This window comes from Musa acuminata, chromosome BXJ3-6 (assembly GCF_036884655.1).
Source record: "Musa acuminata AAA Group cultivar baxijiao chromosome BXJ3-6, Cavendish_Baxijiao_AAA, whole genome shotgun sequence".
NCBI lineage: Eukaryota > Viridiplantae > Streptophyta > Magnoliopsida > Zingiberales > Musaceae > Musa > Musa acuminata.
The window spans coordinates 29723029-29790000 of record NC_088354.1 but is presented as its reverse complement, the minus strand read 5'-3'; the positions used below and the strand labels follow the sequence as shown (position 1 = coordinate 29790000).

Genomic DNA, 66972 nt, shown 5'->3' with positions numbered 1-66972 from the left:
TTATATCTTAACACTACTTCGATCTAGACAATTATTAAAAAGCGTTAATCAAATATTTTCCGGCATGTCATTGGTTCATCGGCGCTTCGTCCAATCCTTCGGCGCATCATCCTCTTTTGCGGCCTTTTATCCAATCGACATGTTGACCTCCACAATTCCAATCTCCTTAGTGCAATGTCTACTCTTTTAGACTTGATGCCTGAACTCATGGCATGAAGCATTCTACTGATACGTCGACTGATCATCCAACTCGATGTCCAATTTTCTAACATGTTTCACTGCAGTCCAATATTGATTCTTCCTGCTTTAACTATCTCTTCATGATCGAAGCTAGTCCTACATTACTCAAAAACACAGATTAGATAATAAATTCTATCAGTTGGTTTCATCATCAAAATTTGAGATTTAACAATCTCCCCCTTTTTGATGATGACAACCAGATGACGAAGTTTAAACTAAACTCCTCCTATCAATATTCTATCTTGATAGAACCTTTAAATTTAGAGAAATTAAGTATTTATTCATTGCATGCATCATGAATATTGAAATAACTAATTAATCATATCATTGCATGCAACATAAAATCATGCATAATCAAAATATCTAAGTACATCATCTCATATATAATTATTATCATTATCATATCTTCTCATCATGATTCAATTCATCGTCATATCTTCTCCCCCTTTGTCATTAACAAAAAGGAGAAGTGCAACTAGCAATTTTTTAATTTTGTAAGCTAGTGAGTTCTTTCTTCTCTTTTGAGAAGTGCAAGCTAGCAATTTTTGCTTCCTTTGTAATATTCAAGCTAACAATTTTTCAAAATATTAAGTTTAGCGAAGGTTTTTTTGAGAATGTGAAGTTTAGCAAAGTTTTTTCTTCTCTTGAAATAGCAACTTTTTGCTTCTCTTTAGATTACAAGCTAGTAATTCTAGCAAGTTTTACATCAAGCAAGCTAGCAAATTTTAAGATATACAAGTTTAGCAATTCTTTCTCCCCCTTTGTTATTATCAAAAAGAAGAAAATGCTACAATAGTGCAAAACTTTTTTCCTTTACATCATTTTTCAAATTATCACATGAAATATATCAAGAAAAATTAACTTGATGATGAGATATACAATTCATGAATATCAAGAGAAAAATTATGATTTTTTTGGATAAATCAAATTGTGAAAAGATGAATCATAGTAAATGATCTTGATTAAAAAATATCTCAAGTTAAAATTTCTAGAAATCAAAATCATGATTTGGACTAACAACTAATTCAAATTCAAATTTGTCAAATCATCAAAGTGAAGAGATTCAAAGTGACATAATTAGATTCATTAATCCCTTATTGAAAAACTCGATAAGATTTTAAGGATAGAGACATTTTCAATAATAATATATTCCCTTTTTTTGAGTTTGTGATTTATTTCATATCTTTGTCTTTTATGTCAAATAAAAACATACATCATTATTTAAAACTAAAAAATAAGAGTTATCAAGATCAAATGTGTAACATTTAATTCTAAAACATAAGATTTCAAATAATCATTGCATCATTAAATCATCGAGCATGGTTTCATTGAATATCATTTTGTTACCGATAGTTTTAATTCTAATGATCTTTCCTTTATTGTTTTAGCTAGGGAGCTTTATGAAGTATTTTGAATCTCCGATCATAAGTCTTCAACATCCACTATCAAAATATCATTTTTGCTCCTAGCTTATGATCGTAAATATATCTACAAGAAATGATATTTTATTTTAGGTACACATTTTACCTTGGGTTCCTCATAATAGATCTACCTAACTTATCATTTTGTATTGAGTTATTTAAGATTCTTTTAGGGATCCAAATTAACTTACGTAGACTATACCTCTTAAATGGATATTTATGAATATAATGTCCAAATTTATAATAAAAATTATATTTGTTTCGGGATGAAACATGCAAAGTTGGGCCTTTAACAAAGATGGTTAGCTTTTGGGGAGTGTTACTCACAAAGCCGATTCCATCTCTTCTACGAACATGATCCCTTTTTGCAAGGATTATGTTTAAGGGTTTGTTTCCTATTTCAAATTTGTCTAAGGTTTCATATAGTAGCAAATTCTCTTTTTTAAGGATCTCTAATTCTTCACATTTTGTACAAAGAGACAATATTACATTATCATGCTCAATGTTTAATCTATTTAATTCACTAACAAGAGAAACATGCTTATTTTTAAATAATTTATATTTTTTACTAACTAATTTATATTCATCAAACAAATCATTTAAAGCATTAAGTAATTTATCATAAGATAAATGAGATTCGTTTAGGTCACTTACCTTATCATTGAGCACCATTAGAGCATAATTCGCAACTTCTTTGTTGGTTGATTCCTCGTCTTCAAATGCACTCGAATCGTCCCAAGTAGCTTTTAGCGCTTTCTTCTTCGGTTGCTTCTTCCTTACTTAGGGACATTCACTTTTGAAGTACCCCGACTTCTTGCATTTGTAACAAATTATTTGGTCCTTTTTTAATTTATTTTTATTTTTAATATTATGTTTAGTTTTGTTCCTTTTTATGAATTTTTTAAATTTTCTTGTTAGAAGTGTCAAGTCATCATCATCATCATCATTACTTGAGTTTTCTCTTAAGTGATTTTCTTGAGTTCTAAGTGTCAAATCCTTCCTGTCCTTTGGAAGGTTGTTTTCAGGTTCTTCATGTGCATTGCATGTCATTTTGTAGGTCATCAAAGACCTAATAAGTTCTTCAATTGAAAAATGATTCAAGTCCTTTGATTCTTGAATTACAGTTACTTTAGGATCCCAACTCCTTAGAAGAGATCTTAATATCTTGTTAACAACTTTAAAATTAGGAAAACTTTTACCAAGTGCTTTTAGACCATTGACATCTGTAAACCGGGTGTACATATCTCCAATGGTCTCGCTTGATTTCATGTGAAATAATTCATAACTATAAACCAAAAAATTGATTTTTGACTCCTTATCCCTACTTGTGTCTTCGTGTGTGATTTCAAGTATATGTCAAATGTCAAAAGTCATTTCACAAATAAAAACTCGATTGAATTCAATTTTATCCAAAGCACAAAATAAAGCATTCATAGCTTTAGCGTTCAAAGAAAAAATTTTCTTCTCTAAATCATTCCAATTGTTTATTGGAAGAGAAAACTTTTGAAATATGTTTTCAAAGATATTTCATAAATTAAAATCTAAAAAATGTATAAAAATTCTCATTCGAGTTTTCCAATATGTGTAGTCTATTCCACTGAACATGGGAGGACGTGTGATAGAATAACTCTCATAATTACTAGTAAAAGTCATCTCTCTTGGGTTTTAAACCAAATCGAGAGTAACTTTGCTCCGATACCAACTGTTAGGATCGAGTCGCCACTAGGGGGGGGGGGGTGAATTAGTGTGTACGTAAAATTATGCCGGTTCGAAAATCTTTCATTTGATGAAAACTGATATAAAAAGTGTTTAACTTTGAAAATGTTCATAAGAGTATACAGCTAAAGTAATGAGCAAGTAAAGCAGTTTACAATAAAGAAATGAAAAACAAAACAGAAATGCAAACCGAGTTTTATTGTGATTCGATCATTGTGACCTACATCCACTCCTGATTCCTCTTCACTCAAAGCCACCGGCTTCCATTACCGATCTTCTTTTAATGAGTGAAGATCAACTACTCATACAACTCGATTTTTCTTTTGACATGCTCAGGAGAGAACCTTTACACCCTTACTCACTCCTCTCTTAAACTTCACCCAACACTTAGAGCTTGAGAGGAGTTCTCACAAGATTATAACAGAGCTTTCCTTCCTTTTCGCTCTCAGTTCTTATGTTTGCTGAGCAGGGATGAATGGGGCTTTTATAGGCTCTAAATGAATTCAAACTTGGAGCCTAAAAACATCTCATCCTTAATTTTCAGGGTACTAGCGTTACCACCACTGGTATTGGGTGGTACTACCGCTTGACACTCTAACACTAGATAATACTATTGCCTAGTTTGGCGGTACCATCACTTGATAGAGCCTCGGAGACTAGGCTCTAGCGGTACCATTGCTTAACAGCCTTTATGGTCGACGATACCATCGCCTAGACCTCCTTGGAGGTTGAGCCTCAAGCGGTTCCACCATGCACTATAGGCGATGCCATCGCTTGACATGGTTCCAAGTGGCCGAGTGGACCTTCCATTTGGCCCAACTCAGCCCTTACTTAGGCCCAATGGCCCCCCTAATTGAGTTGGCCTGATTTCAACCCAATTATATCTTAACACTACTTCGATCTAGATAATTATTACAAAGCGTTAATCAAATGTTTCCTGGCATGTCATTGGTTCATTGGCGCTTCGTCTAATCCTTCGGCTTATCATCCTCTTTTACGGCTTTTTGCTCAATCGGCATATTGACCTACGTAACTCTGATCTCCTTGGTATAATATCCGCTCTTCTAGGCCCGATGCCCAAACTCATGGCAAGAGACCTTTTGCCAATACGTTGATCGATCCTCTGGCTCGACGTCTAATCTTCTAACATATTTCACTCCAGCCCAACATTGATTCTTCCTACTTTAACTATCTCTTCATGTTCGAAGCTAGTCCTGTGTTACTCAAAAACACAGATTAGATCATAAACTCTATCAATTGGTTTCATCTTCAAAATATGAAATTCAACAATTTTGAGTTGTAAAAGTGCTAAGTGCCCTCCTCCTTCTTTCACTTTGTGATCATTCTAAAAGAGGTGTGAGGTTTACAAATATTATCTCCTAAACTTGTGTAAAAGAGAAAGACTTGCAAGAGGATAATTGAAGGAAGACCATTAGTATATGCTTGCGGCCACGATGGAAAAGGAATCAGGAGTGGACGTAGGTCACGATGACTGAACCACAATAAATTTGGTGTGTACTCTCTTTCTGCTCTTCATTATTATTGTTCTTTGTTTTAATTGCTTATTACATTTATACTTTCAATATCATTTTCGATACGGGTTTCATCGAATCAAGCTTTTTCCAAATCATTGAAGTTTTTCAAATCGATATGATTTTTAGTGTAAGCACTAATTCAACCCCCTCTTAGTATTGATTTCGGTCCTAACACCAATAAGCACCTGAATTATTAGATCTCATTGATGAGATTCAATAAGAGCTAATAAGAGATTATTGGGTAGAGATCCACTAATTTAAGAGGCTTGAGTAATTGAATGGAGATCCAATACCCAATAGGGTAGAATCCATTAGGGTTAAGTTAATTAAGGGCCTCTATAAATAGATAGGAACCAAATGGCCATAGGCTAGAGGTTTCCTAGTTCCTACCTCCTATTCACCTCAGATAACAAGTGTGGAGATTTGGGCAATGATTGGAGGAGCGTTGTCGTAGCCCTGTTGTATGGATCATCGATAGAGAGGAAGATACTTGAACTCCTTCATCCAATCCCACAGATCTATAAGAATTTAGGGATATATGATCTCTCTAGGTAAAAATAATATCTCACACATGGATTTAAGTTTTACGAGTTTTTGCGCACCAATATTTAAACAGCGATGAACACCTTTTTAAAAAATTTGAGGTTTTTGTTTTCTATTATTTTATTACATGTCACTCCTAGATTTTCCTACAATATTAGCTTGAAATGCTGAGATTTTCAAACGCTGATTCTACAAATTATCTTGATAGTAGAAAGTTTATTTTACCATGCAAATTATATTATCAAAAAATAAAAGTTAATTTTATGACATGTTTTGAGGCCACTAATCAAGTTTTATAACTATGAAATTTTATTTCGGGACTTGATGTGGTTAGACTCAATTACTAAATCGTTAAAGATACTTTGTAACATGTCATAGTAATATTTTTTTTTAGAATAACAAGTATACCGGTGATTCTATGTATCATGGTATAAAATACTTAAAAGTTAAAAAAAAGTTAAAAAATAATTAATATGAACTTAAGTTTCATTATATTGATTGTTGATCAATTTACTAAGGCTTTACATATTATTGTGATTAGACTGGTGAGCAATCCATAAAATATAAGGTGATACATGTTTAAGTAAATATTATCATTACTATTTTTATTTATATAATTAAACTTATTTGTTTCTACTATCCTATTCACATTTATGTATATATATATTATGATTAGATGTAATAATAGAATTATCTTGATAGGACAAATTATAAGGGTTACTATGAATTATATTAGGAAAGACTAACAATGTTATGATATATTGAAGATATTATAATATTAATGACATATAATAATTATAACTCATATTGACAATCTAACTTAATATAGTATTATTATATTTATTATATTTATTAGTCTATTTTAAAATTCATAGCCATGTGTAAAATAATTTTAAATTTTTTTAGAATTTAATTATGCAAAAAGTTCTATATCTTACAAATTAATGGAAGATGTGGAAGAATGTTATATTATATTATTCTATTTAATTGAGTAAGATATAATGTAATTAGATTTTGATTATGATTATTATCCAATAGAAATGAAGTTTAATTATGATATTATTTTTTATGAGATGATTTTAATACGAGGGACTTTCATAATTATTTCTCCTATATCATTTGCTCGTGACATAACCTATATGGATGAAAAATTTATAGTTCTCATCATTGTTATTTTTATTGTTTTTTTAAATCAAACAATGATATGTTTGCATATAGTATTATGAATAGTATTCGTTGTTTTCTTAGAATAGTATGTGTGCATATAGTATTATGAATAGTATCAAAAACAATGATACGTTTGCATATAGTATTATGAATAGTATAAAAAACAATGATATGTTTGCATATAGTATTATGAATAGTATCAAAAGATACGCATGTTAGATTTGATATATCATTATATGATTTTAAATTTTAATAATTAAAATTTATCATATAAAAAAATATGATTTTAGTTTTTATGCTTACACATCAAATCAATCTTTAACTTTTTGGGATAAAAAAATTGATTAACTTTAAATTAGCATATAACCAAAAATTGATTTAATAATAATAATAATAATAAAATTTCATGCAGGTGTGATCGAAACTAAAGTCCCCATATTTTGATTAGATTATTTTTAAACAATGTTATACTATTTCTATTTGATTATTTAAAATAGTGTAAGCATGTATGGCTTACCTTATGTGGATTTATAGCTAGTTTTTTACATATATTTTAAAATAAAAAAATGAGACGATAGTGGTGATCGACAGGGGAGAAGAATTAGAAAAATATATAAATAAATTATATAAAACGAGTTGATAGATACGTGGGTTTGTTTGGCAATCACATTGCAGATATAAAACATAACTATAAATTAATTTAAGTTCCATAGCCGTTAAGTTAGCTAAATATATAAAATACTATTGTTGGAATTCAAATTTCCCATATTAATTTGCCCCTTCCCTTTAGTTAATTTATTTCTTAATACAATAGAGGGAACCAATAACAACGATATCAAATTTTTAATTGGGTAAATGCATAAAAGTTGTTGATTACAGATGTTTAACTTATAATATGGTAATATATTTTTTAATATTTAAGTTATACATCAACAGATGAATGAAAACCTTAATATTTAAAATTTTACAATAAATTATCTCATATTGAGTTGAGACTATATTTACTCAAACAATGAAAATCTAATCATTCCTCAGCATATTTATTTTAGATGTCGAGAGATGAAGAGATTTAATAAGTTAGATAGTAAAAACTTTGACTATGGATAGTAAAATAGGAAGATCGAATTATATTTTTATCATATATTTTTTTTAAAATAAAAAATATTATGTATAAATATTATGTATTCATACTATCGAATCAAAATTTTTATAAATATTATATTTTTGTTCAAAATTATAGTTTGTTTATTTTAATTATTTTAAATATATTAAATTATGTATCAGACGTTTAAAACATGAAACCTATTAATAACGAGCAGTTCTAATAATACTGTACAAAATAAACTACAAAAGATAGAATTCCGAGAATGACCTTTTATCTTTCCCGCCAAAAAGATCTCAGATCTATCGTGGGTTTTCGTCTATGACTCTTTGCCACTTTCTTGGTTTAGGGTTTGTCGATGGGGATGGAATTGGAGATGGAGATGGAGATGGAGATGGACATCCCAGCACCCGAAGAACTCGAGTGGCTCGAGTCCATCGCTCTCCTCCCCGATGAAGGCGAAGAGGAAGAGGAGTTTTCCATGGAACACGATGGAGATGCCGCCGCCATCGCTTTCGACGACCATGAAGCCGACGGGGATGAACAGAATCGCCTACAAAGTGAAGTAACAGGCATCGCTCACGCATTCATCTCACTCGATGAGATCCCGACGCGCTGTACCTTATCCCTTTATCAATGGACAAGTCTTTCTTCTTAATGTTGTTGCTTAATCCGATATGCAGAGCGATCGGCAGCCGAGGCCATTCAGCATCAGACCACCAAGAAGCGGCTCTGGTCCGCGGAGAACGAAGACTCCTTGGGAGGCAGTCAAAAGCATATTCTTGATGAGGGGAGAGGGGCGAAGAGGTTCGCCTTGCAAGACGAGGCTGACGAGGATTGGCTCCGCTGTTCCCCCCAAAAGGACTCTGACACTGTTGGAGTCACATCAGTTCCGGATGTTTCGCTGCCTGATGTTGTTGCCGAGGAAACGATCCTGTCCCGATTCGCCACAGACATTGATGGGGAGTGCATGCCAGTGACCTCGCCCTCTGGAGTCAGGGTTTACGCTAAAATGAGCATTGCTGAGATTGGTGGAGGCCGTGGGAAGGTGTTGGCTTCGAGGCCAGAAAGAGGTCCGTGTAAAAGCATTCAAAAATTCTTTATCAGCCCTTGATACATTGGTCATTTTACTGCTATATGCATCTGCCATGACATAATTGATCTTGGTATGTATTATGTGCAAGTGGGAACCAAGGCTGGATCATCTATTTGTTACCAATTTAAACTAAAGCAGACTCGCAAAATTGCTGATATTCCAAATGAAACTCCACATGGTTAAGTCTCAGTAGTATCATGGCGAAACTTAGCAACTAGTCATTATTTCCTTTTCCACCGTACCACTTACAATATGCTTCTTGGATTGGTGGCAAATCTTCTTAAAATTTAGTTAGTATTGCATCATGCTATTTTGGTCTTCTATATGCTTGCTTGCTAGGCTCATTATCTTATGTTTATATAGACTTTAACTAGACTGATAACATTGCTTGAACTCTAACAATATCAGTGACTCCTTTAAATTAATCTTTTTGCAGGCCTTCTTTTGGAACCTATAAGTATATTAAGCAAAAAGGCAGAGGAAGAGGCTTTAGCAAAGGTATAGATGTTTTGACAATCCTACTGTTGATAATAAATCTATGAATTTGTTACCGTTATTCTTTTTCACAAGAGTAACATAGTAGATATATGGTTTATGGTAGATATAGTCAGTGCTAAGTTTGTTAAGTTCTTACAAGAAACTTGACAACTGCTACTTTATCAACAAAATATAAATGAATTACTATAATTATAACAGGATTTTTTTTCTGGCCACTATTAATGCTAAAGTAGGCAGATAACAAATAAAAAATTGAAACACACTGATAAATAATTATGATATCTCTTGAGTGTAAACGGATAAGCAATTTATATTCTTTTGAGTGAGACATCAAATTGTTCTCTAGAGTGCTACCTTAAGGAATATCTTTTTACAAAGAAAAATGCTGTTTTAAAGTCTCACTCTCCTCTCTATCTCTCTCTCTCTCTCTCTCTCTCTCTCTCTGTCTCTCTCTCTCATCCAACTTATGTGCATATTATCTCACTTGAACAACCTTTAAATCCTACCTTTATTATTTATAGTCGAAAACTTTTGTTCATTTTCATGATCTTCACTTCACAGAAATCATGCTTGATGCCTAATGCCCTTCTGGAATCCCTGACTTGCTGTCATAAAGAATAATGGTCCTGTATCATAAACAAAGATGGATTATGTTAGTGCTAAGCAGGAATTGATTGCATGTTGATGCTAAAATCTATTTTAATGTTCCTCTATGTACCTTTTATTATACACTTCTCTATTAAGATTTGACTACATCTGTTTTCAAATTTTTTATAATCATCATGAAGGCTTTGCAAGACAGTCTTGGATCACGAGATCAGCCAACTCATGCAATACCTCACATGGTTGATGAGCAACTTTGGGTAGAGAAATATGCACCTAGTTCCTTTAAGGAGCTTCTAAGTGATGAACGGACAAATCGTGAGGTAAAACATAAATAGATTAGTGAAGTTCAGTTACCTTGTTTTGAACAAACCAGAGTTTTTTTGCTTCATATTGAGCTTAGTTGGGACTTATTTTGGACTGTTCCTACTTTTAACAGGTACTTCTATGGTTGAAGCAATGGGATTCCTCTGTATTTGGATCTCAGATTAGGGCTACTGAGGATGAAGTTTTATCTGCCTTAAGGCTTCATTCTTCAGTTGTTCAACATCGGAGGTTCATTGGCCATAGAAGTTTCTCTCACAAAAATAAGGGTCCTCCTTTGAGCAATCAATACCTTAAGACTTCAAATTTCTTAGATGGAGAAGGCATGCTTGAATCATGGAGCAGAAAGTCCATATTCAATCACCCACCAGAACAGAAGGTTGGTCAAAGTTTTTTATCTAGATGATTAAAATAATATATTTAATTTCTTTTGGCCTTAGGATCATGTTCAAACATTTACATTCTTGTAACAGCAGATTTACATTATTGTATCATATACCAAGCCATTCTTCACAACACTCTGATGGGAGATATGTTAGAAATCTAGAAGAATTGAATTGGATTCAAGATAACAAAATCCGAGAATGTCTCCTATATAGGATTAATGTGATATTGTTATCCTAGATCTGAGGTGGCAAGCATAAGATTTTCTTACTTGGTGTGTTACTTTTCCATCTAAAATCAGTTTGCATCATGGATTTGCTAGAAGAATCATACTACAGTCAGAAGATCAATTTGTTAATAATGATTTTTTACATGCATAGACCAATCATAGCACTAACCAAACATTTTGGTCATTGTATCTTTGTTAATTATCAGAGAATTTAAAAATATTTCGGAATTCTTGCCTCTTTGACACACAAGATTTGTTATATAAGATCAATGATTTAAAAAGGCGCTTGGGCGCTCGCCTATGTGCTTGGGCGAGGCGAGGCCCAAGCGCCTCGTTTAAGGGCTAGGCAGCACGCTTCAATGAGGCATTGCTTGGGCGCTCGCCCGAGCCCAAGCACCGGACGCTTTGGGTGAGCACTCGATTGATATAAGGTGACCGAATCACTTAAATTTACGTTAGTTGGTTTGATTGAATCAACTAATGCATGCAGTTATATTAGCATGTGACCCTGACTCCCAACCCTACGCATGCTTCTCTCTCTGTTTTTGTCGTTGACGAATTCTTCCCCTGTGTTCACCGCTGACGATTTCTCCCTTTGCCTCTGCCGCCTACGGTTTCTCCTGTTGACTCCTTTGTCGCCGATTGAGTCTCCTTAGCTTTCGTTGCTATTTGTTGTCTGTCGTTGTTGTCCATGACATGACTTTGCTGTCACTGTTGTTGTTCGCTGCCTCATGTTGTTCGCGATTCCGCAGCTTCTGCTGTTATCTGTTGCCTACCTGCGACTCAGCTTCTCATCGCGACTTCTCACTGCGATTTCTTCGATCTCTACTCTTCCCCATTGCTGTTAACAATAAATATACTATTAATAGTAGATTATTAATTACTATTCAAAATAATCTTTATTTATTAGATTAATAATATACTATTTAGATTTTAACATTGCTAATCTTTGTTTTTAATTTAATATCATATTTTTATTTAAATAATTATATTTATTAATTATATTATATATATTTTTATATTTAATATTTTAGAGCGCCTCGCTTCGCTCGGGCGAGCGTCTAGTGCCTCGAGCGTTTTGGGACCTTGTCACATTTTGACTCATAGCGCTTTTTAAATCACTGTATAAAATCCAACAAAGTTTCAGCATTTGGCTACAGATTGATTAAGAAGAATAAAGTGTTAAGACCTTTTTATCTTCTCTAATATGAAACTTGGATGCACTTTTGTCTTTTGTAGAAGCTTATTTATTAATATTCTTCTTAGATAATACAATTTATTTTCTCCAAAATGAATATTCTAAACATTTATTGGTGACTCCTAATTTCTAATTGATTGAGGTTTCATCTTCATAGATTACCATGCTGAGCAACATCACTTATGTGGGCCTAGTGTGCCTTTGAAGCACTGACACGTGCTTTTGGTGGACGTATCCGTGTCCGACATGATACATTATTGACACGGCAGGAAACGTGTCCATGTCTGTGTCCGACACCTGCTCGTGTCTGACACATGTCCGTATCGTGTCCATGTTCGTGTCGTGTTGTGGCTGAACACGTCTATGTCCTGTGTCCCTCTCTATGCTTCTTAGGTGTCATCATTTAAATATCCACGATTTGATGACAAAATGTCACAATTCAACTTAAATTTTTGTCTCTTTCCTTAAACCTCTTTTTATTGTCTTTTCTACTTTCAATAGTGCCTTAGTCTTCTATGTGAAAAGTACCAAATATATTAGCCAACAAGTAGCCTAGGGCCTGCTATAGCATTTAAAAAACTGCTTATCAGAAATATTAATATGAAGTTTGAATACCTTATCAAAATGTGGAGGTTCAGTAGAATTAAAGTGGTTTCAATAATCATTTCAATAGCCAACAGGCTTAAGTGTATCTGTAAAACTTGTAGTGATGCATCGAGAAATATACATTACTAAATCAAAGGCTGCTAAAAAATACTGTCGAACAGTTTCTGATGAATTGTGATAAATTTCACCTGCTGAAAATATATATCTGATATTCATATTGATTGAAATGTATTGAAACATTTAAGAAAATTTTTCATTTTTCAAGATGTTTGTCTGCAACTAAGAACAAGATAACCAAACCTGAAACATGAAATGCATTGTTCTGCAAATAATTTCTTTATGCTTGTACTTTGCTGATTACTGTTTTAAAAATCCTTTTGTTCTTCACACACTGAGTACTGCATGAAGACTATGTGCTACATTAAACACCTTTATAGGTTTTCAATGCTCATTTGGTTTCTGACATCATTGTGGATGATCATGTTTGAACATTAGGTGCTTCTGCTATGTGGTCCACCAGGACTTGGGAAGACTACACTTGCACATATAGCTGCTAAGCATTGTGGATATCATGTTCTTGAGGTATGGGCTCTTATCCATTTCAGGTATGTAGATCTTCTTGCCAACAAGCACCAATTTTAGGCTGTATATTTCTCAACAAAGATATTGAGAAATTCGCCAGTTAAATTGGATTTGTCATTTGGTACCATAAGTTATTTCATTTTGTGACAAACTGAGCCGTCTAGACTTCAAGATATACAATTTTGTTTCACATATAAGAATGAACAGGTAGCCCATTGCTTGAGACCATGGCAGGGTATATAGGCTGTTCAGTTGCATTCAGTATTACCTTTGTGTGAAGAGTGACTGCAACAATTATGTAGGCCATGATGCTTTAGTTGTAATGAAGTTACCTTGCTGCTGAACAAATTCTGCCTTTTTTTTTTCAGAGATCACATTTTTAGACTTCGGTTAGCAGCAAGGTTAGTAATTTTGTCTACCAATGCTGTTCTGGTCAGGGCTTGGACCAATAATCTACCGGTGTACTGACACTCAGTACACCTGTAAATACAGAGTTTTGAAAAAAACTTGAAAAAGATTGAAAAAAACCAAAATGAAGAAACTGCCTGGGGCAAAGCTTATACCACGATGCACCAGACAAGTGGGTTACCAACCGGTTTATCTTTTGGTCCATGTACCGGTAACTTGTCGGATCGGTAAATATTGCTTGTACGGAATGTACCAGGTGGTATTGCAAACCTTCCTTAGCAGTCAAATTAATATTGTGGATGGTTGATCAAAACAGTCAAATCAGTAATGTGGATGGTTGATCTCATGAACCTTTCTCTAGAGTCCTAATAGCTTAATGTTGGTGGTGTAATTACCATCTGAAGAACCAATCTGTTTGTAGTTTCTGCCTGTGGACTTATTGACTAGAATTAAGTTATGTGACTTCTCTGTTCATAGGTTAAGGTTTGTATATTGACCTTAGAACCCACATTGGTGAAAGTCTTATGCACTGAGCCATCTCTTTTTTACTTGTGGACTGGGTGATGAATATTTCTTCTTTGGCTTGGTGATCTCTCATCGACAGGGATGGTCCAAGAGAACTAATCATACTTTGTTTGGTCAAGATGTACTGGACGAACCCAGCCTGAAATGCTAGCAGGCGATTAAGCCTCAATCATTCCTGATTTGCAATTTAAACATGTTGGGTTGACCAAAAAGGTTTGTGCGAGGATTGATAGGTCATCACATGTAAACTTCGAAGTGGATGTTGGTCTAGAAAAGACAATTAAATTCATCTCTTTATTAACTATAATGCATACTATTTTTAGGAATTATGATAAATTATTGTCAGGCTCATTTGTATTTTTAAATCTTTTTCACCACTATTTCCAAGTCCAGAAGGGGAGGTGCTTGCATTGGACAACTGATAATCAGCGTAAAACTTTGTTAGATCTTACGAACATGAATCTAAACATGGATAGTTTTTTTATTAGGCTTCTTGCAAAGAAGCACAAGTAGAACAAGTAGTGTTTTGCAGATTATGATGACCATTTTGCTTCTTCTTGCAAGATGCAAGGCACTAGTAAAGTTAATAAATACTGCTTTGCAGATTAATGCTAGTGATGATCGTTCTGCTTCCATGATCGAGTCAAAAGTTCTTGATGTAGTACAGATGAATTCTGTCATGCCTCACTCAAAGCCTAAGTGTTTGGTAAGTTTAACCTTACCTTGTCATAAACTGCTTCTTCCAAGGTAATTTTTGTTGTTTATTTGCAGATCATTGACGAAATTGATGGGGCACTAGGTGAAGGAAAAGGTGCAGTTGATGTCATTCTGAAAATGGTATGTATTTTCTTGGTATTAAATCTTTGCTTCTAAATTCTTATATATTATCAATACTGAAGTATGGAGTAGCAATGATGTGCCGTGACCAACTTTATGAGATAGTACTAGGTTATAAAGAGGAAGAAGACCCATAAATGAATTGAGAACCACAAGGTAGACAATAAGCAGAACACTGAGGAGAATGGAAGAACATAGGTAAATCAGGAATTAGTCATACAGCAATCAAACTTAAATTAATTGAAGCCCTGTATCAGATATGAATTTTCATGTACAATTCTTGCATATTACAGTTCATTCAGGATTCTAAGAACTTTCTGTTGCAGATTCCTGTGTTTCATACCTATCTGAAAGAGTAATTCTTTCTTATTCTTATAGATATCTGCTGAAAAGAAATCCATTGTTGATAAGGAAAATGCTGCTAACGAAGCTACACCAGGAAAGAATTCGTCAAGAAAAGGACACAAGACAACCATGCTGTGTAGACCTGTGAGATTAGGATTTTGACTTGATGCTTTCATTTTCATTTGGTTCTTCATGATTTAATATCGGATACCTCATTAGGTAATTTGCATATGCAATGATGTTTATGCACCAGCGTTGAGAGCACTACGTCAAGTGGCCAAGTGAGTCTGTCTTTGTATCAGCATGGATGCTATTCTTTAACATGGAACAGTAATATTTGTATTTATCTGCTATTGAGACAAAAGATGTTGCCGTATTTTGACAAGGAACATATTTTTTTTTGCTTTACAGGGTGCACATGTTCGTGCAACCAACGGTTAGCCGTGTTGTGAATAGGTTGGTGAACTTGGAAGAATTCTTGAATGATGTTAGCACTCTGTTTTGTCTTTAATATAATTTACATGCCATTAATTCTTAAGTATTTCTTTTTTTTTTATCCTTTGACAAACAAACTGCATGTCTAAGAGTTTACTCATGATAGGCTTAAATTTATATGTGAAAGAGAAGGATTAAGGACAAATAGAAGTGCCCTTTCTGCACTTGCTGAATATACAGGTAAGCTTTCTTGCTTTTTCTTTTTGGTTTACGGAAGCTTGTGTTTATTTGTATTCATCATCAACTTTTTGCTTGGTAGCAATACTTGTGAGTTGTCTTCTATGTAAATGTAAATAAATTGATAATGACAACCAATTTTACAAATGAGGAGGATTTTGCTTTTGAAGATAGCCCATCCACACTACACGTTGACTGAGGTTCCCTATGGAAGCCAGACAAAGTCGAGAATATATGATTTGTCATGATTATATGCCTCTGTGGTTGTTTCGTTTTTGCTGATTTGCTAGTTGATTAATCATTTATTTAGTTTTTTTGTCAAATTTTTCCTGGTAACCATCATTTTCTCAGACATGCTATTTAGATCATCATTCTAAGTTCTCACTTTGTTTGCAAGCATCTTTGCAGATAATGCCATAGATTCCTGTCTGTTGTATAATTCAGAAACTACAGTATTCAATCACAGAATGCCATCATGTTATTTCATGTTTGTTTTCATGTATGAAAAATGTCATTTATCAAGGAATGCTTAATGCTTTTCTATGTCATATTGTTCTGACCTGACTACAAAGCAGTTTTTTAATGAGCTTGCAAGATCTCCTAGTTTCTTACATGGGTACTTGTTCTGCACTGACCACAACACAGAAAAGAACATACATCATCATAGTTTTTCAATTGATGATGAGGATATGGTATTTTACAATTTAAAAATTTTGACCCAGAAAGGTAAACTGGGAACTTTCTACTAATTATAACTTTTGACTCCCCTAATACTTAATTCTTTAAATATTCTCTCTTTACTCTCTTGCAAGTTTAGGATTTCTTCAGGGTACTTTCAGTGAGTTCCTAATTCAACTGTTGTTAAAAGATGCAATGTATAAACATCAGCCAAAGTCATCTAATTGTCCATTTAACCAGTACAATAGATTGGGTGTGGTAACTGCACATGTATCAAATCTTATGAACAAACAATCAAGGAGATGGATAAAAACCAGTATGGTGTCAGAATATTTGTCTGCTCCTGAGTTGCCATTCAATCCAAAGCTTTGCTCATTTGACGTGGAAATGGAACTTCGGATAGAACACTTGTTTATTTGTATGTTTTTGTCTGCAGATTGTGATATAAGATCTTGCTTAAACACACTTCAATTTCTGAACAAGAAGAAAGAGGCGCTCAACATTGTAAGTCAAAATGTTCTTTTTTGTCTGGAACAAACTTTCTTGGTGGTAAATAGTTCATATCACTGAAGTATTGTTTTAGCCAGTTGGAGCTTGGTTCCCAAGTTGTTGGCCGGAAGGACATGACAAGAAGTGTTACTGATGTATGGAAAGAGGTAAATTGTCTCTTATTTTCACTGTAATTGTTGACATGTTTATATTATTCATGGGCTTTTTCTTTTGAGCTGTTGCTGATGAGTTTCTTTTAAATGTAGGTTTTTCAGAAGAGAAAATCGAAGGGTGAAACAAAACTCATCAATGGCTGCAGTGAACATGGTGCTTTTGATTTTACATACTCCCTGATTTCTAACCGGTAAAATAATGGGTCCTTAAATTTATTTTGGCAGTTTTGTATATTTTATTTTAAGATCTAACAATGATAACTTCACTAGTGGTGAATATGAACTGACTATGGATGGTATCCATGAAAATTTTCTGCGGCTCTCTTACCATGACCCAATGATGAGAAAAACTGTGAGTTCATCTCAGCTGTCATTTTCAGTAGGATTTTTGACATCTATGTACCTGGTTTCTTGTATACTTGAACTACAGAACTTACTCTTACTTTGACAATATGAAGGTCAAATGTCTTAACCTACTTGGTGTTTCTGATTCGGTGCTTCGTTATGTTTTGAGAACTCAACAAATGTCTCTCTATGGTCAGATTGCTCTTGAACTTTAAGTTAGCTTTGACAATTTTGTAACTGAATTGATGGGTTGTGTTATTCTGTCACAGCTTACCAACCTCCCATTGCCATAGCCATGGGCCACCTGATAGCACAAGTCGAGAAGCCAAACATTGAATGGCCAAGGACTTACCATAGGTGCTTCCTCTAAACGCAGCTGTTTCTTCACATTGCAGTTTATAGTTATTGAATAATTTCAAACATTCCAGATTTCGAGCACTGCTTGCGGAGAAAAAAGAATCACTGAAGACATGGATAAGCAAGATATCACCATTGATTTCTAGGCATCTATTGACTAAGTCTTTTGTGGAAGATGTTGTTTCTCCACTGTTACATATTCTATCACCACCAACTCTGAGACCGGTAAGTTCCCTATTTTCTTTTTTTACTGTACCCAACCTATGGTTGCAGCTTTTGCCAAAAAAAGATGGAGACCAAGAAAAAGGCATACTAAAAATAAAAATTTACCCAGTAGTTTTCATAATCCGACGTCAATTTATTTGCTTGGATTAGTGTATTACTTTGGATTACTGGTAGAAGTCAATAGATTATGGAAGTAATACAAGCATATGTCTTTTTTTTATTATCATCTACAATAATTTGTCATCTTTTCAATACCTTAGCAGATGGAAGAAAGCTTTTAGGATGGCTGATGAATCTGAATGTATCTCAGGCAAATGCGTCTACAGAATATTACTAATGGAGTTTTTTAAACTATGAAGATATTAAATTTAAAATATTCCATATATGCAATCTAAAAATATTCAGTCACCAGATTACCTTTTGTTTCTTTCAAAGATTGAACCATGATTCGATTTAATATATAATCTGAAAACCGAAATGACCATTGACCTAACAAATTCTCATGTCACTGAGTCATTGGTGAAATAACATGCCATGGACCAAACCATGGTTTAGAATGTCTAGATCAGCCAAATAGGTTAAAAGTATCATTTCTCTAAATTGACCAGGATCAGGTGACATTCTATCAGAATCAGTTGAATCAACTGGTATTAGGATGGTTATTGGTCCTGGTTAATGCTATCAGCTTGAGTAAACCTGATCAGCTTCTAATTGGTAGGACTTCTATTAATGACTAGAGGCTCAACTGCAATGGGATAGACCAACATGCTTAAGATAGCCCAACATGTTGCTGGTTCTGGCCGAGCTTAGGCCATGTGATGCAGACCTCTATCTCGGAACAGGCATGGGCCAAGCTTTGGTTCAGTCCATGGTGTGTTCCTATAACATGTCAGCCATGCTGGCCTTCTGTGGCCCATGGTCAGGTGAGCAGTTTGAGCAGTTTAGAGCCCATGCAAAAGTGTGTGCTCATGTTCAGTTCACTGAATGTGTGTGCTTGTGCTTCAAAAAACAAGAAGAATTTCCAAACTTGCAGCTAGAGGTATTATAGCAGCTTTTATACTGGCATGCATTTTGCATTAAGATCTGGAAACTATTGCTAGTATAGTTTACTTTGGACTCAGCAACATAACACTATCAGGATCTTTCACTGCACATGTCTTTTATCAATTAGATTGGAGTAGTTTCATCCTTTTTCATGTTTTTCATAATTTTTTCAAACTTTTACCAGGTGGCATTGCATCTATTGTCAGAAAGAGAAAAAGATGATCTATGCCAACTTGTGGATACGATGGTTTGTTTCTCCATAACATATAGAAATTCAAAACCTGAGCTTCCAGAAAAGACTCAAAGATATGGAGCAACTACTAATGCTGTACCCTTATCTCTTGACCCCCCACTTCATGATTATGTGAACTTTAAGGTTTGTTTTGATTCTCTTGTAGTTTATGCATTATGATTAGAAGTTAGCTCCCCATATTTAATGTCTGAGTGATAATAACAGGAATACCAGTCTCAGCATTTTGGACTATCTGGAGCTATGAAGCAGATTTTGGTGCATGAGGTGGGTCTCAATAACATCAGTATGAGATTAATCATCCTATTGAGTGTTCATATTTCCAAAATTGCTGGCAAATAGTGGAACTAGTATATCCAATTCTTGAAGCTTTGTGGAAATGGATTTTATCATGTTAGATTATGTTTGCAAAAATGGGAAAGTAACCTGGATGTTTTATTCAAAGACTTTTCCATAACCTGATCTTTGTCATGTCAGATAGATCATGTTTTCATTAATCTGGATATTCATAGATTTCTCATAACCTGATTTTCTTTTTTCCTTATACCTGCTTAATTTTTCACTTGGTGTTCTTGAATAATAGAAGCAAATGTGTCAGTGGAATCTCTCCTGTGGATTTCTATTAGTGCTGATACATGACATTACAGGCTGATAAACATCGAATTCTACGAGAAAGCACTGCCAAAAACATCAATCTATATGATCAACGCAACAATGGCAACCTGGCCCTTGCCAATGTAAGTGCGGAAGCTACACCTGTTATGAATGCTACTTCAGTTACATCTAATAGGGGGGACCACAAATCAAAAGTGCTTTTAGGTCAGAGGCAAAATGTAGCCATCTGTAGCTCAGTTTCAGTTCCAGAAGGCAAGAAATTTCTTTCTCGTGGCTTGAATTTAAAAGCTCCGGGAGCTTCAAAGAAGTCTTCAAAGGATTCATATAGTTTCTTTGATAGGTAATTTTCTAGTTTACTTGTATACATATGGGAAATATATTCTATGCAAAGAGGTTAGTTTTCTTATGTAAGAATGGGTATGCTGTTCATTTCAGAGTTTGATGGACTAAACTAATCAGGAAACAGTACACACATATTAAGTTAAAACTAAGTAGATTACTATGGAATGATAAAATTGCCTCCTTGTACTAATTTATGTATTACAACTGCAGGTTTAGAAAAGGAAGCAACACAAACTCCAATGTTCCTGGAGAGGCTTTACAAGAGGTAGCAACTATTGAAAGAGATTCACGTCCATTAATCTTCAAATACAATGAGGTATACACAGTGATTCTTATATCTCATTTAATATGGAACTTTGTTCTGATATGTTTTTCAGTGTAAATGATGAAGTAAATAACTCCTTTGGTGAACTTAGATTCTCTAGTCTTCTGCATCTTCAGATATCAATCCATATCTAGAAGTGAATAGCATTAGAAATCTATCCTTGTTGAGCAATCTTTGGTTCCACACTCACCTAAGAATCTATTTCCAAACCTTCATATGTTCAAGTTATCCTGCAAAGCGTTTATTCCTATTCCAATAATTTACTAGTCAATACAGTTTGTTGTGGCTGTTCTCTGATTTTTGCAGAGAACAGTTTAAATGACAGTTGATCCTCAGGGTTGAATGGTCCAATGGGTTAAATTTGTAAAGTGGGGAACAATGGCTTGCACAACATGTCATAGTCTTAAAGGTCGAATAGGACGAATGTCAGGTTAATATTTTTTGGAGATGTGGAAAGAATCAGGAAATGGAAATGCATAGAATGATATTGAGTCTGGATAAGGCTAATGGCAATCTACACTGTGAAATAGGGGACACTGAAAATTTATGTATTTCTTAGGTGCATTATCAAACATGTTCTTGCTATGGCCCAGTTGGATATGTTGCTAAAGACTTGACATGTTATTGCTTTATCTGTCATGTAAATCTTTTGCTTTGGACTGTGAAATGCCATGGGGGAAGTCTTTATTCACAAACATTCTTGAGGGGCTTCATTTTATTTTCTTACATTATTGTTACTATGAAATACCCAGAACCATGGGGAACTCTCTTCCTTTCGTTTCCTTACATTAGACCACTTAAAAAAGCATGGCAGCACTCACCTTATTTAGTCTACATGCAACTTGAAAGAAAATCTGATCTTTTGATTTGTTTGTGAATCCTTTCAATGTGATTATTGCAGGGTTTCACAAACGCAGTCAAAAGACCTGTCAGGATACGCGATCTGCTGTTATGACAAGGTTTGCAATTTTTAACATTCTATGACCCATTCTGTATCGGTAGAATATGGTTTTTTGGCAAATATTTCTATCTAGATCATAATACATTTTCTTTTTTCTTTTTTTCAGATTCCGAACGCATGTACTTGTTTACTAGAGATGTAACTATTATTTTTGGCTTTGTTATTTCAAGATTTGAACACACCCGACATGCTGCCTACTGATGTTATAACTTGTTACCGACTGTGGTAAGAAGGGATGGCCAGATGCGTCAGCTGTATGTCATGCCATTGTTGTTTAAGAGAGTTGGCATGTGACAACTTGTTACCTGCTCTTCCTCTCGAAGAACAGCTACTAATTAAGGAATTATGCTCTTCTTCCCAGTCCCAAGAGATTTCCTTTTACTCGTTTCTTTGACCGTTATCTTTTCCTCCCAGTCCCAAGTATGAAGGAATTCGTATTTCCTGTCGTGTATGCATTGGGTTCGACACCGACGAGATTCGGCTCGTCGCGATGGATCCAATCTAACCCAGTAAATACATTGGGTTCGATACCGACACGGGTTGGAAAGGAGTACGATATCGGACGCTGGTCTGATATTATCGGATCGCTTTGTTATCAACTTGCCAGCCGGATATTCGAGTCGGATTTGCTGGATCCGAAATGATACATTCCCGACCCAAACCAAGTAGCGTCTAACGGCCCAAAAAATCTTTTTCCCTCCCCCCGTCGTCCCCTCCGAATAGGATAAGATTCCTTCTCTCCGTCTCTTCTCTCTCTCGCTTCCGTGTACGGTGTACTCACTCCTTGTCTCCGTCTTCTTCCTTCCGGCGATCTCGCAAGTTCTGCTACCTTCAAGGACAGGCTGCGGTTGCCATCTGTCGTCTCGCTCGATATGAGCTGCGCGGTGGATCTTTTCCGCGGCTCGCAATGCTTCCATTGCTGCTCACTCCGCGCCGGGCCTTACCTCTGCACACCTGTGTTTGCATCGAGGAGTGTGTTCTTCTGGAGGAGCTCCCCCTCGACCTCGAGACCTCCATGCCTTCTCGGGTCTGCTATCCTGCCAATTTCATTCTTTTACTTCTCTTTTTCTCTTCCCCAGTCAATTAATTTCTCTTCCTTTGGGTTCAGTTTAAAGTTGAGGAGGCATCAGATTGTGTGCCAGGCCATGACGGAAACAGAGCCGGACAGCAACGACGAAAAGGTGCGCCTTATGTGGTAGTCTCCCTTTTGCTTGTCTACTGCCTCTCCTATCTTGCGGTGGGGTAATGTCGTTAGCTTTTATCGGCTGCTAATCTACTTCAGTCCTCAATCTTGTCTCCACAAACTGCCTAAAAGGAAGAAAAAAACTGAAAGAGCCACCTCTGGTGGCGTTCAATATGGAATGACTAGATCCCATCTCTTGCTGTTTCTTTCCAGTTTTCTAGTTGTGCTCCGTAGTTTGGCCATTTTACCTTCGGTCCAACAGGTCTTAACCTGGTCAAGAAACAAATTCACCATCCATCTAAGATTTTATATGTTATACTTTCAATTATTTATTGGCTTGATACTGGTACTGGCATGGGATTCTCTTGAGACAAGCTTCAGCAAATTGTGAAACCTTTTTTGATTTGGATCAAGTCATGTGGTGATTTCATCTTTCAATACCAAGTGCATTTCTGCAGAAGGTGGCACCTGTGGAACATACTTCCACACCATCAACTGCCGATCTGATCCAAAATAATGGCCATGCGGATTCCATCATTGACCAGGTAACCATGGACCTTTATCTCAGAAGCTTATAGTAAAGTTAAAACTTATATATTTTGCAGTGTCTGTTACATCGTCATTTGTCATAGTATTCAGTTTTATTGACAATTGATAGTTGAATTTTCATGTTCATGTTATTTGATAATATGCAGAAATAATCTTTCTGCTTGAATAGATAAGACTGTCTACATTGACTTTTGCCATCCCCACATTGGCAAGAGCTTGTGCACTGGACCATCTTTTTTATGTTATTTGCCTGTATTGTCTATTCATAGTCTTAGCCTCTTAGGTTTCATTTTTTTCAGAATGTTTGTCCAAAATGTACAAGAAGTAATTATTGTTACATTACAAGGGAACAACAAAGGTCCTGTGCGATGCACTAGGAGAACAAGTTAAATAAGTTTTGGATCAAGAAAGAAAAAAAATGATAAAATATCTTAATCCAAGTTTTCAATAAAAATAATTGAATATAAATTACTAGCAAAAAATAACAACTAACTTTTTAAATTCATTAGTGATGTACTTTTCTGAATTCAAATAATTAATTCAGCTTTGACCAGTTCATAACATTTTCTTGAGATCAACATATATTCAGATTTGCAAAATCTTAGGATAACCCTTTTATATGCTATATAGTTTACTAAATATTAATTAGTACTCTAAAGTTAACAAAAATATAATTATTAAAGGTGTAGAAGGATCCATAAGAAATGCTTTAAAGTTAAATTTGTATGTATATGATCGATTTGTATCCTTCATGCGAAAAAGGTTTCATGGCTGTTATATATTTCACCAGGATAAAGATGAGCCTTGTGACGACGAACTGTTGAATCAGGATATTACATTACAGAAGAACGAGGATGATCTTGTGGCTAACAATAATAACCAGGTACTTAGAGTGTAGTCTGCATGACTTTGTAGATATTGCAAGTTTGGAACTATGATTATGTACTTAGTTTGTGTCTGAATTGAATGCCTGTTGTAGGAGAAGGATGATAATTTGGAGGTTGCAAGTGGGTCTCCTTTACCAGGAATGAAGGTTAAATTTTCATAGCATGTATGCCATTCTGATTACTCCTTTTATTAAGCATATATCTTCAATGCTTTTATGTACAGCAACAACTCGATGAAACAGTGAAGATCCCTAAGGCAACTATTGACATTCTTAAAGATCAAGTTTTTGGTTTCGACACTTTTTTTGTCACCAGCCAGGAACCTTATGAGGTGACATGCTTTCTTGTAATTTTGAGGGCTTGACTTTAAGTAAATTACAGTTTACCAACATGTGGTTTATTCTGATTTCGCTTTGTCAACTTCTTCAAAAAGCATCCCTTATTCTACTTAGATTTGGCTCCGTGATCCAAAATAGGCTTGTGTTACCTCAATTGGAAAACTATGTTGTGATTTTAATGTCATCAACATTTGCATCTTTTGTTACATTAGGAGAGGGGTGATATAAGCATTTATTGATATTATTGAATGTCCTACCCATGTGAATATATGATTTGAATCCATTGACGTGTTTTTGCTCCTGTATAACACTAATGGAGTGCTGAGATGGAATATAGAATGGCTGAATTCTGGTGCACATGGGCCTCTCACATTGTCAAAACAAATGCCACATTGATGCTATGTCCATGCTAGGCTAAAATGGACTACCACATAGTCATGCATCTGGTGCTATGTGTTGTTGGCACAAAATAGTTATGGCTCTTGTGAACCACATAAATTCCAGCAAGTAGCACATGAATGCAATGCCATCATGATGTGAGCACCATAGTTGTGGGATCAAGCTCACAATTTGTAAAATGAAACGTGTAATGAGACTGCATTTGGAGTGAAGGGAAACTGAGGTTGTTAACTACGAATTCTCCCAATCATACTTGACAAAGCTTGGTGTGATAATAGGTGGGCAAAATGTGGATGTGTGTGTGTGTGTGTGTTTTTTTTTTTTTTGCCATAGATGATCCTATTTGATAATGTTTGTACATCCTCAGATAATTTTGTTCAATATTTATGAGCCAAATGAGGTTATAAGTTAGTTTTCTTTAGCATAAACCACATGATCATGCTGACAAGAACACCTGTTTAAGGTGCGAAAGCTACACAGCTCTTATGGTTGTCACATTTATGATTTGCTTTCTCCAGTACAACTGGGTAATGTCATTTAACTTGTTTTAGTATAGGAACATCAAAATCTACATGATCTTGTTGATGAAGCAACTTTTTTAACATGCCAAAGCTATTCAGTCTTGCATTGTCTGATTTGCTGTCTTTCAGCAAAACTGCTCAATGGCTGATGTGCAGTCTCTGATTTTTGCAGACCCTAACAGAAGTGCTTTCCATATTTTTCAATCTACTGCAAAGTTTTCTTGTTGGGCTATTCCAACATAACTGCTATAATGTATCTGGAGAAATCATCTTTATTAACTCTAATTCTATAATTAAGGCTGGTAATATTGTACATGAGAAGTAAAAATAGGTTCCATTCAACTCATATGCTACCATTGCATTCCCGATAGGGTGGGGTGTTATTTAAGGGTAACCTTCGAGGAAAGCCAGCTAAAAGTTATGAGAAGATTACAAATCGGATGCAAGTGAGTTGTTCTTTTGTTCTTCCATTTAATTGTCAATGCAATCTACTAACTTTCCAGCACATATGGTTCACAGGGTAAGTTTGGTGATCAATATAAGCTTTTCCTTCTTATCAATCCAGAGGATGATAAACCAGTTGCTGTAGTGGTGCCTAAACGAACCTTGCAGCCAGAAACCACCGGTAATAAGAGTTTTCTTCTTGCTTTCCCCTAAAGAGCCTTTAAGTTGGAATTCAATGAAATCTTCTCTTTGTATGAAACTTCACTCCATCATTGTTATTGCTGATGTAACTTTATCTGCTCAGACTAGGCATGTCAGAGCAAGCTACCATGTGTGAGAGGTTGTATACTTCTGATATTGACGTGCTTCGGATGTATTCTGATTTGCAGCTGTTCCAGAATGGTTTGCTGCTGGTGCATTTGGCTTGGTTACGATCTTCACGTTGCTTCTTCGGAATGTACCTGCTCTGCAGTCCAACTTGCTGTATGAGGTTTCCTGCACATGCTTACTATTTATTTATTACTTACCGTCCTCATCTTTGTTTTTTTTTTATTTTGTTTGTTCAAGATGTTGCAAATGGTGTGCAGAAAATCCTTATAAACTTTATTTAAAAGATTTATCATCTTGTACCCTCTTTTCAAAATGTAGTTTAGTAATGTGGATTTATTTTGAGTTTCGTGCTGTACTTCAAGATATCAGTTACTTATGTTAGAAAATATGTTCTTTCAGATCAACATTTGATAATCTTGCACTGCTGAATGACGGTCTTCCAGGAGCCATTGTAACTGCTCTAATTGTAGGGTTCCATGAAATAGGTCACATTTTAGTTGCCAGAGATGCCGGAATCAAGTTGGGAGTGCCATATTTTGTCCCTAGTTGGCAGGTAGGTGCTGTTCTCTAGTTTTGATCTTTCAGTCATGTCTTGCATGATAGTCACATTAAGTTTCGTGAATAATAAAAGGATTTATATTGATTCACATTTCATTGATGGACTTCTTATAATAAAGGTGCAGGATGTGTGTTTCAATATTTTCTTTTTTTGCTAATTTTGATATGTATTTAATCTATTTGAAAGGAACTATCTGAAAAACATGGAAAATATTTTGTAGTTAATTGGACATGATTTCATGTTATGTATTTGTAAGTAAAGAAAATTTCTTGCAGTTTAGACATGCCAATTTGGCAAGAAAGTTTTTCTGCTTGCTCTGTGCTTTTTTCTACTTTGCTATCTGAAGGTATTTATAGATTATAGAGCACTATGAACTGAAGGAATGCAGTGTAAGAGTCAAATTTCTATCATCTTATATTGGATGTTGATGCATGAATTAATTTTTATACAGATAGGATCTTTTGGTGCTATTACAAGGATCTTAAGTATTGTAGCCAACCGTGAGGATCTTCTCAAACTATCAGCTGCTGGGCCTTTAGCTGGATTTACAATGGGACTCATTCTTTTGCTATTAGGGTTTGTCTTACCTCCCGTTGATGGCACCGGTATTGTGATTGATCCGGCAGTCTTTCATGAGTCATTTCTTGCTGGTGGTATTGGTGAGTTCTTTGTCCTACATCATTAATGGATTTATCTCATATGTTCAGCAACGATGGGGATGTTGTCCATGTGTGAGAATGTTCTTGTTTGTGCTAGTGCATGTAAGGGTACATGATTTCCATGCACCTCTGCGCACAGGCTTGCATAATTTGTATGCTTGTGTTGATTCCCCTACTTCAGTGTGTCTCAAAGAGACGATACGACCATGCCATTTTAAGCTGCATGTTGTCCACGTCCAATTTCTTTTTCCCATTTCTTTTTGGAGTAAGATATTGTCGCCTGATGAATATGCTTTGTTACCTCTTATGAAGTCATCAAAACATAGCCAAGAATATACTACAAATTAGGACCTTGCATTTTTATCATCACACAGGAAGGGTCAAATGTTCTCAAGTATGCACAACATTACAATGACAAAAGGCACATGTACTGTCTTATTCCAGCAAAATTGCAATTGATCTTAATCGGCTGAAGCATTCATATGCATATTTTTATTCATGTTCTATCTGATTTTAGTTGTCCCCATTTTGTACTTGGTATATATTTTATTCCAATACCAAGGCAATGAGTTATAACAGATGCATTGTGTCCCAAACTTGGACTCACTAACTGGATAATTTTCCATTCACTATCTTGCATGTCCTGCAGCAAAACTTTTCCTTGGTAATGCTCTGAAAGAAGGCGCTCCACTATCTATCAATCCACTTGTCTTATGGGCTTGGAGTGGGCTTCTTGTTAATGCTCTCAACAGTATACCTGCAGGAGAGCTTGATGGCGGTCGTATATCATTTGCCATTTGGGGAAGAAAGGTAAACTTTTATTTTTTATAAATCCATCCTTGTTTGCTCATGCATGCTATCGAGCACTGAAACGAGACTTTACTAGTGAGTTTATTTTATGGCAATCTATTTACCAACTATATGCAATAGTGGACTTTTGAGAACTTATTATGATGCATAAAAGATAGCTTATTATGATGCATAAAAGCAAGTGCATGTACGTGAAGAAATCTTTGTCCTAAATCATGTTTGCTTCTAATTTTCTTAATGTTCATGTCAATAATTTTTCTGCGTTCCTTGACTTAAATTCTTATCTTCAAACCTTTGAGCCAGAAGACTTGAATAGTCAGATATTTTGCAACCTGTTCCATCAGTTTCATAACTTCCAGTGGTGAAATTTTTCTTGATTATACAACAGGCATCTACTCGATTGAGTGGCATCGCCCTTGCCCTACTTGGAATATCATCGCTCTTCAATGACATGGCATTCTATTGGACAGTTTTAATATTTTTCTTACAGAGGGGGCCTATTGCTCCTCTTTCGGAGGAGATAACTGAACCGGAGAACAGATACGTTGGCCTTGGCATCGCAGTGTTGCTGTTGGGATTGCTTGTATGCTTACCATACCCCTTTCCCTTTAACACAGAAGTAACAAATTTTGATTTTTGAGTGGTGTTTCATGTACATGTATCACATATGAAGTTTGAATTTTGACATAGTGCTGACTAAATTCAATCATTAATTAGTTGATTACATGTAATAAAGGCAGTTGTTGCTGATGAATCCCAACGTATGTCTCTATTGTTTTGCTCCTATCTTCCCTCTGTGGCTTAGTCGTATGAGACTATGCTCACAACTCATGGTGAATCTTTTAAGTTAAGGTGACTAATGTGTTCGATGTTTCAGGCATAAAAATATTAAAGGATGAGGCTGTATTGGACGCACGATGCATGTCGAAGGTTTGGCTGATAATGCTTTGTCCAGTTCAGGTTTGAGATCAAAATCCATCCAATTTTTTGTTTTATCACTTACTCTTTGCGAAAAAAGAAAAAAAAAAAGAACTTCTTGTGACACTCGAGTTTAGTCCACATCTAAATTGAGGGATGGTTTGAATTGAGTTGTGTGGTTTAACAATTCGAGTCAACTTATATATGAGTGGTTCAGGATCATCTAATTAATGAACCAATTATCACTTTACGACACACGATATCATATCTAACATAGTATTATTACACAATGATGGATTTAAGTACGGATGAGAGATGGCAAGGTGAAAAATCATTATTGGGTTTTTTTTTCTTCCTTTTTTAAGAATAAACGGTGATGATGATATTCTAAAAAATTATTAAATGAGGACGTACCACATTAGGATGAAATTTTAATAGTAACGATTCATCAAATTAATAAATCATTATTTCACGTTTAGATTCATCAAAGTAATAAATATCAGTTTTCCATCGGATCGGGTTGGATGAAATAAGGAGGATATCGTATCAACAACATCATTTCATAAACACAGGAGAAAAAAATATATATCAGCGGAATTATAGTTCATATTTATATGCTTTTATACGGTTCAACTCACGCGAAGCATGTTTACGTGCGTGTGCTTTTCTCTTCACATTTTCCTTCAATTTTCTGCATCAACTTATCAGCGTCTATAAATAATTGCCCACATAATATTTATGCAAATTAATATATTGGTTCAAATTTAATTTAGATATCCTTTTCATTCTCTTGTTATTTTGTTCAATTATAATCCTTTTATTCCCCTTTAATCCAATTTACATATTTGTACTTCGTTTACATGATACGTTCATACAATTGTATTTATCGTATTTACAGCTGCGGACGGCCACTGCCCCGGAGGGCGTAGCGTAGCAGAGCGCCAGGTGGCAGCGGGAGAGCGCCCCGGTCCGGTTCGGCCCCCGGCTCCGTAACGGCAGGGAAGGACGGCCTAAATAATCCCTACCGTTTTCTCGGTTCCGTTTCCCCAAGTGGTGACACCCGCGGCTCGCTCGGCGAGCCACGTTTCCGGTATCCGGGTCAGAGGCGCCTGCGACACGCAGATCCATCCCTCCATCTCAGCCGTCGATTGGTCGTGCGGGCCCCCGGTCGAGTCCCCGTGATGCCCGGGTCCCATCTCTACTTAAAGCCGTTCCTCTTGGCCACTCACTCCATCGCGTCGACGCGAGCTCTATCATGTGAAGGAAGAAAGTACTTTGGAAGCTACTACACATTCGGAGTAGAGAGAGAGAGAGAGAGAGAGAGAGAGGGAAAGAGGAATCGATCCATGGAGGCACTCGCGGGAAATTGCATCAGAGGTTTCGTTAGGGACGGCAGCAAATTAGCTCCCTCCGTCGCCTATTCCGCTTCTTCTCGCCTGAGGTTGATCACCGTTCGGGCCCCGTTCCCCACCAAAAAGTTGGGCTCCGGCCATGCCGTCCTTTTCAGAGGGCAGCTGATCTGGCGGTCTTCCTCTTCCTCCCTCTCCGCAGCGTCGTCGGAGGTACAGCGTCCACCATCGTTTATCTTCTTTCTCTTTTGGGGCGATTCTTTAGGGCTTCGAGATTGGCCCTTTTTACTTCGGCTTTACCGGATCTTTTGGCCCCGTTTGAATGCCCCTTTTTTGAGGTTGTTTCCTTTCTGCGGTGTCTCAGTGACTGCTTTGTGTAAGATTTTGGATATCTTTCCGAGATAAAAAGGCGAGCTTGTCATTCGTGTCCTCGACTCTTGTTCTGGGAATTATGTGTTCGGTTTTAGGGTTACTTTTCTCTTTCTAACTAGTCTTTTTAGGGTTATTCTTCTCCTTTGTGTTAGCATCTAAGAGCACAAGCAAGGCACTTTAGATCGACGCTTCCCTATAGTTCGTGCAGAAGCTACAGAGTCTCTGATAGCACAAGCAACATTTTTGAGTCATTGATTCTGTAGCTTACATGCTTTCAAATCTCATGATGCAGGTAGATAAGCTTACTCTTGATTCTTATGTCGAGAAGGCAGGTGAGACTTCGCTGTCGCCATCTCGGATCTCCTGCTTTGTTTATTTCTGAAGATAACATCATGCTCTAATTGCTCCTACTCAGATCGCTACAAGACCGTGCACGTAAGATTTGTTCTGCAGAAGGAGTGCTCGTTTGGCCAGCAATTCCTCCTGGTTGGAGATGATCCAATGTTTGGTCTGTGGGATCCAGAAAAGGCAGTTCCGTTGGAATGGTCTTCCGGCCATGAATGGGCAGCTGAGCTGGTGAGACAAGGAAATGCTCCAGTTGTATTTGGAACCAAACGATAATTCTGGTTTTGATCAAACTCTGACATGTTTAATGTAGGATTTACCTGTGGGAAAACAAATCCAGTTCAAGTTTATACTCAAATGTGACTCTGGGGAAATCAAGTGGCAGCCTGGCCCTGATAGATGCTTGCAGACATGGGAAACCTCCAATACTATTATGGTTTCAGAAGACTGGGAGGATGCTGAGTCTCAGAAGATTTCAGAGGAGGAACCATCACTTCTTATTCTGGTCGAGGAAACACGGTCCGTGGAGAGCAAGATCGGTAGCAATGTGGGAGCTGTAATGGATCTGACCCAGATTGGTGAGGCTCAGGACAAACCCAGAGGCGTAACTGATACCACTTTGCTTTTAGTCCCCGGCTTAGTGCCAATTCGTGCTTTGGGGAGCGCTTTGGGTTCCCCACAAGAAACAATGCCTGTGAAGGCTGCTGTTGATGCTTCTCATGAATCTGATGAAGCTGCTGAACACTACAACTCATCAGCGCAGGTAAATGTTTGATGGGATGTAGCTCTTCGCTTTGGTTTGGTAACAGGCAAGCAATTCCTGCCTTGTGTCGATCACAATTTTGGAAGCTGCAGAGATTCTTTCTTTCGCAATTGGATTTCCTTAATAGTTCACAGATATATGTACTGCTTATGCTACTAATAAGTCTCCTTAGGCATTTTTTTTTCAACCATGAGTCAGGTCTACTTGTGCTTCTGCCACTACCATTAATAAGACGAGGCTGATATCTGCAATGTGAAAGCCCGGTGCAATAGACATTTAACTTTAACCTATCTAGTCTCAGTATAAGAAGAATTTATAGTGATATGCTATATGCATCAATGTAATCAGATAACAAGAAGCAGCATTCATCATTTGTGGAATCAATATCTTTTATTTCTGAACACAATTGAGTGTGGAGATAAGTACTTTGTGTTTAATTTGAAACATCTGTTTCCATGTGTTTAACATAACACATCTAGTCTTAGTACGAGAACATTTTGTAATGATGTATCTATCATATGCATCAAAGTGATCAGAGACGAAGAAGTAGCATCCATGCTTCGTGTAATGTAAACAAAATCTTTTATTTCTGAATACCATAGTGTGGAGATGAGTACTGTGTGTTTATCTTGAAACATCTGTTTCCATGTGCTTAACCTAACCTATCGAGTCTTATTACAAGAAATTTATGGTGATATATCATATTGCATCAAAATAATAAGATACGAAGAAATAAGTCAATATCTTTTATTTCTGAAGACCAATTATTGTGGAGATAAGTACTTTGTGTTTAACTTGAAACATCTGTTTCATGTGTTGCATGACTATGGATCAGTTATCTGTAAAGGAAGAAAAACCAGAGGGATCACACGAAAACTTGCTCGAAGAAGAAGAAACCACGATACTGTCGCAACAACCAGACAGCCATGAACATGAAGACATGGCAGTGAAGCAGAGTAACGGCAGCATGTTGGTTGAAGATAAAACTCTCCCAAAAGAACCTAATTCTGAAGAAATAGCTAATGTTCTTCAGAACGACAAGCAATGGGGCCGTAGAACACTGAAGCAGCTTCTTTTAAATCTGGGTTTTAATGTCACGCCAACAGAAACTTCTTGAGAACCCAGTGTTGTTTGTTGCTTGTTCCTGTGGCCTTTCTTAATGGCTGTGGAGAATTATACTTGTAACCTTATTTTATTCATTACTAGTTTGTGGAGGATGTAGTTTTGTGTTGTACACTGGATGGAATGTGAATGGCTGTGTTGCTGATTCTGTATCCATCTGCAATGCGAATGGCCATAATGGCTCTCTTTAGATATTTTGAGAGAAAACAGAGCATTATATATATTCTGATTCAACTCAGTTCAAACACCAAGTTTTATTTTGTGGCCCAATCCAGGTGGAATAGAGATTTTTGTGCTATGTTAAGGAGGCACCTTCACCTTTTGCTATCTTTTCTACCACTGATGATGTTTTTGTTACTTGTTACGTAGGTTTTGTGCACAATTGCATTTAACAAAACATTGTTATTTAACACTTGTTGTTTATCCAACGTGCACATGCATTTTTCAAATTCAAATATTCAGATACAAAATGATATATGATTGTCTTCTTAATAACAAAGTTGTAAGAGTGTATGCACTGACATAGGATCAACCGCAATCATATATAACCTTTTCAAGTACTACAGAAGGAGAGGTCTTATAATGAAGATAGTGGTACTCACTGCTTGAGAAATGGTTCTCTTCCTCCTGAGAGCTAAACCTCCTCCGGTTGAAAATTTCCGCCACTTGCAATAACTGATCTTTTGTACTCTTACATGAAGGCATTTCCTACAAATAAATCAATGTGCATCAAGAAAACTATAAGAAAGTGATGGGAGTTGAAGTTTGAGATATAACTTGTAGAATCTTTCTGAAAATGGGGATAGGCCTTACAGGAGAAATAATAATATGTAACAAATATATAACAAAGTCAATAAAGCTTATTCAGACAAATTTGGAAAGTAGAACTGTTGTTGTCAAAAGCACCAGATGGATTTTCACATGAATTCCTTTTTGACAGGTCCATGATTCCAAGAATGTGGAAGGCGTTTGCCCCTAAGAAGAGCAAAATGGAAGAGAGCAGTGGCACCTGAAACAGTTTATGTTTATCTTGCTTTCGTATTTTTCATATGCATCAACCATCAAGAACATGCCAAATTAAGATGCTCCTAACAAAGTGAAAAAAAGATTTAGAAAGCCAAATTATGTCTCATTGTATAGAAATAATAAATTGAACCCTGAAACTATAATATAATACTTTGTCCTAAAACTATAGAATGCTTCAAAAATCTTGGAATATACAGAAACATCACAATCATGATCAATATATCTTTGAAAGTAGCCTTTTGAATGGACCATCTGGATGCAATCTTTGTCCATAACACTGTAGGAGGCTTCTGCCAAGTTTTGTCTCAGAACCAACTCAATTTACAAGTTCATAGGATTGGGATTACATCCATAGCACACACATGTATTAATCTTTGATTTCTTATAGTACAAATTTTTTTATACAAGTTTGATCTTATTATACCAAATAGTGTCGGAAGTTCTTTTCTAGCTTTAATCATCAAGCATCAGTCATATTGGAAGGATTCTCATCAACCAGCTTTTTATTTCCCTGTTTCTCGTAATTATTATTTAGAGAACTTGTGCTGCTTTGGTTAAACGGCCAAAGAACATTAAGCTAAGCATTGCAGTCACAATGAAAAAAGTGTCTATTTACTACTTACTCTCTTTCTTAAACCATCAACCATACAGCCAATAATTAGCTGGTGGCTGTACTCTTGAGGAAATTCAAGTCCCCTTATACCCTCTTAAAGCTGATCATAGTAATAAGGAAAGCATCTCCTGACTGATAATAACCCTGCCAGTATGTATTGCATTGTTCTCAATCTTGTTCATGCTCCTGCACTAAAAGGCCATCATTCAGATTGCAAGGTTGCTGGTCGTATCTGTAACTCCAAATTCTATTTACTACAGTATTTTTAAGAGCTTAGACTTCAAGAAGCATAATAATCATATTAAGCACCATCGGATGGTTAATATTATCACCAACAATGTAGAATTGCATGATGAAGGAGATGACACGAGCTAGTAACAAATAGCAAATCTTATGGGAAGTGTGTCTTATGACTGACCACATAGTTTATGTAGGAGGGAATCCAACATGAACAGCAAACTCAGTAGCTCCTTCAGTATAATCAACTGCAGTCAGATTGCAGAACCTCCAAAAATTATCAATGGTCAATCTTCTACAGAACATATTGGACAGGCAAGAAACTGTCGAATAACCTACAGTTTAGCAGCTCTTCATCAGAATCACTAATAAGAACATATTCCAGCAAAGTGTAATTAACAGATGGAACCATTTAGAGAAACAAGCAGGATTAAACCATATAAGAGTGCATTAAAAACTGCAGATATTTTTTTTAATGTTTCATAGATTTCAAACAGTTTCATCTTTCGTTTACTTATTTCTAGTTGTTTATCCTTGCTTCGATCTTGTCTTTTACTTAGTTAACAAGTAAGCTGACAAATTTGAGATATTTCTAAGTTGGGGAGTTCTTTAAATCACAAGAAGATTTGAGTCCTTATCTTACATGACCATGATTAAGCTCAACAGGAAAAGCAAGAAGAGCCAGCAGGACAAAATTAGATTCTATGTTGACTTTCTGTATTTCCATGGACTTATACACAATTATAAGTCTTTAAAGGACTAAAATGTAAAAGTTTTGTCCTGAAAGGACAATGGTATAAATATTGTTCCAATAGCTGTCTTACCTCCTCAATCAATTACAGGGACTTATTTGTAATTAACAATCTTTCACTCACTGGAATATAAAATCATACTTTTAAGCTGCTTCAGTCTTCACTGCCTCTTTTTCCTCTTTATAAAGAGGTTATTGCCTCAAATTACATGCAAAAATTAAGAAGATAGAGGAAGGAAAGAGGGAGAAACCTAAGTAGGTTTCCATTCCTTTTTTGGTTCTTGTCATGTTAATTGTTATTTTAAATCACTAATAAATTTGTTAATTTTATAAAAAGAAAATATATGTTATGAAAGTGGTTAGAGATTAGTCAATTCGATAAAAAGTGCAGTCCACAGGTGCGTTTGCATTCCAGTCCACAAGCATGGTTCATGGGCTAGCCTGCGAACCAAGCCTGCAGGCCCGCCCAAGCCCATGAGCCTATAACATATTAAGGGAAAAATGAGACTATTATTGTTAATGTTGACGTTTGAACCAAGATCTCTTTGATTAAGCCAAAACTTAACCTGAGTCAGCCCCCCTAGTACTAAACCTTCACCTTATTTGAAACCCATACTCCTCTGGAGATGTTTTTCATCAATCTCTCAGGCTTTAGTAGTCATGTAATTTCAGTAATAAAATCTGGATGGGCATCATAGTGTCAGATATGTCAACTAGACAAAAAGAAGTTGGATTATACAGGGTAAAAAAATTCTAATTTGACATAATTTATGTACTTACATACCAATGTACATAATTTATGTACTTGCAGCTGGAACAGGAAATCAAAACAAGAAAAGAGAGAAGAAGATGTTTGACTAAACCTCTCCTACTTGGATCTCTTCCTCTACACAATTACTTCTTGATCATGCTTGGATCTCTTAAGAGCAGTGAATTGAAAGCCATAGATGACTGGAGCAGATGCACTGCTTTTACTTGTACATCTATTATATTCTACAATTTGTGGGTTACTTTTCATTGTTTTGATCAATGATCTTATCATTTAAGAGCAGAATCCTTTATTCTTTTTCTCTCTATTAATTGATGTTGCTTTTCTATTACAAATAACTTGACTGAATTTAACAATTTAGTTTTGCACATTGTTCTTGCTCATTTGCTTCCCTTTCAGACTATTACTAGTACACAATTAAGAAAGGAAGTACTGAGTGATCCAACATGAAGACTATAAGCCATCTGCTTAGAGACTATATGTTGACCAAGGTATATATATATATATATGTGTGTGTGTGTATACAAGTATATGTATGTATATATAAATATATATTTATATAATTGATACATCTTAAATTAATGCATTATTCAGCAAGTTCTCCATGAAAAGTCATCAACATGTATAGCTTAGAAAAAATTTATAAGCTATTGGAGGCAATAGCTTTAAATTTATAAAAAAATAGTCATCAACATTATTCATCAAGTTCTGCATGTTGCACCCCTTTTGGCACTTGTCGATTCCAAATAGTTTGGACTTTACAACTTTGTTCTTGTAGTTAAAGTAGTAGTATAAAAAATTTATATAGTTTCTTATTGCATGTTTCTGTGAAAATCGGAGTTCAACATGCAAAATAACTAAACATAAGAAACAACGACAACTGCTTTGCAAGATGGCCAATTGTCTATCTACTTCATTGTTCATATATGTTTTGAGTTCCAGAAGCATCTGTTAATGTGTTTGATTCGATCATTTAATTTGAGGTTGATGTTGAAGATGAAAAATTTTGATCCTCAATGCATCACTGGTTGTTAGATTCCAATTACCCAGTTATCTCATAGCATGTGTACTACATAAAAAAAAAAGGGGTTTAAGCATGTAATAGGCTGTCAAAAAGTTAGGCAGTGTCATATTGGAAATTTGGACACCATTATGATGAGAAGCTGAACCAAAACAGTTGTTTAGTTCAAATGATCCTCACTGAAAAACTGTAGAAATTAAAAGTTGCAAGGAAAAGCAAGCAACTAAGTTATCTTTCATTGAGTGGAAAATATCATAGACACTCCATTAATTTCTAGAATTCCCTATTAAGAATATATATATTCATATTGACATTCTTTTATAATATCAATGATTTCTTAACTATGCATGTGATGAAATTTATGTTTCTAACTTGATATTGGTGTGCTTTTATGAGCACTGTCTATTTAAGTGATGCTAGAACCATTAGTAAGATTACTTTCTCACTTCTTCAAGATTGATTACACTATTCTTTAATATTACTGTGAAAGAAGGGGATATTTAAGATGTTTGTGAATCCAGTAAGTTGGTTTATCAGAGTAACTAGCAACATCATCCTGGAACTAGTGCTCTGTATGTAATTTAAGATGTTTGAAATGTTTAAGAAAATGTCTGAAAATTTTTGCTAGAGTAAGTTGCTCGAAAACGAAAGATGGAAAGTTAAACAGACTGGCACCAGCTTGACCGACCCCCTTTTGGGTTCTTTTGTTGCCGGCAAATTACGTAGCATCGAAGGAGCATTTCGGGTGAACATTTGGGCTTTTTTAGCTCATAATTAAGATCGCTTCACACCCGACGTTTACACAACTTCTTCTATCGCAGGAACCAGTAGTTAAATGGGCGAAACATCTATTCAAAGGGGGACAATCTAAAGCCACACGATCTTTTCACGCCTGAATGCTGACCTTCCCTTAGGGACGTAAAGCGATGTTGCCCCGAAAAGGGTTGTCACCGTCCTTTAGAAACTCCACGCAGCACCCTCTCTCTCTCTCTCTCTTCTAAGTCTAGTCGCGGCTGATGCAATATACACGAGACCCCATATCGCGTACGGTAAGACCAGCATCCTCGCATCCCGTGAAAAAAAGGGTCTCCTCTCCCCCAAGCCTGCGCCGCCAACTCATGAGGAAAACTGGCCGCCTCACTTGCACCTCTTTTCCTGACAAGCAACAACGAAGTGTATGGGCATCAATCATTGTTTCGCGTGAAGATTTTGAAGCTTTTTTTTTTTTTTCTTTCTTTGGGGGGGGGGGGGGGGGGGGGTTCTTCATATCGTACCTGATACGGAGAGAGCCCCTGCAGCTTTAGCTTTTGTGTCCTTCCTTCTGTACGAGTCGAGGAGGAAGCAGAGGGTTTTTATCAAGCTTGAATATTGTTTCACATCTGTTTGAAGAAAGAAAAAGGCCATTGTCATGTCAAAGCTACCCAAGCAATAACTGCCCGAGTTGGAGAACAACAGTACCGTACATAAAAGGATATCACTGGCGATGATCAAGTCCCAATCCGGTTCAGAAATCGGAAAGGTGTCTCCCCATGTATCTGAAGCATTCCATGGGAACAAAAAAAAAAGAAAAAGCTCTAAATCAGAAAACACTTCAAATAATTCTCACATGTTGGCCTCAGCGGTAAACACTTTGCATGATAATATTATATGAAACTTGTCAAAGAGTCGATTTTGCAATATACTATCATCAACCTACGCACCACCTATTGGACCAACATGACTCGTAAGAACAAATGAAACTTACGCTTGATGTGAGGCAGCACAGGTAGCCCATTAGCTCTACAATTGTAAGCTATATTTTCTTCTATTTCCAAGTCATCAAAATCAGAGGTTGTAATGTCCACCCCGAACGATTTTCTCAAGAAAATGGCTAAAGCTCCGGTTCCACTACATGTTTAGATATAGAAACAACTAGTTTATATAATGAATAGTCACTGCAATACAGAAGACAGATAATAACATGGTGAGGTGCAATATGTGATCATTACACTAATAGTAGACCTAGCATGCATCAAATGTTAATCTCTTTTTTTTTTCTCCAGAAAAATCAAAATCTGATCTTTAAGACAACTTTTTCTGACTCCAGTTATTCGGTCGCTTGTAGACAACATAACTCGGCTTATCAGCCGAGTGTAGCATTATGTGATCATTACACTAATAGTAGTAGGCCTAGCATCAAATGCTAATCTCCTCCTAAGCCTCGACGGTTCTGAGATCATCCATATTCCTTCAGCAAATCAACCAATCCTCATAACCTAACTCATTCTTGGAATGTTCCACCATATTTTTCATTTATTTAAAGGATCCATGAAACTTTTACTAAATTTGGATCGCTTAATTCTTAAATCCATGATAATCATCTGTATTTTGCATCCCCTTGTACTTAAACCGACGAAAAATGGAACAAATAATCCAGATTCCATACAACAAATATATATAATGGATAATCTACACTATTCTGAAACTGAAGTAGCAATGAATTTCAACAAACAAGCTTTGGACTCAAAAAAGTATTACCATAGGTAACTTTTTGTAGCTTTAAGCAATAAATTGTACAACATGTGACTTTCTTCATAAATTAAATATGTTCATTAATAAAATTTGAATAAAGTGTCCTGTAGTGGCAATTTTCCACTAGAAGTATTAATCCATCATTAGTAAAAAATATTAACATGGAAGCAACCTAGAGCAAATAAAGATTCATCATACTATTAATTCCATCTGTATTACCACAAATACTGAATACAATTATACTTGAGAAGTTAAATTCTTCAAACAATAACATAAAGCATAAACAAACAAAACAAGTTGGCTAGGTTCCTTCTAACAGTTTTTCCACAAGTACTATACCAACAAAATATTGTTTTTCAAGGAAAATGTTGTTGCATACCTTCCTAACTCCAAGATGCGTGCTCCATGTAAAAGAGACTGATTCTCAACTAACCAATTGCTAAATGCAAATGTCCCAGGCCACAACAAATTGGCATTTAGCTGGTGAAATGAAAATTCTCGAAGATTCAACTCCTGCATGTCAATGATCCAAGCAAAACATTATAACTAAAAAAATGTGAAAGTATGGCTGCAATTTTCACTGGTATACCTATAGGGACATACCCTATCAACTCTCAAATCTTTATCAGAAGGTTAATTAAATTAAAAATATGAAAGACAAAGGCCAGAGGGTTCTAGGCATTGTGTATATGACAATTCTGAGGGGATTCGAGTTAAATGCATGTCACCTATAACTTTTTGCTTAGGCTAAAATCTAAGCACCAGAGCAAATTTATCCTCAAATTTTAATAAGATTAGTTGAAAAAAGGCACAAGGTTGTTTGTGTCTTTTTTATTTAACTCTCATGTTAAATTCTTAGTCCAATGTTTTATAGCAGCTTGTCAAAAAAGAATCCAAGAAAAAAAGCTCTACAAGAATCTTCATTTTACGAAAAAATAGCAGGCTATGAAGTACAACAGCAAGACCTCATTTCCAATCATCAGGGGCCATTCACATAGCTCCTTCTATGGCACATAGCCTTTTAGGATATCTTTCTCTCTAATTCAAGGGCCATCATATTCTTCACACAAGCCATTTTTCTCTTGTTTCTTGCACTTGCATGCTATCCACAAGGCCATGTCGTAAACCATCGGCATGAACACTGTCTATCAATTACATCAAACTCAGAATCCTAGGAAGAAATGGCCCATTGCAAATCTCTGAAGTCGTTAAGGATCCCCTCATCTGTCAAGTCATCAGGAAATAAATTTTTTGTAATGTGACAATTCAATCAGAATGCAAGGCATGACCATAATGTGTCATTAGGCAGCAATAGATGATAACTGAGTTCAGGAGACAAAACAGATCTTTTTTTTAATACATTGGAAACTAGTAAAGGCTGTTGTTTGTGATTGTTACATCATACTTTGTCGGAAGATCTTTTGCTTCACTCAGCCCATAATCTCTATCACATATTTAATTTGTGATGCCTCTAATTCACAATAAAAAAAGATAATTGTAAGTTTTACTTTGGGGTAATTTGATTCCTGATTATCTAGTAGTATGCCAACATAGCATGTTTAGAAGCATAGTTGTGTTATCAATCTTCCTCCCAGTTTAAAGAACTTCTTAATATCATCCTACTCATATTGGATGAGAAAATATTCTTTTTAGAAACCACAGGTATGTTGACATTTTAATTCGAGACATGGGTCTTTAGTCAAACATTAAGGCAGACCTGATACATTGAAAAACCCAACAAATGCCTCCCAGAATGAAACAGAAGAAAGCCAAATTCCCATCTGGTAGCTGAGCATTCAACCATGTCGAGGCATCAGATAGTGGATTTGCAGGCCCCAACACACAGTGGCATGAAATTGAAACAGCATTCTGATTGTCTGGATGGAGGAACAGTATGAAAGTAATGTGTGGCGAGCAAAGAGTATGATACCGACAATTATGCAAGTAATTAAATATTTGACATGGAATTTCCTACATATTGCATTGATCTGGACAGACAAGTTATGAAAGCATTGTCTGATCAAGAGAAACACATCAGTTTATTAACTGTGTCATTAAATGTGTCGAATGTACTTAAGAGTTAAGACTAGATAAAACTATGCAAACAAAAAGAACAAAACATAAAAAAATGCTAGCCAATTTTTATTTTAGATTTCAATAAACAAATTGGACTTCTCAGAACTAGGCAGAGAGAGATCCAAATTTAGGAGAGAGACACATAAGTGTTCTTTAGTCATACAATTCAACAGATTAGTGCTTTTCAGTACAGTATAAATTTCTTCCCATGATTCTATCACATTTTCAGTTACAGAAATAGGCAAACAACAAGCTTTTGATTTAATAATTTACAAGATCTCCTCTCTTTTTTGTTCTCATTAACGTGACAATAACTCTTAACTCAGGATCCTAAAACAACATTATATGTCGCCCACCACAATTGATCATATTTGTGCTTTACGCAGCTTATCAAGCAGGAGACTGCAAAAGCAGGTTGAGAATAGCCAGGGTAAACACTTCTTGCCCATTATAGGCACAATACCAGGGCACGGGCATGATTTCCTTCCTCTAGTTGAAACAAAGAAACTCCTCAGTCACCAACATCAACCTGTCGTATTTTATCTCGTATTAGGGCATTCACCTACAATCCTATGGATACCTGAACCCGAACCCTAATGATTCAATCTATTGAAGGTTTCTTGCGCTCTGTTGATTCTTTCATTGATCTTTAGGGCATTCACTTACATAACCTGTGGTACTTTATCTTGAGTTAGGGCATTCACTTACAATCCTATGGATCCGTGACCCAAACCCTAATGATTCAATCTACTGAAGGTTTCTTGCGCTCCGTTGATTCTTTGATTGATCTCTAGGGCATTCAGTGACATCAAGCTGTGGTGTTTTATCTTGAATTACGGCATTCACTCACAATCCTATGGATACGTGAACCGAAACCCTAATGATTCAATCTATTGAAGGTTTCTTGCGCTCCGTTGATTCTTTCATTGATCTCTAAGGGAAGAGAATAGCAGAATCGTAGTACCATTCCAGGAAAAGCATGGTTTCTCTCCACATGAACCTGCTGCTCCGCCGCGCTCTCGTTCCCCTCCGCCGCCGCTGCCAAAACAAAGAAAAGTCAAGCAAATAAAAAGAATAAAATCATGCAATAAACAGGAAAGCAAGGAAAAATAATAGGGTAACAAGAAAGAGCAAAAGATCGACAAAGAAGACGAGGGATTCCAAGAAATCAAATGTTCTGAAGAAGGGGAAAAAGATCCACGAAGAAGACGGAATCATTCCAAGAAAAGATAAGATCAAGATCGACGAAGAAGACGAGGGATTCGAGGGAAACATATAGGGTCTCAAGAAACGGAACAAAGATCGGCGCCGAAGACGAGAATATTCCAAGAAAACACGGAATCTTGCTTACCTGAGTATTCTCCACCGACCTCGTCGTCGTGAAAGAGAGACGCCGGAGAGAAGAGCGCTACGTCCATCGATACCACCGCCGCCGACGACGTTCCGACACAACCGCCTTCTTCCCGTTAGTCGGAGCGCGATCGGATCCTGTTTTACAACCACTACGGCATCGGGGGTTACGCTTTCGGGTATTGGGTTAATAAGATCCGTTTAAATCGGATCCGGGTACTGGGGATTAAAACCCAATTACAAATGGATCAAAACCCCAACTTGAACCCGATTTTTGGTAGTAATCGAATTATCGACAAAGTTGATTCAGTGGAAATGAACATAATTTGTCATTTTCCCATAGATAATTAATGAAAAAAACAAGGAAATGGATAACGCTACTGATCCAATAATCTAATTCAATTAAGATGTTCAACATGATGTTTGGTCCAATAGACGGGAATCGGGTCACGTTGGGTCGAATCAGGATTGATTTGGACCATCTTCTGGTCCGGTTAGGTCGGACCAGTTTATAATTGGGATCATAAATGGCATCAATTAACAATGTCTACTCCAATTGGTGATGACGTGGACTTGAGAATAAGCAGGTAGGGAAAATGACAACAGTGACTTTGAAGAAGACGGCTAACGGAAGGCAATATTTTAGCCTATTTAAATTAAATGCACAGCTAAAGCTGGTGTAGTTTTAGTAGGTGATACCACGAATATTCTGTACCAATCGGATAACGACAGGTGGACCATAAGATGATCATTCTAGACTTACGCCGTGTCAAAATTGATCGACGCCAAATGTCATCAGACAATATTTTTTTGCATGGATGTCGAGAATGGTTCGACCTGATTCAGACATGAAACCAAAGCAGGTCAATCTCGTCTAATGTGTCAAGATAACGAACTAGAAGAACTGAGTGCTAGAGTCGAAGCGTCGAGGTTATTCTTTCCGAAAACCATTAAGGTTTCTTAGATAGTTGAGCTAATGCAGGAGAAGACTGATGTTAGATTTTGCTGGAGTCTCTGGTCCTTCCATGTTCATGTAAATATATATATTTTTTAAGATGACCGTTGACATGAGAAATTTGACATAATAGATTTTATCACTTTCGTGTACACGTGTCAAATATTTATTAAAAGCATTCTTTATCTCGACGCTAAAAGAGAAATATAAAGAAATGAGAAAAAATTGACGCGAAGATTTACGTGATTCGATAACGAACAAACAATGTTGAGTTGGGCCGGAGATGAACTGAGACTGAAGCTATAGCGTTGTTGTCACCGTGGATTCGGCAATGGCGTCGTTACGTGGGACACCAGCACTATGCCCACCAAGTGGTCGCTATAAGACCGAGCAGGTGAGAGCCGACTGGTAGAGCGACCAGTCAAAACCAAACCCAACGTGGAATCCCCCCTCCCCCCCCCGCCTCCCACCACCCGGGGCAAGTCACTTCCCAATTCTTCGCACTTCCACTTCCCTTTCTTCCCCCTTCCTCAAATCCACCACCAAACAGTCCGCCTGCACCTCTCAACCACCACCACCCCCCCTCTCTGTCTCTCTCTCTCACCCTCTTTTATTTTAATCCCCCTCCTTGTAGCAAGCAAGCGGTTCCTTACGCCGGAGGCCGCCATGGTCGCCCCACCGAGCACCGGTCTTCAGCAAGCGCTCCAGGCGGTGGTGCAAAGCGTTCACTGGACCTACAGCCTCTTCTGGCAGGTCTGCCCGCAACAAGGGTGAGAACACAGTATGGTTAACTCATCCTATCACCGCCACTGTTTCTCCCCTTCGTCCTCTCACTTTGCATCTTCTTCTGGTGGTGATCCGGAAAGAACTCTGGTGTGGGGAGATGGATACTACAATGGCGGGATAAAGACGAGGAAGACGGTGCAGCCGGTGGAGGTGAGCACGGAGGAAGCTTCTCTTCAGAGGAGCCAGCAGCTGAGGGAGCTCTTCGAGTCGTTGTCGTCGGGTGAGGCCAACCTACCGGCACGGCGACCTTGCGCAGCCCTCTCACCGGAGGATCTCACCGAGGCGGAATGGTTCTACCTCATGTGCATTTCCTTCTCCTTCCCTCCCGGTGTTGGGTATGTTGCTCTCTCCGTCTCCTCCTCTCGAGTGCACCTGCTGTTAATGAGCTGATAATTATTATATCAAGTATATAAAAACACATAATTCTTAGAAAATTTTTCCAAAAAAGACAAGGCAATAGAAACTTCTAAGATAGATTATGTGAAATCCTACATCATATACACTATGTTTCATGTACGATCGTGATCATAATTGGAGGTTAGTTCAATGATTTAGGTTACCAGGGAAGGCATTTGCGAGGCAACGACATGTTTGGCTCACGAGAGCAAACGAGGTTGATAGCAAAGCATTCTCGAGGGCCATTCTCGCAAAGGTAATTGGTTTCTATGGAGAGCTGAACTAAGAATTCTCTTTCTTCATCATCAATCGAATCATTGTTCGTGATATTAGAATTCTATTTTCTCGTCTATTTAATCATCGTTCAATATTTTTAGTTACAACACATTGATTTGATCTCAGAAACTGAACCACCTCCCGATAGCATAGTCACCCAAAGTAGAACCTCATATTTTTTTTAATAGAATCAACTAGAAATAGTTTCTTTTACAAAAAAGAATTCAGTTCAGATACATGTTCAAAAGTATTTGAATGCTACAATCATCATTACAATTTCAGCAGGAAATGATCTTATTTTTATGATCGCATCTTTTGTTGTAAAATTGTCATCGAATACAAATTAATGCTGACCTTTTCATCTTGTTCCCGTGGATGCTATATGTACCCAAACTGTTGGGATGCATGATGCAACAGAGTGCTCACGTCCAGGTATCTTTTCTTTCTTATCCTCATTCTTTGTTCCCATAGAAATTGTTGAATATATCATGATAAAAGATGAGTGAATTCGCTATATATGTTACAGACAGTTGTGTGCATCCCTCTCATGGATGGAGTTCTTGAGTTAGGTAATATAGAAAAGGTTAGTGTATTCTCATACTAAAACCTATCAACTTCTGTGAGTGATCCTATTTGATGACGTTTAGAGTGCTTTGATAGGTTGAGGAAGACATGGCATTGATACAACATGCAAAGAGATTCTTCACGGACTACTTTGATGTACACACAAAGCCTGCCCTCTCCGAGCAATCTGCTTCGAATCAATTCGCAAGCGCAGACCATGCACTGTATCATCAGCAAGCACCAATCATACATCAGATGAACATGGAGACACATGCTTCCAACCAAGAAGAAGATGACGCTCATGATCATAACGAAGATTACAACGACGACGACGATGACGACGGCGACGACGACGGTGACGGCAGTTGTCGATCGGAGCTTAAAGGGATGAGATACGGTGTTGATGTATCGATGCATCATCCAGCGGTAGCAGCAGCAGCAGCAGCAGAAGAAGAAGAAGCAAGTGAGTTGATGCAGCTTGAGATGTCGGAAGATATCAGGGTAGGCTCCGTCAGTGATTGTTCCAATAACTTGGACGTAGAACACATGCCCGATGGAGAGTCTAAAAAACAAAGACAAGATCATGACTTCTCTAAAAACTGGCATTTCCTACTTGAAGATCTTGGTAATGGATTTGGATTCCAACAGTCATTAGGTATCCCTTTTGAATCATAGACCAATTTGACGTGTGTAGAACATGCATGCATCCTCTCACTCTCACCAGCTCTGTTAGCCTTTAATCAGATATATGTAGCGCAAGTTTGATGGAAGATGAGCTTTAAACTTGTATGGCATTTGCAGGGACTCAAGTTCAAGACTTCTCTTCGGAAGATGCACACTATTCTGAGACGGTTTCCAGCATTCTACGACACAACATGAATCGATGGGTGGATGCGAGCTCCTTCAGCTACTTGGTTCGTTCTCACAACTCGGCGTTCTCTATGTGGAGCTGTAAAAGAGATCATACGGTGTCATCGCAAGGGAGTTCGCAGTGGCTACTGAAGAGCGTTCTATTGAACATCCGCGATCGACTCTGCAAGCTTGGCGATGGCAGAGATGGAGAGGGTGGAAACAAGCTTCAGAAGTGTGCAACGCAGGAAGAAGTGAGTGCTAACCATGTGCTTGCTGAGCGCCGTAGAAGAGAGAAGCTCAATGAGAGGTTTATGGTCCTTCGATCATTGGTTCCATTTGTGACCAAGGTCTGCCTTAACCTCGTCCTTTTCTTCTTCTTCTTCTTCTTCTTCTTCTTCTTCTTCTTCTTCTTCTTCTTCTTCTTCTTCTTCTTCTTCTAGTTTGGACTGTTACAAGAATTGCTGCTTGCAGATGGACAAGGCATCAATATTAGGTGATACGATTGAGTACATCGAGCAACTACGAAGGCGCATTCAAGATCTGGAGGGAAGAAACAGGCAGCAGTCAGCAAAGAGACAATGTGGCTCCCAAGTGGGGAACTGCAAACTGGACGTACAAAGAAGGGTTGGTTTGTCAGCTGACAAGAGGAAACTGCAGGTGCTCGAAGGAAGCAATGGAATGGCCACGACAAGTGTGCATGTCTCCATGGCAGAAGCTGATGCTCTCCTGGAGTTGCACTGCCCTTGCAGAGATGGGTTGCTGCTGGACATCATGCAGACGCTTCATGAGCTCGGGTTGGAGGTCTCCTCCCTGCAGTGTTCCTCCACTAATGGCGTGTTCGGTGCGGAAATGCGTTCTAAGGTAAAGACAGCAATCAAACTCCATTCTTGTATAACCAAGCAATTAGTTCATGGTCAATCATCATTTGACATGGGTCCACAAGAAATCAACGGATGGGCCCCACCCGCAATTTGTTAGTGGAAGTTACCTTTAGCGCTTACAAAAGGTAACCTGATTTTGTTACTTCTCTTATTCTTCAATGAGACCATATTTATCGATACTCCCATTAGGAGAAATAAGACCTCTCGAGTCCCATGATTAACATAAATATTTGGTTTCTATACTCCTTAATTAATGTAGAACTAAACATATGTATCAGTACATTATTTGAGTATGTTTTTTTGTTTTAATAATGCTCTTTCTTCTTTGCTCTTCCACAGATGAAAGAGGCATACGGAAGGAGAGTTGACATTGTGGAGCTGAAGAAGGCGATTCACCAAATAATCTCTGACCATTAACCCTGACGGGGTATCAATAAAGTTGACATGAATGAGCTGCAATGGCCCGCTAATACTTGATTACAAACATAGAGTATACAGCGTAACTATTACACTATACTGATATAGTGCACTCATATATACTAGGATTACTTTGTGAGAATAAGTACATGGATGTGATATAGCACACAAATGACCTGTTGTGTGTTCATTAATGGTTGCTGAGTCAGCTGAAATATGAAGTTAAGAACTAACTTTGGACCGGCCATATCATTGTATTTCACATGTATTGTTAATTAGTATATATATTTTCTTTACTCTTTGACTTATGATAATATTTGAATATTTATTTTTTTAAACATAAAAAATGTAGTTATGCTATTATTATATGAAAAATTTTAATATCAAAATTTAAAATTTAATAACGATATATCAAATCGATGCGTATCTTTCGATGTCATTCATAATTTTTTTTTTGTTAGCAAATGCATTGTTATCGAATTTAAGAGCTATAGCGATGTCGATATGCAAAAAGATCTAGACTCATCTTCTCCTCTCTTTCATTGTTATGAGTAATAGATTAAGAATTAAAAAAATTTGAAAATAGATTTATAGTTTAATAATTAATGTTTTGTCCCTAGGAGATCCTAATCTTTTATAGACGAAAGTAAAAAGTCTAGAATAGTAATTAAGTAATTTTATTATAATTAGATTTTCTTTATATTGATCTATAGTAGAATCTAATCAAATCTAAATAAGAGATTCTTTTGATTATTGTGTCATAATTTAATTCATGTAGATATATCATATAATAATGAGAAATGATATATTTCCTTTCCCTTTAAGATCTTTTCAAAAATATCGATCATGGCTATTCTATAAGATCATTAATAACAACATTAACATCATATGGGAGTTTATCAATATTATTTTATTATTTATTTTTATCAATTCTTTTAGTAATTTAAGAAATAATAATTTCTCAAATATAAAATAACAAAAGAGTATTAACTTGTATTTTCTTTAAGACAATCCTAAATATATAAATGTCTCAAGTTAGGTTTTCTATGAGTCCATAGCTTAAAAGAAGTTGATAGAATTGATTTACTATGAATTATATTAAAGATATATATAATCATCCTTAGAGTTTATTCTCATATTAATTCGAGTAAACAAGAATAACTCATCATACTCCCAACTATATCCATAAGAGTATAATTTCACTTTTTAGTAATCCCATTATATTGTGACACATTTGGAAAAATATACTATGAACAAATATCATACTTTTTTAAAATCTAACAAAAAATCAAAATTATGATTATGTTTATTATAAATACCATAAAATTTATTATCATTGTCATATTTAAAAATTTTAACTTTTCTATCTAATTGTCTCTCAACTTCATTTATGTACATCTAAAAGTGTCATCCGTTGAGATCTTACATGAATTAGATATATATAATCATATCTCAATGAGTAATTTATAAAGATAATAAAATATCTTTCTCTATTTAACATAAAATATTATGTTTATTATAAACATATAGATCCAAATATATACAATATCAAGGAGTTTATGAAATTATGTTTTATTTTGATATTTAATTATAGGATCATTGTAAACTTAATATTTAAATTAATTATGTATAAATCATCATATAAAATTTAAAAAAATTTAACTTTTATTTAATTATAAATATATTGAGTTTATAACCATCCTCAAAATATTGAGAAGATAAATAATATCTTCTATGTAAAGAAACTAAATTTTAAGAATTGTAGAAACATAGTATACATCCAAAAAATCTATCAAATGAATTATTTATATGTATAGGCGATAAGTATTAACTACTATTATTTTTATTTTAAGATGATTCCCTATAATAATAAATATTTCATACTATTTTGATTCTTATATTAAAATAAATCTTTATTATTAGTAATATAAGTTGAAGTATCAAAATTAATATACTAAATATTAGAAATTTTTTTTTGTAATGTTTGATTTAAAACATATAAATGTTAGATCTATACCTTTCTCTTTCAAACCGAAACCTTATAGTTTTCATATTACCCTTCTTCTTATGAATGTAATATATTACTGTAAAGATTTCTTTTATAAGTTTATATAGCATTTATAAACCCAATTGATTTATTTAATAAATTATATTTCAATCTTTTATTATTTTTAATTCTTTAGTACTCAAAATATTATTTTAGTTTTAATTCTTCCTGTACACATATACTTAAATTTTACTTATTCTTTATTTGTGTTGTAGAGAATTTTAAATAAGACAAACTAAGAAGAAATAAAATTAAAAATAAATTATACGAGAAGTACTTAATTATATTCATGTCCAAATGTTCTTGATCTTACAACTTTATCAATCATGAATTGTTAGTAAATATAAATTAATATTTGAATGTTACATTCGGCTAACTATAGACTATAATAAAGTCTAAATGTTATTATTAATTATCATAAAATTAAATCTTTAAAATTTTTTATTATCTATCTTAATTATTTATTCCATAAAGCTTTTAGTAGTTATATTTGTGATCTTATTAACTAGTTTAATCGGGGTCTAACATATCTAATGTAAATTACACATGCTTAAATTATTTATAATAATTTAATTCAAAAAATATATGGACATTTATAAGAATATAATGATGAAGATATCATTATAACAAAATAATATAATATAATTATTCAAAAGGCTTTTATTTGAAATGCAGGTGCATCATTGTCAACTCCAAAAACTGTAATGATGTTAATTTATAAGAAGAACTATACTCACATTTTTCTTCCTTTCTATTTTTCATAGGACGAGTGATGTATTATGAGCTAAGGAAGATTGAGAATAGATCTATAATTTTAATAACTGATGTTTTAGTTTTATCCTTTTTCTTTATATGAGAGCAAAGGGCCTGATAATTAAGAAACTCACTCTTATAAAGGATATCTTTTAAAAAATTCTATTATAATTAGATTTTTTTGATCGATAATCTAAATTAGAATCTTATCAAATCTATAATATATCTTATAGGTTTCATAATTAAAAAATATAAAAGTTGACTTTTCACTTACATTAAGTGGATTGAGTCAAAATTAAGAAATATGGCTAACGTGTTCAAATCAAACCTTTTAATCTAACCTTTAAGTTTGACTTATTATTTTTGGCTCACTTTAAGTTTTGAGACGCTCTTTATGAAACATCTGATAAAATCTTTTGTCAACCTTCAGTTGACTTATTATTTACGAGATTCTTAATGAACTTTGAGCATACTTAAACTTACATGTACAATCTCATAAATTCTCCGGCCTAAGCAATATTACAATAAGCTGATGATTATATGTAAAGATGTTTTTATACCTAGTTTAATTTAATGAAGTAAAAATAAATAAAGAAAACTTAAAAAACAATATATCTCGAATTAAAACTTCACTCTTATGCATGGATGATAAAATTACACCATTAAAGAAAGAAAGAAAATTTTCATAGTTTTAAATAACATCACTAATTATTACAATTTTAATCTTTTATAAACTTAATAGAAGATCCATCTAATATAATTGTGGGGTGAGTTTCCATATAAGATTTCACGATTGATATCATGCCTTGAGAAGCCCATCCTGCAAGAGTGCAAACAGAAACCCTAATGGGCCTCACATGCTACAAACCAATGAAAACATCGACACAGAGCCAACGGCTGCAAGACCAATCATAATACTACAAGAAGTTGGCGAAGCTGATCCATCTTCCACTCATCGATGCTGCTCATGTTAAGGCTGACTGATTTGTATAGAATCTACGTAAGACATGCAGTCAATAGGATGCAGATATAGATAGCACATAATTACATGCATGGTAGTATAAAGCACTCTTAATTTGAACTGTTAGCTGGGATTTGGTGCTGCCTCATCAATTTGGAGATAACTCGAACTAACGCGATTGTTGCACAGGTAGAGCGAGAAGGATAAGCGGATACCGCATGAGATAGAAAGCTGGAGAGTTGGTAACGAGAAGAACAACTTTCGTGAGAAAATGGTGCAGGCAATTGGTCTCAAGTATGGGATGCCTCAGCTTCGAGTCCATCACCACATGAAGAAGAGCAAAATAGTCACATGAAACAACAACGATGGCATGAGATCAAACGATCACAGCCAATCCCATGCACTTGCTGATGTTATGTACAGCCATCAGGACGGGAATTGATCTTGTACATGTATTCTCGATACAAATCAGGAACGAACTGTTTCCTTTCAATCGAACGATAAGGGTCGAGACAACACTAAGCTTTTTATTATGAAGAGGCGGAATTGCTCTCACAGAGGATCAACAAAAGGACGTCATTAATCTACATAACGTACGAACTCGCCATTGCAGAAGCCAGCATTATTGCAGCCAAAAGAACAGCATAGTTGGGACACGAACATGAACAACTAGAACAGCTAAAGAAGAAAAATATCAAAGTTGTATCCAAAAAGAAAGAATAAATGAAAACGTGACAATAATCAGCAGGAAGCCCCCAACAGAAAACCGCACAGGGATGGCAGGAAGAAAAGAAAATTATGGCATCAACATGGTGTACTGCGACGGGCAGTTCATATGCCTTATTACACTAAAAGAGATGTAAATTATCATAATGTTTAATTAGTATGGCTGTGCCATTGACAAACTCTACACATGCATCAGTCGATACTTCATTCATATCATGAATCGATAAGCGACGTATAGGTGATGAGGCTGTGTATAACCAACCTCATGCACACAAAACGACCAATCGACCACTTGAATGAGAGAGTTCACAACATCGTTGAATAGATCTATGCAGTTTCATTTTTTATACAAATTTTTCTCAGCTTATTAATCCAATAAAGCTATGGCTGCAACATAACTTCCCCTAAAAGAGGTTATCTACCAACATTCTCATTAGAAGAAATGTCCAAGTACGTAGTATTAAGAACATATAGTTCCCTTCTCGTGCAATCAATATAAGACGACGTGCCAAGAAAAACGTTACTTTTGTGCATTTCCTCTATGATCTACCTATTATTGGGCTGATATTTCCCACAGTCCGTAGCCGATCTTTCTTTTAATCTAACCCTAAATCTAATAAGAGAGGTGTGGTGACGGCAAAAATAAGGAGAAAAACTATAGCAACAAGGCAGAAAACTACAGCAGCAACTTAATTCAAAAAAGATGATAAAAGGGTAGAAAAACAAAAAAAAGAAAGGGAAGAAGACAAGGACAATGCAGAGAGACTGTTTTCAATCATCTTCTCATCTCAGGTTAGATCATATCTATAATAGATTCTATTGAATCTCATATTTTGATGATGAAATCAATTAGTAAAATGTTTGATCTAATCTATATGTTGAGATAAGTGTGTAGGATTAATTACGATAGCAGTAAGGTATAAAGCAGATATTGGGTCGGAATCAAACATCGTACGATATGTCGAAGATCTGAACGATGTGTCGGAAGTTTGCTGGAAGCTCTCCGAGAGTTCGTCGGGAGCTAGTCGAAAGTTCGCCGGAAGTTTGCCAAGAAGTTTGTTGAAAGTTCGCCGAGAGAATAATTGACATACCAGACAGAGTTTGCTTGTTTAAATGTCTTAATTATTATAGTTAGATCATAAGTTGAGTTAGGATTGGGAGGTAATCCCACTAACATGGTTAGGGGCCAATTGGGCCCTCAACATGCCTGAATTGGGACGGTTAAATAACCCATTCAGCACCTGAGTTCAGCCCATAGCCCATCTCCCTTTTAGTCTAACCTTAGATCTAATAAGGGGGATGTGGTGGCTGCGAAAATAAGGAGAAAAACTATAGCAACGAGGCAGAAAACTGCACTAGCAACTTGATTTAAAAAAGAGGATAAAAGGGTAGAAAAATAAAAGAAGGAAAGGGAAGAAGACAAGGACAATGCAGAGAGACTGTTCTCAATCATTCAGGTAGTGTTCTCATCTCAGGTTAGATCAGATCTACAGTAGATTATATTGAATCTCATATTTTGATGATGAAATCAATTGGTAAAATATTTGATCTAATCTATATGTTGAGATAAGTGTGTATGATTAACTACGATAACAGTAAGGCATAAAGCAGATGTTGGGCTGGAATCAAAGATCGTACGATACGTTGAAGATTCGAATGATGTGCCGGAAGTTTACCGGAAGCTCTCCGAGAGCTTGTTGGGAGCTCCCTGAAAGTTCACCAAAAATTCGCTGAGAAGTTCGCCAAGAGAACAATTGACATACTAGATAGAGTTTGCTCGTTTAAATGTCTTAATTATTATAGTTAGATCATAAGTTGAGTTAGGATTGAGAGGTAATCCCACTAACACGGTCAGAGGCCAATTAGGCCCTCAATATAGCTGAACTGGGCCTGTTAAACAACCCATTCATCACCTGAAGTCACGGCCGACAGTGGCATACGAAGGCATACACTTAGCATACACTTAAAATCACACATGAAGGAACAAGTAGGGTTAAGGAGTCAAAAATCAATCTTTTGTTTCATAGTTATGAATTGTTCCACATGAAACCAAGTGAGACCATTGGAGACATGTACACCCGATTTACGGATGTCGTCAATGATCTAAAAGCCCTTGGTAAAAGTTTTTCTAATGTTGAACTTGTTAATAAGATACTAAGATCCCATCCAAAGAGTTGAGATCCTAAAGTAAACGCTATTCAAGAAGCAAAGGATTTGAATAACTTCCCTCTCGAAGAACTTATAAGGTCACTAATAACTTATGAGATGACTTGCAATGCTTATGAAAAGCTTGAGAATAACCTTCCAAAGAACAAGAAGGATATGACACTAAGAACTTATGAAGACTACTTGAAAGAAAGTTCAAGTGATGAGGACTATGATGATGACTTGGTATTCTTGACAAAAAGGTTCAAAAAATTTATAAAAATAAATAAATTCAAAAATAACACTAAAAATAAAATTAAACCTAAGAAAGAATAAGTTATATGCTACGAATACAAGAAGCCGGGACATTTCAAAAGTGAATATCCCTAAGTGATGTGTTTTTCGGTTTTGAATGACGATGCTTGGCTTTGGCATAGGAGATTAGGTCATGCTAGAATGAAACTAATCTCTCAAATCTTATCTAAAGAACTTGTAAGAGGTATTCCTAATATTAAGTTCGTTAAAGGCAATGTGTGTGATGCATGTCAACTAGGAAAACAAATAAAAGGTAGTTTCAAATCAAAGAATTAAATAAGTACCTCTAGACCATTGCAATTGATCTATATAGATTTATTTGAACCAATTGATATATCAAGCCTAGGAGGTAGCAAATACGCCTTTATAATTATGGACGATTATAGTATATACACTTAGACATACTTCTTAGCACATAAAAGTGATTGCTTTAGGTATTTTTTTAAGTTTTGTAAACTTATTCAAAATAAAAAGGCTTTATGATTTCATCAATTCGGAGTAATAACGGTGGCGAATTTCAAAACCATGATTTTTAAAATTTTTATGAATCTAATGGATACAACCATAATTTCTCTACTCCGAGAAATTCTCAACAAAATGTAGTAGAAAAAAAAAAAAGAAATTTACAAGAAGTGATAAGAACCATGTTCAATGAACATAGCATACCCAAATATTTTTTGGTCGAAGCCGTTAATACGACAAGCTATGTTATGATTAGGGTTCTAGTAAGACCATTACTTTTCAAAACTCCTTATGAATTGTGGAATAACAAAAAACTCAACATTTCATATTTTAAAGTTTTCGGTTGTAAATGTTTTATCTTGAATGAAAAAGATGCCTTAGAAAAGTTTGATGCAAAATCTAATGAAGGGATTTTTCTTAGCTACTCTTCCATTTCTAAAGCCTTTTGTATTTTTAATAAAAGAACTTTGGTTATAGAAGAGTCTATTCATGTTGTCTTTAATAGTTTTCGAATTTAAGAAAAATGATTTTGATGATGTTCTCAATTTTGATGCTTTGAATTTAAATGAACCCTCTCCTCCAACTAGCAACTTGGATACATCTTCTTCTGAAACATCGTTACCCAAGGAATAGAAGTATGTAGATGCTCATCCTAAGAAGCTAATAATAGGAGACATATTAAAAGGGGTTCAAACTCGTTCTTCTCTTAAAAAAATTTTGTGCCAACGCCGCTTTTCTTTCTCAAATTGAACCTAAATGTATCCAAGTTATCACAATGCAAGAAGAGTTGAACCAATTTGAGAAAATGAGGTGTGAAAGCTTGTCCCTAGGCTAAATGACCATTTAGTTATTAGTACTAAATGGGCCTTTAGAAATAAGCAAGATAAATTTAGTATCATGGTTAGAACTAAGAATAGATTAGTGGCCAAGGGTTTCAACCAAGAAGAAGGTATCGATTATGAAGAAACATTCGCTCCTATGACATGATTAGAAGCCATAAGGATGCTCTTTGTCTATGCTAGTAGTAATAATTTTAAGTTATTTCAAATGGATGTCAAAAGTACTTTTCTTAATGGCTTTATTTATGAAGAAGTTTATGTTAAACAACCTCCCACATTTGAGAATGATAATTTTTCGAATCATGTGTTTAAATCGACTAAAGCTCTCTATGGATTAAAATAAGCCCCAACGGCTTTATATGAGAGACTTAGTTCTTTTTTTATCCAAAATAATTTCTCTAAAGGCATGGTCGATATTACATTATTTATTAAAAATTTTAAAAATAATTTTTTTTTATTTTTTAAATTTATGTTGATGATATTATTTTTGGTTCTACAAATGAATCCTTATGCGAATCATTTGCCAAGAGTATAAGCCAAGAGTTTGAAATGAGTTTAATGGGTGAACTAACTTTCTTTTTAGGCTTACAAATCAAACAACTTAGTGATGATATTTTTCTTAGTCAAACCAAATATGCATTAGGCTTGCTAAAACAGTTTAATATGGATAGTTCAAAGGCTATTAATACTCCTATGAGTACCTCTACTAAGCTAGACATTAACGAAAGCAGGGAAAGCTTTGATAAAACAACTTATAGGGGTATGATAGGTAGTTTACTATACCTCACCATAACTAGGCCAGACATCATGTTTAGCATAAGACTTTATGCTAAGTTTCAATCTAATCCTAAGCTATCTCATCTTAAAGCAGTTAAAAGAATTCTTAGATATCTTAAAAGAACCACTAATATAAGATTATTGTTAGGATCAAGAGCGCTAAGGGGGGGGGGGGAATTAGTGCAGCGGAAAACTTTCGACGATTTAAAACGACGTTCGTACGATAAAAATGATTTCGGTAAGAAAGCCGATTCAGAAATCACTTTAACTTGTGATCAAGTGAGATGCAGTTAAAGTAAAGATATAGAGGCAGTTTGCAGTTAAGATAGAGAACAAAAAGTAAATGCAAACTGAGATTTAGAGTGGTCGGTCAATCTTGACCTACATCCACTTTTGGCTTCCTCTTCCGATGAGGTCACCGACGTCCACTAGAGGCCTTCCTTCAATAGGCAAAGGCCAACCACCCTTTTATAGTTTCACTCCTTTTGACGGGCTTAGGAGACAACCCTTACAAACTTTTCTCTCCTCTCTTGAAGGATCAAAACTTGGAAGAAAAGAGGGAGAACTTCTAGCCTTTACAACACTTTTGAGCTCTAAAAATCACAGAGTAAGATTGGATTTTCGATTCCCTTTCATGCAGGAAAGGGTGGGGTATATATAGGCCCCAAACTGGTTTGAATTTGGAGCTCAAAAATGTCTTTTCCCAGATTTCTAGGGTCCTGGCGGTACTACCTCCTGACTAGGGCGGTACAACCGCCTGGCAGCTTGGAAACTGAGCCTTTGGGCAGTACCACCGCTTGACAAAGGCGATTGCACCGCCCAACTTTCCTTTGAGACCATCTCCTGGGTGGTGCCATCACCTAGCAGGAATTCTAGTCCGAATGGGTTGATCCATTCGACCCAATTGGGGTCTATCAAGGGTCCAATTACCCCTAGATTAAGTTAATGGGATCACCTCCCATTTCTAACTTAATCTACATGCTAACTATGATATTTCTTAAGACATTTACTGCAACTTACTCCGGTGCATCAATCGCTTCTTCCGGCGAACTTCCGGCGAACATCCGACGAACCTTCGGTAATGCTCCGGTGGACTTTCGGCAAACTCCTGGACTTGCGACGATTCACTTGGCGAGTTTCGATGAGCTTCTTTGGCAAGCTCCTAGACTTCTCGGATTTGTTCCCGCAGAACCTCCGATGACCGTCCGGACTTCCATCGAACTCTCAAACCCCAAATGTGATCATAGTCTTGACTCCGGCCCAACTCCTGCTACATATCTTACTTCCATTGTAGTTAATCCTGCACATGTAAAATAAAACTTTGATCGAGACAATTAATCCTAAGCAATTAACCAAGTTGTCCGGCATGTCATTCGTCCCTCGACGCTTCGTCCGATTCTTCGGCGTATCGTCCTCTCCTGCGGCCTATTGCCCAATCGGCCAGTTGACTCCGTAACTCCAATATCCTTGGCACAACATCTGCTCTTTTTGGCCCGATGCCCGAGTCCACGGCCTGAAGCCTTCTGTCGATACGTCGACCGATCCACCAGCCCGACGTCCAATCTTCTAACATGTTCCTCCGGCGCAACATGATTTTTCCTGCATTAATTGTCTCATCCTAATCGAAGCATCCTGCGTCACTTAAAACGCAGATTAAATCATAAACATATATCAAGTGGTTTCACCATCAAAATATGAGATTCAACAATCTCCCCCTTTTTGATGATGACAACCACTTGTTGACGGAGTTAACCTTAACTCCTGGAGTTTAAACAAACTCCCCATATCAATATGCCATATTGATAGAAACTCTTAGATTCAAAAATCTAAGCAACATGTCATCATAAACTTATGCATAACATGTCATGTCATCAACATACTTCTCCCCCTTTGTCATCAACAAAAAGGAGAAGTACAACTATTCTTGTGTTTGTGATATAAGTTCAACTCATTGCATGAAAAAACATAATATCAGGTTTTATCATCATGCAGTTTTGAAGCTAGAAAATTTAGCAAGTGTTACATCATGCTTAGAACATTCAAGCTATCAAGTTTTAGATATGCAAGTTTTACAACATACAAGATAGCATTTTTGCTTCTTTTAAGATAGCAACTTCTACATCATGCAAGCTAGTAAATTAGAGATGTTCAAGAAGGCAACTCTTGCTTCTTGAAATATGCAAGTTGCAAGCTAGCAAATTTTTGCTTCCTTTGCAATGTTTGAGCTCGCAATTTTGCTTCCGTTGCAAAGTGCAAGTTTAGCATGTTTAGCTTTTCTTGAGATAGCAACTGTTTGCTTCTCTTTAGACTACAAGCTAGCAATTTTTATGATATGCAAGTTTTACTACATACAAGCTAGCTTTTCATCACAACATATAAGCACAAAAGCATAGCAAGATTCTTAAGTTCAATCATGGCAATTCAACACTTGCTTCTTGTGCAAGATTACACTTTGCTTTTCTTTGCATGTTCTGACTAGCAAAAAGCTTTCTCCCCTTTGTTTTTGTCAAAAAAAAGGAGAGGAACCAATGATTTAGACTTTTACATAAACTATGAATTTGCATCAATCAATATTTCAATCATCACATGATACATACAAGACAACAATGCAAAGAAATCATGTCATAAAAGACATCAATTGTTAAACATGATATGATAATAGTCTCAAAAATTTCAATTTACGATACACGTGATACATTGCGATGCACTAAAAAATTTAATGCGATGCTTTTAAGGATATCAACTTATTTTTGATACAAAGCATGGCAAGAGCAATTATATTGCAAGTTTTTTAAGTTTTGCATTTTTTGCCTCTTTCTAGATAGCAATTCTTTGCTTCTCTTTATATTGCAAGATTTGCAATTCATTGGTAGTATTCATGATAGCAAGTTCTTTCAATGAAATGATCGAGCTAGCAAATTTTCCTTCATTTGAAATATGCAGGCTAGTAAACTAACTCCCCCTTTAGCAGTATCGAAAAGAAGGGAGAAATTAATGGCTAAAAAAATTAATCATTATACAAGCCATATTATAAAATCATGTCATGATATCAACAAAATTCAAGAAGGACATGATTTATTTGACAAATCTTTTTAATAGAGCAAAAGAATTATACATCCAAGGATCATGATTAAAATATATCAATATCATAGATCAAGTCATGATTTGTGATTCATCATAAAGCAAATTAATTTTCAATCATCACATAAGGCATTTAAAGAATGTTTGAAACATAGGAGAATGATTAATTTAAGCATGCAATGTTTCAATCAAATTCAAGTCATGAATACCAATACTTTCATATTGTGAGTATCAATTCATGAATACCAAAAGATATTATTTGTGATTCTAATTTTGTAAGATCAAGATTATGATTTAGATAAAACTCATTTAAGTCAAATCGTTAACTTGAAACTCATAATCAAGTCATCAAAATCAATTTCGAGATTCATAAAATATCATGAAATCATTAATCTCGATCAGATGGGAAAGGTATTTTTTAAGTGATTCTTTTTCATCTAAGCATACCTTAGTCTTTATATGCCAAATCAAGATAAGCATGAAGGTTCAAGATGTAAAGGCAAAATCTTATAAAACAACTCATCAAGCAAGATTTTAAACATCTATTTTCAAACCATATAAAGAGTAAGGATTCAATTATCTCATGTTATGAATTCCAACAGGCATCTCAAATTATCAACATCACATTAAAAAGATATTTCAAAAAGATATATCAATAAGTGATTCATTTGTATTATTTCATTCATTCGGAAGATTCTCCTCTTTGGTAAATAAATCTAGGAGAACAAAATGAATTAAGGGAGATGTAACATGTTTGAAGCATTGAACATGATTCATATTTAAAATGTGTCTCATGTCATAAGTATGAATCAAGCATTTGTGAAATCCAAAATCATCCTCAAAGTCACATTCAATAAATTCATACATGACAAGCATATATTTATTGAAAAGACGATAAGATAGAGGATCACATTTCATTTTTATAAATTTCTATTCATGTGATTTGCTTCTTATAAGCATGCCTTTACCTTTAATAAAATAAGTGTCAACATTTAAGACGGAAAGGTAAAAAAACAAATCATCAAGCATGATTCCATGATAATATCCTTTTAATATCTTAATATTCATCATCAAGTATGATTTCAAAAAGTATGTTCAAGAGAAATCATTAAGACTAAATGCATGATACACTTATTTATTTTTAAAATATTCATCATGTTTATTTTCATGAGATTCACAAGATTGGTAAAATAAATTCATTAATCTCAGTAGGATAGAAAATTCATTTTCATTTCATACAATTGATTTCATGTGAGGGTATTCAAGTCTTTTGTGAAAATATGTATCATCATTTAAAATCGAAACATAAGTTTCGTCATGAAGCCGTCAAGACCAAACACATCATGATATCATATCTATCATCAAAAGACGATCAAGAAATTCATACATAGATGTACATGCACTATGTCATCTTAATATGTCATGAGAATTTCATCTTAATTCGTCATAAAAATGATTAGACCAAAAACATGTTAATCTAAAATGAGAGTTTCAAATCAACATTTACTTCAAAAACTCATGCATGACATAAAATCATCAAGATACACATGCATGGATTAATCCTAAGCAGTATCACATATCATATAATTATCATCCCTAATGTTGCATACATCATTCAACATTTCAAAACATAACATGCATGAAACCTTAGCAATATACTTTTCATGATCAAATTTTTAATTTTTCAATGATGCTAAAAAGAAAAACATGATATAATTTTTAAAAAATAATTTTTTATTTCCTATTCCTACTATCTAAATTAAGCACTCATGACAAACTTCAAGTAATTTCAAAATAATTCAAGAGAGTTGAGTTACTTACCTTGTAGTCGAAGCCTATCAAAGCCCAATTTGCCATTTCACCTGTGGAAGTTCTTGATTCATCCTTGGTTGCCTTCCTCTTCGTTAGCCTCTTCCTCCGTTCAAGTTCATTGTTTATTTTAGATTTTTGTTCAATAAACTTATTAAGATTTAGTGTTCGAAGTTCAAGTTCATCATTGTCCTCATCACTTGAGTCATCGCTCAAGTGGTATTCATTTGTCCGAAGTTCCAAATCCTTCATATTCTTTGGAAGGTGATTCAAGTGCTCATCGGGTTCAAAATGTTCCAAAAGTGTCATTTCATAGGTCATTAATGACCCGATTAATTCTTCTAAGGGAAAATCATTTAAATTTTTTATCTCTTATATTGCGGTTATTTTAGGATCCCACCTTTTTGGAAGGGATCTTAAGATCTTACTTACGAGATCAAAATTAAAAAAAAATTTACTAAGAACTCTTAGATTATTGACAACATCCGTGAAACGGGTGTATATGTTGCCTATAGTCTCGCTTGGTTACATTCGAAAAAGCTTAAAATCATGCAATAAAATATTAACTTTCGAATCTTTGACTCTACTAGTTCTCTCGTGCGTGATTTCAAGTGTTCGTCAAATATCAAAAGCCGTTTCGTAGGTAGAAATCCGATTGAACTCATTTTGTCCAAAGCGTAAAATAAGATATTCATAGCCTTTGCGTTTAAAGAAAAATACTTCTTCTCCAAATCCGACCATTCGTTCATCGGTTTAGAGGGAAGTTGAAAATCATTTTCAATAATATTCCATAAATCCAAATTTATAGAAATCAAGAAAACTCTCATTCGAGTTTTCCAATAAGTGTAGTCCAATCCGTTAAACAACGGTGGACGAACAACCGATAAGCCATATTGAAAGCCATGAATAGCCATTTCTCTCGGGCGTAAATCCAAAATGAGAAATACCGACCTTTGATACCAATTGTTAGGATCAAGAGCACTAAGAGGGGGGGGGGGTGAATTAGTGTAGTGGAAAACTTTTGACGATTTAAAACGACATTCGTATGATAAAAATGATTTCGGTAAGAAAGCCGATTCAAAAATCACTTTAACTTGTGATCAAGTGAGATGCAGTTAAAGTAAAGATATAGAGGCAATTTGCAGTTAAGATAGAGAACATAATGTAATTGCAAATCGAAATACAACGTTCGTATGATAAAAGCGATTTCGGTATGAAAGCCGATTCGGAAGTTGCTTTAACTTAGATTTGTTGAATCTCAGATTTTGATGATGAAACTAATTGATTGTGTTTAGATGTTTAACTGCATTTTGAGTGATGTAGATCTACTCGATCAGGATTAGACAGTTAACGTAGGAGGAATTGACGTTGCACCGGAGGAGATCACGTTAGGATATTAGATGGCAGAAGGCTTCGGACGTCGGGCATCGGGCCAAGAGCGGAATTGTGCCAAGGATATCGAGGTTGTGGAGGTCAACCGCCAATTGGGTAACAAGCTGCAAGAGAGGACGATGAACTAAAAAATTGGACGAAGCGCTAACCAATGACGTGTCGGGCAATAGAATGTCAATTCGCGTTGTAATAATTATCTAGATCGGAGTAGAGTTTTGGCTTGTGTGTGCAGGATTAATTACGATAATGATGAAGACATAAAGCGAAACAAAGTGTCGGAGTCAAGCGTGAAGGATTTGTTGCGAGTTCGAGAGTTCGACGGAAGTCCGAAGGTTCGTCGGGAATGCTGTCGGAACTAGTCGAGAATGAGTAGGGAGCTTGCAGAAGGGTTTTTCGGAAGCTCGCTGGAAGGTTCGTTGGAAGTTTGCGGAGCTCGCCGAGAAAGATCAGAGCTTGCCGAAGAAGCTCATTGGAACTCGCCAAGATCAAATCATGAAGTCTAGGAGCTTGTCGGGAGTCCGCAGAACGGTTTTCGAGAGTTTATCAGAAGACCACCGAAAGTTTGCCGGAAGCTCGCCGGAAGAAGTCTTGACTTGCAGACTTTGTAATAGCTTAAGAAATATCTTTAAATTCGTAGTTAGCACATTAATTAGGATTAGAATTAAAAGATAATCCTATATCCTGGTTAGGGGCCAACTGGGCCCAAAATTAGACTTGGTTTGGGCTAAATTTAAAGCCCAACCAGTGAACCCGAGACCCAGGCGGTGGCACCGCCTAGACTGGGCAGTGGCACTGCCCAGCACCCGAGAGCCAAGCAGTGGCACCGCCCAGCTCTCGAGAGCCAGGCGGTGCTGGGCGGTGGCACTACTTGGCTGGGCGGTGGCACCGCTAGTCCACTGTCAGTGTCGGACACTGACAGGCGGTGGCACCGCCAACATCGGGAACCAAAGAGAATTCAAATTTGGAGCCCAAATTTGAATCCTCTTGAGGCCTATAAATACCCCTTAAATCTCAGCTGAGATTACAACCTTTTTGAGAAAGCAATATATTGAGATAAAAGTCTTAGAGAAGTCTTTAGCAAGTCTTGTTTTCAATTGCTTGAGTGTTCACCTCCTTCTTTCTCTTCAAAAATTGTAAGAGTGTGAACCACTTATAAAAGGTTGCAAGAGGGGTATTTGTCCTTTCCCTTCAAAGAGATTTGCTAGTGGAAGTTGAGAGCCTCATTGAAGAAGGCTTCGCAAGTGGATGTAGGTCATTTGACCGAACCACTTTAAATTGGCGTGTTCTTTGGTTTGCATTTACTTATTGTCATTTATATTACTGCAAACCATCTGCACTTTGATGCTCTACTTCTTTGTCTCCTTCTTACATATCCCTTCAAGTTAAAACGCAATCGAAACGGTTTCAAACGAAATATTCATTTTATCGTACGAAGTTTCTGAAAGTGTTTAAATCGTCAAAAATTTATCGTACTTTACCGCTACACTAATTCACCCCCCCCTCTTAGTGCCGCTTCGATCCTAACAATTGGTATCAGAGCCCGGTATTTCTCGTTTCGGATTTACACCCGAGAGAAATGGCTCTTTATGGCTTTCAAGAGGGCTTATCAGTTGTTCGTCCACCGTTGTTTAACGGATTGGACTACACTTATTGGGAAACTCGAATGAGAGTTTTCTTGATCTCTATGAATTTGGATTTATGGAATATCGTTGAAAACTGTTTTCAACTTCCCTCTAAACCGATGAACGAATGGTCGGATTTGGAGAAGAAGTATTTTTCTTTAAACGCAAAGGCTATAAATGCCTTATTTTGCGCTTTGGACAAAAATGAGTTCAATCGGGTTTCTTTGTGTGAAACGGCTTTCGATATATGACACACTCTTGAAATCACACACGAAGGCACTTCTAGAGTTAAAAATTCGAAAATCAACATTTTAATGCATGATTTTGAGATTTTTCGAATGAAGCCGAGCGAAACCATTGTTGACATGTACACCCGTTTTACGGATGTCGTCAATGGTTTACAAGCTCTTGGCAAATGTTTCTCGAATTTTGAACTTGTTAGTAAAGTTCTACGATCACTTTCTAAAGCTTGGGAATCAAAAGTAACGGTAATACAAGAAACAAAAGATTTAAATATTTTTCCATTTGAAGAACTTATCGGCTCATTGATGACATATGAAATGGTGTGCAATTCACATGATGAACACAATCAACACTTGAACCACCTTCCAAAGAATAGGAAGGATTTGGAACTCCGGACAAATGAATACCACTTGAGCAATGACTCAAGTGATGAGGACAATGATGAACTTGAACTTCGAACACTAAATCTTAATAAGTTTATTAAACAAAAATCTAAAATAAACAATGAACTTGAACGGAGGAAGAAGCCAAAGAAGTGGAAGGCAACCGAGGATGAATCAAAAACTTCCAAAGGTGAAACGACGAATTGGGCTTTGACGAGCTTCGACTACAAGGTAAGTAACTCTACTCTCTTGAATTATTTTGAAATTACATAATACTTTTCATGAGTTATTTTTAAATTTAGTTTAGGATTAATTTTCTTAAAAATTACATGAAAATAAAAAAAATAGAAATCATGCTTATCATTCTAGTAATTTTGAAGATAATCATGAAAATTATGTGTTTATGATAAACAAAATGATTTTGATTAAAAATGCCTTATGAAATATGATATCATGCCTAATAAATTTATTTTTTGAAGCTATGCATTATGATGATGAGTTTTGGGTAATTTATAGTTTATTGATTATTGATGATTTCCATAATGATCTTTTA

General features: G+C 35.8%; 5 protein-coding genes across 7 annotated transcripts; 4 read left to right on the top strand and 1 right to left on the bottom strand.

The window, feature by feature from the left end:
* The first annotated feature begins 8047 nt into the window (after positions 1-8047).
* On the top strand, positions 8048-22115 carry LOC135640297 (uncharacterized). Its single transcript, XM_065154605.1, has 25 exons — positions 8048-8296; positions 8408-8797; positions 9257-9318; positions 10107-10244; positions 10361-10624; positions 13158-13244; positions 14782-14883; positions 14949-15014; positions 15393-15503; positions 15579-15640; positions 15771-15815; positions 15961-16034; positions 17146-17213; positions 17297-17365; positions 17465-17562; positions 17642-17723; positions 17830-17908; positions 17986-18073; positions 18145-18298; positions 19527-19718; positions 19800-19859; positions 20240-20547; positions 20760-20865; positions 21776-21833; positions 21942-22115. The coding sequence occupies exons 1-24, from the start codon at positions 8083-8085 to the stop codon at positions 21827-21829; spliced, it is 2973 nt and encodes a 990-aa protein (XP_065010677.1). The 5' UTR covers positions 8048-8082; the 3' UTR covers positions 21830-21833; positions 21942-22115.
* A 429-nt stretch (positions 22116-22544) lies between these two features.
* On the top strand, positions 22545-29268 carry LOC135640298 (probable zinc metalloprotease EGY2, chloroplastic). The gene is made up of 13 exons (XM_065154606.1): positions 22545-22862; positions 22944-23016; positions 23477-23563; positions 24358-24450; positions 24547-24600; positions 24678-24785; positions 26084-26158; positions 26232-26337; positions 26546-26639; positions 26886-27039; positions 27497-27704; positions 28354-28514; positions 28903-29268. The coding sequence occupies exons 1-13, from the start codon at positions 22708-22710 to the stop codon at positions 29152-29154; spliced, it is 1620 nt and encodes a 539-aa protein (XP_065010678.1). The 5' UTR covers positions 22545-22707; the 3' UTR covers positions 29155-29268.
* A 1388-nt stretch (positions 29269-30656) lies between these two features.
* Positions 30657-33537, top strand: LOC135640299 (uncharacterized). Its single transcript, XM_065154607.1, has 5 exons — positions 30657-30994; positions 31446-31485; positions 31569-31729; positions 31812-32261; positions 33097-33537. Exons 1-5 carry the CDS (start codon positions 30779-30781, stop codon positions 33376-33378), a joined length of 1149 nt encoding a protein of 382 aa, XP_065010679.1. The 5' UTR covers positions 30657-30778; the 3' UTR covers positions 33379-33537.
* Positions 33538-38539: 5002 nt separating this feature from the next.
* LOC135640209 (uncharacterized) lies at positions 38540-43904 on the bottom strand. The gene is made up of 7 exons (XM_065154444.1): positions 43739-43904; positions 43352-43425; positions 40691-40824; positions 39545-39687; positions 39264-39335; positions 39075-39179; positions 38540-38955 (listed from the first exon to the last, which is right to left on the bottom strand). The coding sequence occupies exons 1-7, from the start codon at positions 43803-43805 to the stop codon at positions 38804-38806; spliced, it is 747 nt and encodes a 248-aa protein (XP_065010516.1). The 5' UTR covers positions 43806-43904; the 3' UTR covers positions 38540-38803.
* A 1322-nt stretch (positions 43905-45226) lies between these two features.
* On the top strand, positions 45227-49178 carry LOC135639945 (truncated basic helix-loop-helix protein A-like). 3 transcript variants are annotated; one of them, XM_065153973.1, is made up of 9 exons: positions 45227-45462; positions 45559-45813; positions 46034-46130; positions 46568-46582; positions 46677-46733; positions 46811-47177; positions 47516-47913; positions 48038-48427; positions 48787-49178. In XM_065153973.1, exons 1-9 carry the CDS (start codon positions 45359-45361, stop codon positions 48862-48864), a joined length of 1761 nt encoding a protein of 586 aa, XP_065010045.1. In that variant the 5' UTR covers positions 45227-45358; the 3' UTR covers positions 48865-49178. The 3 variants fall into 3 exon arrangements, with proteins under 3 accessions (XP_065010045.1, XP_065010044.1, XP_065010043.1); XM_065153972.1 differs by having other exon boundaries at positions 46811-47339; XM_065153971.1 differs by having other exon boundaries at positions 45229-45462; positions 46811-47369.
* The last annotated feature ends 17794 nt before the right edge of the window (positions 49179-66972 follow it).

Bases quoted from the DNA above. Each gene is read 5' to 3' on its own strand.
- LOC135640297 (XM_065154605.1), top strand. From the start codon at position 8,083: ATGGGGATGGAATTGGAGATGGAGATGGAGATGGAGATGGACATCCCA. The intron at 8,798-9,256 runs GTCCGTGTAAAA...ATCTTTTTGCAG, and splicing joins GGCTTCGAGGCCAGAAAGAG to GCCTTCTTTTGGAACCTATA. The intron at 18,299-19,526 runs GTAAGTTCCCTA...AACTTTTACCAG, and splicing joins CACCACCAACTCTGAGACCG to GTGGCATTGCATCTATTGTC.
- LOC135640209 (XM_065154444.1), bottom strand. From the start codon at position 43,805: ATGGACGTAGCGCTCTTCTCTCCGGCGTCTCTCTTTCACGACGACGAG. The intron at 39,336-39,544 runs GTAAGTTTCATT...GGAATGCTTCAG, and splicing joins TGTGCTGCCTCACATCAAGC to ATACATGGGGAGACACCTTT. The intron at 38,956-39,074 runs GTACGATATGAA...GTTGCTTGTCAG, and splicing joins AGGGGCTCTCTCCGTATCAG to GAAAAGAGGTGCAAGTGAGG.
- LOC135640298 (XM_065154606.1), top strand. From the start codon at position 22,708: ATGAGCTGCGCGGTGGATCTTTTCCGCGGCTCGCAATGCTTCCATTGC. The intron at 26,159-26,231 runs GTGAGTTGTTCT...TATGGTTCACAG, and splicing joins AGATTACAAATCGGATGCAA to GGTAAGTTTGGTGATCAATA. The intron at 26,640-26,885 runs GTATGAGGTTTC...ATGTTCTTTCAG, and splicing joins GCTCTGCAGTCCAACTTGCT to ATCAACATTTGATAATCTTG.
- LOC135640299 (XM_065154607.1), top strand. From the start codon at position 30,779: ATGGAGGCACTCGCGGGAAATTGCATCAGAGGTTTCGTTAGGGACGGC. The intron at 30,995-31,445 runs GTACAGCGTCCA...CTCATGATGCAG, and splicing joins TCTCCGCAGCGTCGTCGGAG to GTAGATAAGCTTACTCTTGA. The intron at 32,262-33,096 runs GTAAATGTTTGA...ACTATGGATCAG, and splicing joins ACTACAACTCATCAGCGCAG to TTATCTGTAAAGGAAGAAAA.
- LOC135639945 (XM_065153971.1), top strand. From the start codon at position 45,359: ATGGTCGCCCCACCGAGCACCGGTCTTCAGCAAGCGCTCCAGGCGGTG. The intron at 45,463-45,558 runs GTGAGAACACAG...TGATCCGGAAAG, and splicing joins CAGGTCTGCCCGCAACAAGG to AACTCTGGTGTGGGGAGATG. The intron at 48,428-48,786 runs GTAAAGACAGCA...GCTCTTCCACAG, and splicing joins GTGCGGAAATGCGTTCTAAG to ATGAAAGAGGCATACGGAAG.